This window comes from Rhopalosiphum padi, chromosome 1 (assembly GCF_020882245.1).
Source record: "Rhopalosiphum padi isolate XX-2018 chromosome 1, ASM2088224v1, whole genome shotgun sequence".
Taxonomy (NCBI): Eukaryota; Metazoa; Arthropoda; class Insecta; order Hemiptera; family Aphididae; genus Rhopalosiphum; species Rhopalosiphum padi.
In genome coordinates, this window is record NC_083597.1 from 20,126,430 (window position 1) to 20,198,518 (window position 72,089).

Genomic DNA, 72,089 nt, shown 5'->3' on the forward strand with positions numbered 1-72,089 from the left:
ACCTATTATTAATGTAATAGTTTAAAATCTAATTTCATAATTAATCATAATAAAATACAGTGTTCATTACAAAAAAATACAAAAATAGCTATTTTGTTTATTACCAACATCAGTATTAGTATCTTAATTGTAACAATTAATATTATATTGTAATAAACAACGTCAGTAGCGTATAATAAAACCCATTATTATTAAGAACAATAAAACGATGTGTCAATAGTCTCATCAAAAAGTCCATTTTGTTTATTTTTATTAACATTAACGAGTATGGTAGCAGAAAAGAGGAATGGCCGAGGGGCACATGAAATTACAAGTACTCGACCGGATGGGCTATATTAGTATAATATTATGTAGACTGTACAGTGTATACGTTATACAAATTTGAACTATAATGTACATTTATATCTAATACTTCCACACTTCTGTATGGTTGATTTACATATAATTATAATTTGTTGTAGAGCTATTGTATAGTTACTAATAATTAGTAAATACCTGGTATTTATTAAAGCGGTTTATACTGTTTATAGTAAATTTAACAATACTAATCATAGAAATTCTATGAATCGTGTTCAAAATTACCATAAATGTTCGAAATCGCAATGGTAACATTAAAATAAATATTTAATACATAATACTACCTACATCATACAATTCATGTGCCGTAGTATGATTACATACTATAATAACTATCATATAATAACTATAGTAATCAAAGTATAATTACATTTTATTATTAGAATACTTAAGTGATATTTTCTAATCAATTAAATTCCACCTCGTAGTAAATAATATATTAAAAAGTGTTTTATTTTTTCTATTTCCTATCTCAGATTTATATTTTTTGTATTTTACACCTTTTAGTTATCAGTTATGACCCTCTAATGACTGACAATATTCACAGTTATGTAGTTATGTAAATAACTTTGCAAGGATTTTTAGCTGGAATGAATCGAACCTATTTAATACTTCAATAGTCACGACATTACTATTTACCCGCCGTTAGTAATGAAATAAAGAAAATAATAAATGAATCCATTCTCAGAACATCACGTGTAATCAGGTCAAAAAGTTGCATGTGTCCAAGTACTTCAAAAACCACATTAACGCGTATTTATTTGTAGGTAAGTAACAAAAAACTATTCATGATCGATAAAATACAAAACACTTGAATCAAAAGCTTAAAAACCAAGATATTAAATGTAATCGGTTTTTAACAGTAGGTGCATAATTAATATTATAATATAGGTATCACAATTTTGTATTGCGTATTACTATTAAAAATGTAACTTTACTAATTTATTATTATAATAATTTACAAAAGTTACATAATATTTTGCTGTGTCATATTTTTTTGATAAATTATTGAAAAAATTGAAAATGACGAAACGTTTAATTTAAATAGATTTAATATACAAAATGAATAGGTTACAGAAAATGAATATATATTTATTTTGGAATTTGAGCTGAGCAATAAATGTATTGGTTTGACAATACGTATTTGTTTTTATACGTGTTTGACGTGACCTATAATCTGTAAAAATTCTTCGATTTTTAACTATAAGAGTGGTTATAAGATTTCTAGATCTTAACTGATACTTTTCAAAAATCAAAAAAAAAAATCCTTGTACTTTTTAAAATAATTCGGAAAAAATAAAGGAAAATCGAGATTTTACAAAAAAACAATTTTAGGCAAAATAAATTTCGTTATTTTAATTTAACTTTATTTATTTTTTAGTGAATAATTGATAGAATTTTATAATATTAGTTGAATTTAAAATGTTTAAAAAAGTACATAATAAGTATTAAGTACCTACTCACGCGATTTTATTATCCTTACAATTAAATTTTTTTTATAGGCAATGTTCATTTAACATTCTGTTGGCCGTTGGGTATAAATTACCTAACGCAATTTTCTTCGTCTACTTATTTTCTGGGAATAAAAGACCATCTGAATTCCTACATTTAATAATAACACAAAATTGATTTAAAATTACATAACCATTGTTAAAAGGGATTTAACTTTGTTCTTATTCAAAGACAAAAAAAAATCTACAGACCGTAGTTCCGGTCAGGGTTATAATGTCTGTAACCATCGAACCAAGTCGGAAAGACAAACGTCCGTTTCATTACTAAATTCCCAATATTAATTTGTTTGATGCATATCAAGGTAGGGTACATTTTATTTCCCCAAAATATGGGTGTAGGTAGTGTTTACCATCTTTTATTTCTTTCCGGTGAAAACCCCCTGAAGTAATGTACTTATGTATTTTAATTCAAAAATTAAAATTAAAATACTATTTAGTAATAATTTCCGTGTGTTTATTTTATACAGCTACTAATCGACACATTGTTAGAATTCAACTATACTATCATTAATATAATATTGTATTTGTATTTATGCCTGAAAAAATATCTAATTTGTAATTTAAAAATAGTGAAACATATTATTTCGACACAAATTTTAATTTCAGACATACAAAACAAGTGCGACCTGATATCAAGATGTAATAAGAGTAGATACATAAACAACATATTATTATGTGCAACGTGCCTTCTAACGTGCAATAATATATAATTGCTATTATAAAAAATATATATACTACAATAATACAATATTATCGTTCCGGAGAAGTTGTAATAAAAATTAAATAATAGCACTGCTCGTACTTACTATATATACAAATATAAAATAATGTTACTAATTTTATTGTAAATATAGTATATATATAATATATACAAACAATGTTAGATAATTATTACAGAACTATAGGTATAAGACATTACTTCCAAAAAAGTTCCAAATCAAATACATCAACGTGAGTACGTGACAAATTGTTTAAAAAGAAAGTAGTTGACGTTGAAAAATTAAAAATCAATTGTTATGGTTAATTATTAATAGGCTAATTGTTTATTATCGAATTTACTACTAAATGATATCTATTTGTAGATAAATAAATCCTTATTAAGCTTAAAACACCTGAAATCGACTAAAAAGATAAAATATATTTTAAGTGCGCATTCTATAATAGTTCATACAAGTATGGTACACCATTCATTAGTCACCAATCGGCAATCAAATGGGTATAAGATTATACTATAGACAAGTAAATCCTGTTGTTGCTTTAATCGTTTAACTAGATATTTACATAAATTATACAACATGTTTAAATATTAATAATCACGTAGGAAAAAAAACAAGAAAATCGATATTTTTATACACAACAATAGTTCAAATTTTAAGAGTCATTGATGGAAACCTAATTTACAGTGTTATAGCGTTATACTTATATAACTACGATCAAGAGAACATTAAAAATGAAGAAAAAATAAGCAGTTTTTGGGAAATAATAAATAATAAATACTGCATAAAGTGCTGAGGCACTAAACAATTTCTTTTATAATTCATACAAACGTAGCCGATGTATACATAGTATATTAAATTCAAATAGAAAATATGTAATCATTAAAGTACAGATTTTGGAGCAATAAAAAACTAAAGAAAAGTATTGAATTCAAACCATTATTTTTTTTAATTATTAAATAAAATACATTTCTATTCACAAGCCTGCTGTTTTTCTTATTCCACAGTGATCTGTAAATAAATATATCTAAATGACTGAAATACGACGAAAAGTTGTCGAGAAGCGACTGAACAGGTACTTACTTTTATAAATAAATTGATAAATAAAATCAAACATAACGAGATGAAATCGATTGAGCTATGTCCTTATAGAACACGCATTAAATAACATAAAAATGAATATTAACTTTTAAAATACGTTTATTTAGAACGCATTTTGAAAAAAATATTATGAAATGTTACTTAAAAACAAAAATATAGTACCTAAAATTCCAGAAAAAGCATTGAAATACAAAATAAAATTTCGTGCGTTTGTTTCTAAGTAGCATACCTATGAATCGAATTTATAGCTGACATAGTTTCGTTTTAAACTTCTAAAGCAATAGAAAAAAAAGCAAATGCCTTCAAAATCCGTACTCTAGCTAGTAATAACTAACAATACCTATATTATATAATATTATAGATTAATGTAAATTGAATTTAAAATTGTTTTAATCCTACTATATGTTATTTATTTAGATATGCCTATAACTATAAGGAAATCGGTTATTTAGAATCATTACAAAATAATGAAACACAAAAGAAAATGTAACTAAAAAAATAAGTCTAAAAAAAATGATATTTGTAAAATATTTGTTATATTTATTAAGTCTATAGGTATATTTACTATTTATTAGTAGGGTTACTATTGTTACTAACATAGTATATACATAGTAAATATTGCAGTTATTTAAAAAAATAAAATATTAAATTATTTAAAGTTGTATTTAATTCTATAACATAAGAAAATGCTTTTTATCATGTACAAAATAAAAATCAACAACCCATATAATATGCTGTGCGTCAAGCGTACCGGAGAAAATTATTCGAAGTTAATATTATACAGCACTCTTGCAGATAGACCTATATATTTATTATAATATTCGTAGAAGTGATAGCAAAATAATTTTACTCCCCCCCGCGTTAAATCGACCGTTATTATCACTACATTGTGCGCCACTAATGGCTGGTTGCGATCTCAGAACAGGCAGGACTTGTATTCTCAAAACCGCCTTTGTCGTTAAAAGTTTAAAAAAAACATATTATTTTTACGTCTTCTGTTTGCGACAACACCGCGTACGACCAGCCATAATAATAATATTATATAGCACAACGCGCATATTAATGAACCGTGTGTATATTATGTTAACCATTTGTTTATTTCTCTTTCGTAGGTATCCATCCACTACAACTTGTTATTATATTCACAAACTATAATGTTGTGCCATTGTATTCGGTCTGACCGGTCCCTCGCCACTTACCGCAACACCGCCGGTGCCCAGCACGTCGCCAGTCGCCTCGTCGATGCCGCCACCTCTCACTCGCGCACACCCGTCCAGCCGCCATCGTTCGCTCACTCTCTCTCGCTCGCTCACCCGTACACACACATACGCCTATATAGTCTCCTTTGTCCGTCTGCGCTTGTGTGTACGCGGTGTACAGCACACACAATGTCTCTGTTATTCTCTCTTGGTAAACACACTCGCACACCGCACACGGCAGGACGACGGCGGCGGAGGAACAAAATTCGTGCGTTGATTGATCCGTGACAAGGAATATAATACACGGGCCGCTGCCGATGGAGCGGGCGGTCTGCGCGGTGGGAGTGGAGTGCAACCTTGACATTGAATTCGACGGCCAAGGTCAGTTATTACGGCGGGCGCGTGCGCACGCGCTCGTCTGGTACGCGCGACCAACTCTGACTCGGACGTTTCTGCGTGGATGTTTTTTTTTGCATATTGTCAACAACATCGCGTCGTACTGCACTGCACCAACTGTGCGACTCGTCAAACCGTAACCGACCGTCTCCGTGTACGTACATAATAATATTATATTGTACGAGGGACGAGGTAAAACGAGACGGACGGTAAACGACACGAAAATATAGACAAAACGAATAAACCGTTCTAGGTGCACGTGTCAGAATAGCTTCGACAGGCGCTAACGAACCGTGATATTATGTAAATTATTTATCGTCGATGTTTTATGATTCGTAGTGAACGGGGTAATGGCAAGCTAGAAAAAGACTTGGTCGAAAAATGTTTAATGATTTTTCAAAATAATATTCGAAATAACAACTATGGGAATATAGTATTATAATTTAAAATGTTGTAAATAAATTATAAGACCGAAATCTGTACTGGTTTTAGATATAAAGTATATTCTTTCTCGAGATATTAAATTATAAATACTTTCATTTATCACTAATTTAAGTATAATCAGTCAAGTATAAAATAAATTATACTTTGGCATTGCAATCTATTATAATTATTGATTTATAAAATGAAATAATATATACATGTTTCTTGTCAATGTTGCCACATCAATCAATAATTCACTCTGCGCTAACTTTTTGAATTTTTGTAAACACATAAATAAACAACAGCCATGTTGAATATATAAAAAAATGATTAACTTATTCAGTAGGTATTTTTAATTTATACTAAATTTTGTTTATATTGTATTTATTTATTAATATCGACGAAGTAGATATTTTTTTATAAATTATGTTTATTATTCATGATTTTTAATAGTCTATCTATAAACGACGTTAAATTAAATAAAATATTATTACATTTTAATTGAATAATAGTTTTAACAAAAAAAATTTTGAAAAGTTTGATAAAATAAAATTATAATAAGCAATATATATTTACTATTTAGATAGGTCTCTATATTTTAAATAAATACAAATTACAATACAGGTACAGATACTCAGTTATAGACTTATAGACAAACTATAACACTGATAAATGTAATTAAATTTCTTAGAAAATGTATTAGTTTTTAAAAATCAAAAACTACAATTGTTTTCTATGTACCATATATAATAAAATAATACATACATATAAATATAGGCTAACAGATTGTCTTCACTTAAAATCGTTTTACGTATACATTGATTTATCATTGAAATTTATCACATCAATTACAGTAACCTACTCAATTACAAAGTACATTCAACTCCTACTGTACAGCACAAGCACAGCACACAGCAGTTACCTACTTACCTCATTTTTTTTCTAATAGTTTTAAGATAAACACAACAAGTTTTTTTCTTTTAAGTATCCAAAGTACTAACTAGATTTGTTTTTCTGTCAAAAAAGATATTTCAATTGAGGTAGGAAACTCCTGCAAAGGGTGATGAAAGACACAACACAATAAATAAATACACGTCATTGTAAAATCAATTGCTTTGCTCAGAACCTTAAAAACTGAGTAGCTGTTTATTAGGATTCTAAATTACTTCATTTATTCAATAAAATGCTGTGATTAATGTACAAAAAAAAAATGAAATTTAATTCATTGATTAACCATACCATACCATATCATACCATACCATACCATACTATACGAAAAACAATTCTAAACAAACATTATGTGTAATGTGTTAGCAATCGGTTTTTATATCTAAGAATATTTTACAAATATTTTATAATTTATTTATATTAGGTACTTAAGTACAAATGTACAAAATTAAATAATTTTTTTTATTAGTAGGTACTTTGTAGTGTGTAGTCATGTACTCATGTATAGTCATGTTGAACTAACTGCAGTCGCCAAAACATCACATAAATATAATATATATAATTATTATTTTAATTTTTAGAAGTACCTATAAGTTATGATAGAAAGAAAAAAAGATTTACATATTTATTTAGAGTAAGAAGCCCATTAGCAAAACTTGACTAGTAAATGTTTTTTATGTTTTTTTTTTGTTTTTTTTTTAATTTTTAATTTTTAATTTTGGAACAAGTCCCGGCATCAGTTCCTTTTTAAATGACGCCTTGGGTTGTCAGGTATACAAAGAAAAGTTTTTTATGAGTGAGTTTTGTTGGGCTTAAAAACAATTGTGGACATTTTTATAGAAACGTGCTGCTTTTGATGATTTTCATTAAAATGTCTTTAGGTAATGTGTAATTTGATATAAACAGCGGGGCATTTATTATTTCCCTTTTCCTAAGGGCAACATTTTGGAACAATTTCATTGTATTAGTATTTTAAACTTTTGCAGTATCCCGTAATTGGAGACCATATTTAAGTCTAAACCTAGTGGTTTAAGTAATGTTTTTAATGTTTTGTGCATAAAAACTACAACTTTTAATTTAAAATATTTCTTATTTATCAGTAAAGTAAGTATAACCTACAGAAACGAGCGTTTAAGGTAAGTCTCTTACTCTCTTGATACGGATACGGCAATTCCAAGTTCAGCGTTTATCCAAGTGTAGTCTTGAATATCTAACGGTGTTAGATGTAGGAATAGGAACATTATGAAGATAGACATTAGGGCAAAAATGTTACTATACCTTTCATCATACACAAAAAATGATTCTAAGTGGAGTGGTGCAAAATTATTGGGAATATTCTAGTTTTGATTCTTCAAAGTTCAAACTAGATCTAATTTTCTATATTAGAAACCACATACCTTCAATAAAATTGAAAATTAAAGAATTTTTTCTACTATAAGTAGTTTTTCCAACACAAAAATAAAAAAATACATCATCGTAAAATCAATACATTCTAGCTCCGCTCCAAATTTAAAAATATTATTTATAATGTTTCGACAAATTATTATTTTGAGAGCTCCGTTAAGGATCACATAGATATACTATTAACTACCTATACTATAATTTAATAATTACCTTAATTATTCTTTTTTTTCTTTTTTTGGTTACTATAACCACACGTTACACACACACACACTCATTATGTATACACAACCATGGATATTTTAAAACGTTATAATAAATTAATAATATACATTAATGAAGGAGTGGTAACTAATACATAATTATTAACCAAGTAGGTAAATAACATTTTTTTATATGCACGTATACAAAGAAACCATATTATTTATTATAAGTTATAACTGTCTTAATATATACCTACAGTTTTACTAATACAGATATACATTCAATAACATATTATAGCTATGCTATATGTATATATATATATATACCTAATAATTATTAATGATATTGTGCATACAATAACAAAATCCAATTAGGTTGTGCCACACTGACACGTGTGCGTTGAACATTGTAAGGTGACTCGATTTATGAGTTGCGAAAAGTATTCCATGTGGATGTATCATATTGCATATCATGTTCCATTAGTTCTACCCTTATTCGAGTTATTCGTATGTAACCAAATTTTATACAATAGTTAGTATGTCAATTGCTAATACAATAAATGTTTACATCTAACAATTGGATATCATAATAATTATTTATAAATTATTATAAGGCATCTACTTATTAATATACCTTGTACACATTACACAGTAAAGATAAAAAAAAGAAAAACCTGGGTTTTAAATTGTTGAAAACTGAAAAATAATTTAGAGAATAAGTTAGCTGTAGTAAATACAAATATAATTAAAGTAAAATAAATTAACTTAAATACATATTTTTAATCAAACATCGAATGTAGTAAGTAATAATACAAGAGATTACCTACCTAAATATACGATAATTCATTGTTATATTTTAATTATTTTTAAATTGATTTAGTTACGGATGATCAAACTAAATACAATATAACAAATACAGCCCAGTTCGCAATGAAGAATTATTGCATTTAATTGGTCCTTATAGTTTATAATATTAATAATAGTTTTAAATACTATTTTGATCTATGTGCCGCCATCTGTCGTTACATTTTTTACTCTATATCTAATATAATATAACATATTATCTTGAAAATATTAAAGACATGAGCACGTATAGTATAAAATATGTAAGGACGATATGGACATCGGTTATAAATAGTAGCTAAGTATAATAATATATTCTTTATGATGTTTTAAATGTATAATATTTTAATTTGTTTTCTTACTATTATAATTCGTAATGTTATATTTAAAAAAAAATGTTTTACTACTATATGTCTATTTATTAAATTATTTTTATATAATTTGTATTATTTTTTTTTTTGTAGTTTTTCTTTATAATAAAATAAACATAGCAGTATGGTGATATTAAATTCGTTATAGGTACCTAATAAAGTAATAATAGTATTAACATTGATTATAAAATAAATAATAATATTTTATAATCAATGGTAATAATTTATTGTGCGTGTGTGCATAAACACTGCAGACTATGGCACGTCGATGGCAAACAAAATAAAATACTATTTTATTATTATAATTCACCTATATATTACATGTAATATATATGTATAGTGTCTTATCTCCAAGTATCGATATTTGTATTTGGTACCACCGAAAAGCTGAACAATTAGTTATCTATTATTATATTGTATAATGAATCGTAGCTATTTAGTTGCATGTTATTACGATCATTATTTTATTCTGTAGGTAAGTAGAGACCATAAAAGTCATAAAAGTCGTATGGCATTTTTTTTTCCACAAGACTAACTATAACAATGGAAGACGGTATTATGCAAATATTACAACAGCTCGTGTGCATGTTTTAAGCAATGGTAAAAATAATATTAACAGTAAAATAAGATTACCTACAGACTAGTAGACTACAGTCCAAAATTCTAAATAGCTCATTTCAGCAGCTATCTACAAAATGTAATACAATATCGGTGTAATGTATAGTTATAACTTATTATATCTACCAAAATAGTACATTTTTACTTGGTACCTAAATTATAGTTATTATATGTGTAAAACATTTAAAATGATAGGTTACTATATTTTAAAGTAGTGCCAGTAGTGGTATAAAAATGTGTCCAGTAAAAAATACTTCTGTGAAATTAAACTTTAAATTTAACGAGCTCACATTTCTAGTTTTTATCCATCTCGTATGTACTGATCATCTTCAACGATAAAAACAATGACCACGCAAAATATAAAAACAAATTAGAAAATAATTTTAGAATAAAAACACTATAAAATGTATACAGATAATAATAATTAGGAGAAAACTATGTCGATGTTTTTGAAATAATTATTACTAAAAAGTCGCAGTTATTTAAAAAAATTCAAAAGGATTTTTGGATCTTTCCTTGCAAGCTACAATTGCTGTATTCTGTATATTTAAAATAATATATACAAAACTCTGATAATTTGATTTCCAAAATATTGTTTCCATGGATTTTGCTCTGAAATTCTAAAATCACTTTCTTATGTCTTTTTGTATATATATGTCACTAAGTAGTATCTTTACAATATAAAGAGATAATGAGTTATACAAATATCTTACTTTATTTTCTCTAAAACGCTCAAACTTAATGGCTACTACCCCGCCTAAATATTTATGATTATTTCTTTGCTTTATTAGATTTATATATTTTAATAAGAACGTTTTGAATATTATGTTCAATTCGAATCACTATCGACACTATCTGTTTATAAAACACATTATAATATTTAATATGTTTTTAGCGCTTGTATTTTATTGAAATACAATAAAAATAATTGTATTTGTTTGCACGTGTAAGTTCACTGGTTCATATTATGATCATAGTTTATAATTTATATTAATACCGTACGATACATATAAATTAGTATAAAATATAAATACATTATGTTGTGACAATTATTCCGAATAACACTATATATTTTGTGTATATTATAATGTGTGTAATATCCGGCGTCCGGACGAACAACAGATTGTTTGCTGCAACTCGATTACAATAATAAATTAATACCGATGTGGCAATCAACGATGTTTAATATATTATTTAATATTCACGGTCCGCGTACATTAAAAAGTCTTCATCCGTGGCCGTACACAATTCATGCGTCAACGATTGAAATAATGAATAATTGAATAAATATACGAATTTAATATACATATACACAAATAAGTATTTTAATGTGTTTTCACTGTTTTCAGTAAGCTATAATATGATCCGGAAAGTGGTAGCGGTAGAGGTGCTAGTTACTGGTATAGGTATATCATACGGTTTAGTCCGGTACCTGTCTATAGGTATTCAACCTAATAATTATGCTTTTTATTTTAATGATACACTCCCCCTCACCCGACAACGTATTTTATTGTTGTCAAAGCACATCTAAATTATTTTCTATTGTAAAAATTCATTATCTAGGTAATGAAAAATGTTAAATTAGAAAAAATAATAATGGTTTTAATTATAAATAATTAAGTGAAGCTATAGAAGCGACAGAAGCGTTGTCCGTCGATGACAACAACGGTACACGTAAACATTTTGACATTGCACCATTACTACATACAATTTATCCATCCACAATCCACTCACCAATATTACATTTTAAATTTTTATACTATAATGTACCAGTGATCACTATAATTAATTAATTTTTAAAAAACATCAACAACAAAGGTTATTAGTTTTTTTTATTGATATTTACTATTGAGTATTATTCTACTTTATTGTAGTAATATAACGAAATAAATATAATTATATTAATGATATACCAAACCCAAATGTGATAAATCATTCTAATATATTATAATATATTATTATTTGCAGATGATGTGTGAAAAACATTAAAGAAAAATGATGACACAGTGCATTGTAATCTGATTTATATATTTATAAATAATATTTATGATTGGTGTAAAATAAATAATTTAAACCTAAATATAGAAAAATGTATCACTGTATACTTTACATTAAATAAAGAACCTATTGTAGTACAGTAGTTTTTAAATAATTTAACTATACCAAAATAAGAGGTTATATTAAAATAAATGACTTTGGGATAAAATTTGACTCAAATTTATCATTTAATATTTTTTCAGAGTACCTATAGTACCTACATTAAAAATATAGCATTTAAAACATTAGGTTTATTAAAGCATACTTGTAGAGACTTTATTTTTTAAGGTTTTTTAAAAATATTATATTGTTCACTGATTAGATCCCAAATGTAATACGCATCTCTTATCTGACATTCACATTTAATAATTATTCAGTCACAAAACTTAACTATAGATAGTTCAAAATAATTGTCAACGTTTTATCTCTTACCAATACCACATTCATAGAATTCCCCAGTCAGGATATACAGGGGTGAATGAATTTTTCAATATTCCCACATTATGAAAAATATTTCCCAAGAATAAATTATTAAACAATTCAATTGGACTACCCAGAGTTATTAGATTAAATTTATTTTAAATTTATTCCCATAAATCAAAGAGAAAAATCAACATTCTGTTTAAAAATATATGATTTTTTGTACCAAATTAAGCTCCACGTGAAATATTTTAATGATACTAGAATGATTTTCTCTAATCTGGTTGATTAAACATACAGATTTCTTTTATAACTCGTATGCATTTTGAAAAATTTAAGATTAAAAAAAAAATCGCATTAGCATAAAATATTTATCTTTACCTAAAAATTATATTTAGGTATTTTATTGTATAATATACAATCTTGATATACTCATATATATCATATTGTATATTTATTGTTATATATTTTTACTTATTGTAGCTTAATTTAATCAAGCACATATGAACTTAGTGCTTACTATCACTATAAAAATGAAATTGGATTTATTTTTTTATTTCCAATAATAAAGTCATTATTATTACTATCATTATAAAATACAGTAATTTCGTGATTTTAATCTGCATACATTTTTCAGTGTGCCTATAGTATCTACTACCATTGGGCGTTTGGGAACGTTGCAATACTCATCATTACACATTATTCAGATTGCAGTAATTTAAATATTTTTGTAATTAGAGGACGCTGCCGTTATTATTATAACTATATATTGATATAACAATGTCAATATATTGAACTTGATGAATGGCCGTTTAATATATAGAAGCAGCAACATAGCGTACCAATATGAATAATCACTATACTACATGCATAATATAATATATTGGTATAATAATGCTATTCGTTTATTTATAGTCGTATTTATTAACCGTTTATCCATTTTTAGGTAATCATTATTTATACAATAATATATACATAATATGTAAATCTATCCAAATTGCTACTGTTACTTAGGATTATTTAAAAAACATATATGTATAATATAATATTTATTATACTTATTGATATAATAGTTACGCGAAACGTACTGGTCGCACACGTCTTGTACTTGATGTGCTTGTCACTTTATGATCAATCGCAATATATTATTAAATAATTAAAACAATATATAGTGACTTAGAATGTTAACGGTGTAGTTGTTTGATGAATATATTATGAAATTTTCTATCTGTTTAATTAATTTTCACTACACTCGGACAGTGATTCATACCACACGGTGCACAACTGCTTCACACTGGAGTATTATAAAAGGAAAAGGTACATTTTATTGTACTGTGATTATACAACGGCGATTATAAAGTTTGAAACAGTTGGAACATCAACTTTCATTACTTTTGAAATCTCAGCTTATATTTCTTCGTCGTTACTATTGAAGGTGAAGAATATAGTACATCTAATGCGCAATTTTCTGACTAATATTTATAATTAGAAAATACTTTTGAATATAAATAAAAACAAATATATCTATATTTAGGTAGTATCTATACAATATAAATATATTTCATACATTAATATAATATTGGACATTTGCAAAATAAGTTTATGTAAATTTAAAAATAATTTGCAATTTTTTTCGATTTTGACGAATAATTTTTAACGAAATTTATAGAAAAAAAATAAAATTTGTCGTGTATGAATAAATTAAAAATTTGAAAATGTTATACAATAATAATAAAAACGTTTATTGAAAATATGAAGTATATGTACTGTTATTTTTATTTTTGAAATATAACAATACATCAATAATTGTTTGAGGAAAAATAATAAATATAAATATAATATATTAAATAATTGTTTTACGGGAGAATATCCAATTTCGTATAACTTTGAACTTCAAATTCCTTCAAATTTCTAAAAAAAATTTATTTTTGTGTAAGCTGAAATACTTATAAAGAACCTAGCTTATAGCTGGTATTTAGTTTTAAAACCGTGGGTATAATAACACATTTATAATGAATTTCTAATAACAAAATTATTTATTTATTTTTTATCAAAAGCCTAATTTAAAACGCTTATAAAAAAATACTGTGACTCAGTGGCGGATTAACCTTCTCGGCGCCTTGAGGCACGCTCAGTGTTTACCACCCCATTTTTTTAATACTATCTGAAGATCGTAATTTGAATTGGCTAACATCGAAGAATGATGGATAATAATAAAATAATATAACAAATTTGCCGCCCTAGACTTGAGCCTCACGGGCCTAGTGGGTTAATCTGCCACTGCTGTGACTGGATTTTTAACATTTTTTAAAGAAATTAACGAGCTCTGTACCTTCACAATTTTAAATCAATTATACTCTGGTAATGCCGTAACTATGTGGGTAAGGTCCAAGGATCCGAATCCTCCCATCGAAATTTTTAAAAGTAAAAACATTTTAGTGGTGATTGTATAAGTAGTTTATTAACTATACATTTTCAGTATCTAAATTAAACAAAAATGTATATTAGAACCTATACTAACTAGTAACTATTGGTGTACATTAAAGTTTTTACAATGCTAACATTTTGTCACTTTGTACAAAACATCTAATACTCATTACTCGGTCGAAAAGCGATCAAAAACCTCCCGCTCGGAGTTGGTGTAGTCTTTGACAGCAGATATGTAGCGGAGGTTAATCGTAAAAATGTAATATGTTACATTTATAATATAACATAATATTAAAAATTGCCGAAAACTTCCGTCTACTCCGTTCTGCAAAGTTCGCAATCTATTAAATTCAGGAAAGACACGTGTATGATATACGATGGCGTATAGTTAGATGTATTTTCATTATTATTATTAACTATTTATAATTGATGATATATATTATTTCATAACAATTATTAATTAATGTACTTCAGTAAAAAGCGTATAAGATGTAGTAGGTCCTAGAATTAAAAGTACATATTGTACACGCTTTTTATGATCAGTGGTTTACTGGTGTATGCTTAATGGGAAGGTGGTTAGGAGTTATATATCCCCTCAATTATAATTTTTTTTTGTTTTTTAGGTGACCTATTACCCTTATATTATTAGAGTTGTTATTACTTTTTTTACGAATATCATGTACGCCATGCCCCTAACATACAAGTTTAATTTGAAACTCATGCGACAATCCTCCCCCTGTAAAATGACATAAAATGAAAAATACACTGAAAAGTGAAAGGGCCAGCAACAGTCCCTCTAGTCCCCGTAGCAATTTTAAAAATTAACTTTTTTGACATTTTTTTCTGTGAAAATAAAGCACACCATTCCCATGAACATTTCGACGTTTTTTAAAATTCATATGACACTCCTTCCCCCGGTAAATCTTTTGAAGTAGCTGAAATGCGTGTTACCGTAAGTAACATATCGCTAAAAACGCGCGTGAATAACGTTCTATTAAAAATAATGTAATTATTCTATATTGTGTAACGTATGAATGTATAATAAAATATAAAAACGCACATACTCGTACGACACGTATTAATACGCGACTATATTTTTTGTTGAAATATTGTCAAATTATTGTTTTTTTCTAGTATCGTAAACATTATGATATTATTTTAATAAATCATTTTGAGAAGAAGGAGGTTCACTGTCTTTGTGTATTTGTGACTTGTAAGCAGTGTGTTGCACACGTCTCGTGAGTTCCCAAAGCATCGGTATTTTATTTATTTTTTCACCAACTCATAAAGCCGGTATCTACTACGGACATTGCTAAAAAATACAATAAAAATTAAAATATAATATAAAGATAATATTTAAATATAGTATAATAGTTACTTAATTATATCTATGTGTCTATAGGACGTGTATAGTACGATTAGTACGAAACTACGAAATGATTATTTATTTATTCTACCGCACACCGATGAGTGAGAACGACAGCTACAGCGCTGGTCGTCCGCAGTCAAATAGTCGATGTAACTACTTATCCAGCGCGGCGCGGTGGCAAACGTGCATGGGACCCTGTTACATATCGGTCAATTTCACCGTACACTTCGAGGTGACCGTGTTAATCCGTCTCGGGGTCGGCGCCCGATTGGCGGCCTAAGTATGCCGACCCGATTAACCGGCCACGAGGTTTACACTGTGGGTTAAGTCGACCGGTCGTGCACCAGGGGCCTATGCAGCGCGCGCTCTCTACTCTAAGCGCTGACTGCATGATAGCCATGATTGCTCGTAATAATGAAAAAAATACTATTACTACCAACTACAACTGTCGATCACTCGATATGGCATTCAACTTGTTCCACTGCTCCAGCGTAATTTATTATAATTTATCATATAATAATACATATTTCACGATTTATCAAAACAGTAACGGTCAACAGAGAGAGGTCAAAATTAAAAATAGTTCAGCTTTCAGCTGTTACAACAGTTATAGTAAATGGATTTTATGCAATGATATCCATCGTCGTATTTATAAAATAAATAGGTTATAAGTTATACATTTTTATAATATACATATAATATTACTTATATTATATCTAACCAAAATGATATGCAAAAATATTTAAGGTTTTACTGATTTTTGTACAATAACACGTCATATTATATAATAAAACTGTTCCACGACAAAATATCCCGCATAAATAATAACTTAAAATGTTAACATTTATTATAAATTTATAAAAGTTTCGATTAGAAGTAATAATCGAACTTTATCTAAATTTAATTAGAGTTATTCGTTATTTTGATAATGGTATAGTGTGTCATTTAACATTTTATATCATTACCTACAACGGCTGTCGCGTTGTGCGTGTCGTAAATTAAATTATTTAACTAACACTTTTTATAATAATCTATGCATAATAAATAATAATATAATATTACAATATACTTTTAATATTTTTTCAAACATTTTTTAATTGATTTGTTTGTATTCTATAAATGTTAATAATAATTGTACTATATTACTATCTATGTAACTTTTATAAAAAGGTTTAAATAATTACCAATATTACTAAAATTATTAATATTTACGCGGGATATTTTGACGTGTTACCCAATAACACATAGGCAAAACTATCAGCTAAAAACTTAATATAGGTAAATCTATAAATAATAAATATATTGTTCAATACAAAACCAAAATGTCAATATATTTTCTTCACAATTGGATACTGAGTCATCAGTTTAGTTGGTTTTGTCACTTCAACAATTTTGAGTGAATTACAGAATAAATATTATATTATAAATTATAATACATCATTATAAAAACCAATAAAATAGCTTATATTATATAGTTACAGACTTAAAATTAATATTCATTACATTTACGTCACATAGATTTTTTTTTAACTAATTTAAGCAATTAAAAAAACCAATAACATAATATATTATATGGTCATTTCTTAATATCTCAATAAACTAATACAATAAACTCATAAATTCATGGAAAAAATCCAATAACTCGATGTACAGAGATATCTATCGAGTGTTCCAAATATGTATTATACTATTATTTTGTGGACATGCTAAACACGATTCTATACCAAACGTTTTATGATTAAATTATTTTATAATATTAAATACTCATGAGTTATGACGAAGATGTGGAAGGCAAATATTCTATGTACTTATATAAGTACTATAACAATATTAACAGCTATACATAATAATAGGTATTTTCTATTTAGTTGGTAAATGACATCATATTATTCGTTATTCGGAGTGTTTTTTATGTTGTTGTCAAGCCGACGCACTCATGTTATATAAGGGGTTCGCACGCATGAATATTGTCGGTAACTGGTAAGTCATAAAATACTCTTTGTTTATTGGTCGTCAGATCAACCGTCATTTCATTTCGGGTTTCATTCATTCAATCCGACCCTTAAGTGTGCTTAAAATAGTTGAAATCATAAATGCTTAATGTAATGACGTTGACGTATAAGAGCAAAATTGTAATTTATGACGCCCATAGAACTGCCGGAACATTATATATATTTTATGTGTGTACCATAACAAACACCGTACACCGAAATTTCATCTTGTTTATTATTTATACGCGTTTTTATCACACGTATTATTATTGTGAATCGAGAAAGCGGAAACCGTTATTGGGGGCAAATAACGCGTTATTGCGCATGTGTGCAACTAAGTTTGTCACAATAGTAAAATATATATTATGTATATGTTTTATATTACAAGAGTATACTCACTATGTCACTATTTATGTTGTATGTATTATACTGGTCACTGGATACTGGAAATTAACTATAAAATCTGTATATTATTGTATATTTTAATATTTATGTAAGATATGATGCAGCTGAACCGCGAATATAGTGGCGAGAGAGGAAGGGAGCTTATAATATTCAGGTCTTTCGATTCATTGGGCTCGAAGGGCGTCATAGATTATAAAACTGAGAAAGCATTAAGCCACCGCGACGATACGACGGCTGAGCCAATGCGTACTAAACGCATTATACCATCGCCGCCAAGCGAAACGAATAGGAAATGAAAAACCGTACCTACATACACGATTTTGCAGGCTTAATGGACTGCGTGTGTGTGTATAATATACATTATTATATTGATAAATAATGACGTCGGATTCTTTATCGAAGGCCTTCTTCTCATTGTCAAAATAGATACTTAATATATATATATATATATGTGTGTGTGTGTGTGTGTGTGTGTGTGAGTGTGTGTGTGTGTGTGTGTGTGTGTGTGTGTGTATTTTTTATATTTTCTTTGATTGGAAACCCGTCTAATAAATGGTCACCGAGGATTCGGGCGCCACGGGATTTGGCGCCAGGACGATGCGATGATATTATTCGATAAAAATCTATATAAGTATTAGAATGTTTTTGTGTCCTACCTATATGGCTATATGGTTCTTAAATCGTATACAAATGTATATGGTTTATAAAATATATAACGCTTTAAAGATACAATTTTAAGATTATATATATTATTGTATAGGTATATTATACACAGATTTTTATTATACATTATAAGTTTACTCGTTTTCTTTTTAAACTCTTTAAAAAAAAAAAATTTTGTACAACAAAAATTATTGTGTCGATCTTATAAAATATCTTCATAGTATAATAATACAATACATCAAACTTGAATATAATAGCATAATAGTTAGAAAATATCTATTTCATTTTGTAAACAACGGGTGTACTGAAAATAATAAAATAATATTAAATCAAAAAACCACATAGTATCTTTTATTGGTTTATACGGGCGATGTAAAATCTAAAACAGTGCATAAAACATAGATAAATATTAAAATAAATATTTTATTTACCTAATACCTATTATACTTATAATTACAATATATATATACATCACAAGACAGACTTTATGTTTATTCAATATCATATATACGTATATCAATTATCAGCTCTTATTACTATATAATTTAGGTACTCTCATTTCTAAAAGTATACACAATTTCATGTAGTGAGAAAGAAGGGGGGTATATTATATTTTAAAACAATAAAATTAAGAATGTATAATAAATTTACAGTAAAAATAAAACCTGACATTTTAGAGCTACCCAAACCCTTACCCTTATATATAGGTATAAGCTATTTAAAATATGCATATACTCGAACTAACTGATCCTGCACAGTGTTTGCGTAACAAATTGTCCGTGGAATTATCTCTTCTTAGTTCTTAAACTCCGTTAAATATAAAATGCTCAGATTTTTAACACATTTAGTTGGATGGTTTTGATCAAATTTAAATACAGGTCTATAATTATATTATCCAATTGTAATAATTATTTTAGTTTCTGTAACCAATATTAATTCTATACTAACAAAATAATATTCGATTTCCATTTATCAAACAAAATCACTGTGTGAACCTATATTTAAAATGAGAACTTTTACTAGAAAATTACTCCCTTGTCCCAGAAATCACTTAGGTTCTACATTTTTTAAGTTTGTAGGTATTTATTGTATTACCATAACTATTTTAAAATGGAAAATTATATACTTTTAATGACAATATTTGTCATTATTTATAGCTACCGTTCACATCCACGAGTAAGTACAAATGTACTATGGTTATGCTGAAATTATATCTAATTATTAAATTTTATTTTTAAATAAAAGCTCTGTATAAAAGAACTTCAATAGCAACGAAAACAATCGAAAATATTCCAGTTACATATTTAATATAATATCCAATTGGTAAATATATATATATAAATACAATATCCAATTGGTAAATATATATATATAAATACAAAAATAATAATAATATCTATTACATATTTTTAATTCTACACGCAACCATACTCTTTTATTTAAAAAAAATGTATTTCTATACCTATTACTGTGGTAATTTCCACTCCTGATAAACTAAGAAGTGTGTAGGTTTTTGATAACATTCACTGTTGCTTAACAGTAGTGTACCATCTGGGTTTAAATATACACGATAAAATGTTTGGGGAGCACCCCTATCTTCTTGCAAAATACGGGTCGTAAACGTCAGCTCGAGGTATTATCCAAAATTGTCGTAAATTAGGGGTGGATCTAAGGGGAAGTACGGAACAAAAAAAGGTCGTAAAAATATACGTTCACTGAGCACACACAAGGCACTTCCTGCTTCGTCAATGCATCGTCGAGGATCCTTTAATCTATAGCTGATTGGGGAGAAGGATAAAAGGAGACTTTTACATTTCAAAATTGCTTTTTTTTATTCTTCCAAATCATAGTAGACATATAGATCCAAATGTTCAAATAGTGAATATTTAATAGAACTTTAAAAAATAATGTTATATTTTAAAAGTAAATCCAAAATCGTAATATAAAAATTCTTTCAACGTAAAATAATGGTAATCATATCTATATTATCTAATACATTAAATTATTGTTAACCAATGACAAACTGTAATCACCACATTTTATTAAGTCAAAATGATTATATCAAATAAAAAAAAAAAATTTAACGTTTAAAAATTGTTATTATATTATTATTATTATTATTTGTTAACAAAATATGAGTAATAACAAATAACATTTGACGAACAAATTGTATTGATGAATGATGATAGTAATAAGTTTAATTATTTTTGTACAGCACAATATATAATAATCAAATACAATATTAAGTTAACAAATACGTATATATAGTATATACATAATATTATGTTAACACCTACATATTATTATTTTATATATATCACATTCAAAATTATGGAAATTATTTACTATACACCTTATCGTGTACCGTGAGTAGTGGCCTCCACTATATTATACATATTTATTGCACTGCCTAATTATATATTTAATATGCATATATTATATGTGTATTGTGTAATGTGTATGCAGTAAAGTGTGGCTAAAAATATAGTTTGTTATCTATATAAGAGTTTCGGTAGGTATAGTCATCCTTATTGCTTGGTCGTATAGACTATAGACCAACTAGATATAGGTACAATATAATATAACGGTATAGTATACTTATAGATTAATAAAAATACAATTATTGTTAATTATTATCAGGCGCGGATGAAGCCCACCTTAGACCATAGGTACCTACTAAAAATATTTCAAATAAAAATTAAAAATGCAATGTCCATAAATAATTAATAACTAAAATATTAAATTATATTCACTTAACGTCATAATTTCCATTTTATTCAATAATAAGAAATAACGCCTATCTCTATACATATAGTATATTTTATTATTTAGTTTATTTACATAAATATACATTTAATATGAACAATTTCACCAATACGGTAGTGTACACTGTAGTATCTACACTATAGCACTATAATAGTATTAAGTAATAAGTCGGACAAGTCGTTACTTAAAGTTAGGTACCTACTGCTCTAACTAGGTTGTACTCGACAATATATATTTTACTTAAAAATTGATTTATTAGACCTTTATAAGCAATATTCACGTCTTTTACTTTTTATATAATAGTATTAACACTATTAACCATAAAATATATCATCTGGTACACACATATACCAAATATATAATTTAATTTAATTTAAATATTGGACGTCTATGATAAATTATTATCGTATAATTCTCTCAAATTTATACAATATATATTATTTAAATATTTCAATATTTGTTGAAATAGAGAGATAAATAACAACTGTAATAAATTACAACGCTTACAGCTCAATGCTCATTACTATTATATTATAATACTCGTAGTTATTATACATTTATAACTTTATAAGTTATACCACTTATACCTAACTTAATAAATTATAATACAACATATGAAAAACCCCAATGCATTACAGTATATAATGGTAATACGGTACAACATACCGTCGAAAAAAAAAAGAAAAAAATTACCTGTGTAAAAATAACTACCATATGTATAACTCACCCTAGAGCAATTTACGTTCATTTAATCGAATAATTAATTAAATAAGTAAGTAATGTGTTTATTCATTTTTAATTAATACATAGTACTTATTACATTATTCTGTGTAGTTCGATTATTTTTTTTTAGTTTAGTCATTTTTTTAACTTTTTTAATTGTTGTAGAAGTAAAGACAACTTTTTCACTTTGAGGTGGGGGATCTAAAAATATATGTGACTGAGCACTCACGTCTTCGTCATCGACACGAGGATATGGAAGCTAAAATTGTTCAAAGAATAGACAGTGTTAATGTTAAAGAAAACATATTTTTCCAAATTATGTGTAATAAAGCCTAAAACTAATTTTACTTTGAATAATCGAAATATGGCATTAATGTTGCAACGGCTTATCAAGTGTATTTTTCTCTCATCTAAAGTTCTTTGAGACACAACTTTTAATACATTTTTCCATAACTCGTCCACAACACCATAAATAAAATTGTAGTCATCGTCATTGAAATTAAATCTATATATAAATAAACAACAGATAAAAAATAATGGTATTTTCTTGAAGTAAAAATTCTCTCTTGCCTTATAAATTGCATCATTCATTAATGTATACGTATAAAACTACCTTAAGTCCTAAACCTATGTTTACAATAACATCATAAATAGAAGAAATATTATTTGAAATAAAAAATAATAATTGTTCAGTTATTTCCATAGTTTAAAAATAATTAAATATAATATTCATTATTTATTGCAGACTATTATATATATTATGCTACAAATTACAATTTTTACCATTATCTATCCATATAATTCTCTAAATTCTATATTTATAATTTTTGGAAGTATTAAGAAAAGAAATAATTATAACCACTTAGATATGTATTATTTTTTATTATCGATAACAGGCCGATAACAAACCTGTACCGATGTTTAATACAACTTTTAATTTATTAATATTATTCTTTAGCCTTTCCGTTATATTTTTAGATAATATACTACCGCAATAATTATACTATAATTAGTTGGGCATTTCCTTAATTTTAATTATAATTTTGAAATGCAATATTTTGTCGTTTACTGATTTTAAATTTAAAAACCCGCCTAACTTATGTATTTAACACAAGTTTCAATCTAAACAGTTTTAAAATGTTTAAGTAATCTCTTTGGGATTTTTTAGTGATAATGCATTTAGGTCACAGATAACGATATCTTTTAAATTTGTATACATCAATTTTTAACGGATCAATAGTAAAATTACTAAAATTATTAATTAAAAATTGATAATTGATTTATTATTTAATAATAATTTAGATTTTTAGTAGATCTTAAATATTCAGAATTAACTATATATTTAGAATTAATAAGAACTAATTATTATTTTATTACATACCATTTATTATTTGAATTACGATTATCACATAAATAAGAAGAAAAATCAATGTGTTCAATCAGAGATTTTTTTCCTGTTGAATATAGTAAATTTCAGTATTTTACTAAAATTTATCATTATAATACTTCAATACAATCATAACTAATTTAGTGTTTTATTTTTACATTTAAGGAACCAGTGGAGTCAAACCAAAGAAAAATTTTATTCAAGAGAATAAAAGATATGTGACTAAGTTAGCTAAAGGCACTCAATCGTCCAAAGAAAATTTAAACCCATCAAATAAATTACCATGCACCAATATTCAGGTATCTTTTATTTAAGCGTAAAAAGTTGTTATAAATTGTAATGAATTTAATGTTTACATTGCAACAAAGAAAATTATTTTATACATTTATTGGTATAGTTCTTGTAGATATTAATAGGTTAGATTAGATATTTGTTAATCGGTAATAGGCAGAACCCATATGCTACACCCGCTTGTGTTGTCTCTGTCTTACAACCATATTGCATAACAAAGTTGTGTCCATTAGAACTGATTTTGTGATTTTAGCTTTAATATTATAGTGAATAAACCTATTAACAGACTTAAAAGTAAAAACATTATTCGTTACATCTCATCAGTTTTTATATTTTAATTGTTGAATGAGTTATGAGCATTTTTATATTTTAGTATTTTACATACTTATAACTTACCTACTCATAACTTATAAATTAAAATATTATAAAAAACTGGTATGATATTTATTTTTTTTACATATATTTTACATCACATTTATACAATCTGTAAACTAATTTTAAAATAAGAATATATGCTATAAAAGATTATAAGTGCTAGACATGAGTTACTTGAGAAAAGGAGTAGTTCAGCAGCTACACTTCATATTTGATTTCTGATGAAATATAACAGATAATTTATCTTACCTTTAGAAATATTCTTCTTAAAGACTATTCATTATATATGTGATCAGTTAGTATAAATATTGTTCAATAAATTTAAATTTAAAAAGTATTCTATTTAATTTAATTTGTTTAAGAGCACGCCATACCCGCATGTGTTGTCTCTGTCTTACTAACGTACATCATAACAAATTTTCATTCAGAAGAATACATTTGGTAATGTTAGCTTTAATATTAGAATAAATTTACCTATTGTCAAATTTAAAGGTAAGACTTATTATCTAGACAATGACATATGCTTTTATTGATATTATCATTTTAAAGTGAGTTATGAACATTTTAGAGTTGTACAATTTTACATAGCTATAACTCACTTTAAAATAATATCAATAAAAGCATATGTCATTGTCTAGACTCTAGATAATAGTCTTACCTTTAAATTTGATAATAGGTAAATTTATTCTAATATTAAAGCTAACATCACAAAATGTATTCTGCTGAACGAAAATTTGTTATGACGTACGCTAGTAAGACAGAGACAACACATGCGGGTATGAAGTCCTCTTAATATTAATAATGATTCATACTATCTTAACTAATAATTTATTTTTAAATAAATATATATTAGTTTACCTGTTTATATTATTAATTAAAGACATTTTTATTCTTTAATTTTTCAACCAAGCTTTTCTAACTCAAGGTAGTAATGCATTCTTTAATTTATATATTTGTTTATTTTTGTATCATGGCAACAATACAATTAGTGTACCTATTTATCTTTTACAAAATATAAATTGTTTAATGTTTTGACTCTCAAATCTTGTGATGTCATATCAATAATATTATAAACCATGACAACCAGTAAAGAAACATTCCTTTTATTCTAGACTAATATTATTTATTTTTAATTTATAAAAAAATATTAATAATAACAAAAAATAACCATATTTTTGTGTATGTATTATATTATACATAATAGTGACGGACTATAAATAAGTAGGGTAATAATACATGCTTATTTTGAAATCTCATAAAAAATATTACCCTCAAATTAGTTATCACTTATTACTAAACAAACCAACTCATATTTTTAATTTAATAAAAACAGATCATAATATTAAATTTAAAAATATTGTACATCATTTTAATCAAATTAATTAATTTTATTTTCAATAATGTCTTCATCAATATTATTCAGTATATTTTGTTCTACAGCTATAAGCAGAGATGAGGGATGTATGAATAGTCCATTGACCAGTGACAAATGTTTTTTTTTGTCCCAAACCACTGAATACTTACTATACAATAAAAAGAATTAAGAATAATAAAACATTTTATATCATTATCATCATATTACATAGCTACATTTTATCACCAATATTGGTTTGTAACTAATAATACATTTTGAAGTAATGCTGAAATAAACAAGTTACAATAATATAAGTAGTTTGAAACAAGGGCGGATACAGTGTTCCTAAATGGGGGAGGGGGGAGCAATTTTTTAGTTATCAACTAAAAAAAGGTCATCATCTATTTATTTATATATATTTTTACTTGTATATGTATTAAAATAATGTAGACATATGAATATTATTAATATTATACTATCAAATATTTTCAGAATTTCAAGTTGAGACAAGGGCCAAGTAAAGAAACCATCCCAGATACAAAAAATAAAATAAAGTCTATAGATTTAGATAAAATTGATGCTAGTATTAGATCAATTCGTTCTGCAATAGCTCAAACTAAGATTACTCAAAAAAAATTAGAAATCAAAAATGTTGAAAAAGTATCATTAGCTTTTAGAGATCAAGGTACTTAAGTTACTACACTTAATTATATAATTGGTTATTCTACATTTCTACAGTGGTATAATATTAAACAATTTTATGCAAATTATTTTATTAACATAAAAATTATGCTTTACTTTTAAAACTATGTTTCAATTTATTTTTAAATCAGATTATAAATTATATCAATATTTTTACTTATTAAGCTTCAGCGAAAACGAAGATCAATAGCTAACTAAATAAATAATGCCGTTATGTTACTTGTATGTAAACAAACTTGTAATAGCATGTAATTATGCTGAAACATTTTAATTATAATAAATAAAAAAAAAAATTTATGTTACATTTATTTTTATTTTGCATAAATGTAATTTAATAATAGTTAACTAAATTTTTCCTAATTATTATTCAACTATTTCATAAAGATAATAATCCTGTAACTGACAATTTTTATTATAGCTACACAAACAGTAAATCCATATGAAATAGAAGATAAATTAAAAGATAATTGTATCGGATATCCAATATCAGAGACTTTAGATATGGCTAAAACCAATCAAACAAAACATGTTAACACCATCTCTGTGCAAACTGAAAGTTCCGAATCAGAGTATTCTAATTGTATGTCTAACAAAAATGTTAAGTCAATACATCGACAAGACATCAATTCTAAAAAGAAACAACCAAATTCAGTTAAATTTAAAGAAAACATAATAGGTCATCATCAACCTGGAGAAATACCTAAGTACAATTAATCTCAAAATATATTGTAATCATTTCTGTAATACTTTATTTTTCTTAATAGATACCTGAAAGATCGAAAAGCACTAAAAGAAAAAAATGAGAAGGAAACACAAAAGAAATTAGCAATTAGGCGTGAATTGGGTATTGATGATCCAGCATGTCCTCCTGGTCATATATTATTACCAGAAACTGAGCGTTTGGACCATCTAACTAAGATAAAAAAAGGTATATTTTGTAAAGGTATCCTTTTAAATGTGCTCTAATTAATATAATAATTTATTTTTATACACACTTTGTTAATATAGATTACAATCAATTGGTTATGCAGTTAAATATGTTGCCTGTCGCTTCAGATTCATATAAAATGAAAGAAAAACGTAAACATATAGAAAAAGAATTAGATCAAGTGCAATTAGGTATTAAACTATTTTCTAAAGATAAATTATATGTTAAGGTTAATCAAAATATTGCTGCTTCTTACAAATAGTTAAAGCAATTTTATCAAATAAATAAAACGAATAACTGTAGTGTATTATTGCATTTCAGAACCTATGTATTAAAAAATATTAACTATAACTTAAACTGTCGAATTATTTTTAAGAAATATATTTTAATTGCTATCTGTTTATTTACTTATTACCTACTATTGTTATTTTATCATATAGGAATTTTGCTGTGACTTATATTAATTTTGACAATATTATGTAACTATTAGTTATTTTTATGAATTTTGATTTTTTCAATTAAATTAATTTGTTAGTTTAAATCATTTCACATAAAATTGTAACTTATAATTAAAATATTACCTGATTTCTGTGAATAGAATAATTACTAATTTTTAAGTGTTATGTCTTTTTCTTTATTAAATATTTAAATAATAAAATGTTGTTCTTATATATATATATTTTTTTTTTTACCTAAATGAGAAGGCTATAAAGTATGATACATACAAATACTTATTAGTAATTATAGTTTTTATCAGTACTTGGAAAGAATTTGTTCTTAAACATCTTTTTTCATTTGTGCAAACGTGAATGAAATTCATATTTTTAAACAAATTATGGGTATAAATATTTCATCCTTTTTAGTCAAAAATTAAATGTTAAATAAGTTTGAATGTTGATAATTTTGACAAACAAATGTTAACATTTACAAATTATTTAGTAGTTACAAACTAATGTAATATTAAATTTCATACTTAAAGTTTAAATTAAATACATTTTAATCATGGACTTATAACTTAAGTCTTGTTTTAATCTAGTGGTGGTAAATCTATGCACACTTCTCAATGGCATACCGGTAATGATACAAAAATTGTATACAGTTTTTTGATTCTAAAATTGTTTATCAGTATTTATCAAGAATAATTTAAACTATTAGAACTACATGATGATTCATTGTCCTTTTTTACCACGTAAATTCAAAACCCTACTATGCTGTAGGAGTTTAACAAGTTTTAATACTGGAGTAAACACAGCAAAAAGAAAAATTCGTTGTCAGTATTCTTTTTTTATATAAACCAAATTTGATTTTGCAAAACTAAATACTAATAAAAATGATAAATATATTATAAGATCATATTACAAGTATACTGCATTACATAGTGATAATTAATGTTAATAAGAAATAATATCTACTATATTACCACTTATGACAAATTCATCGTTTAGTATTGTAATTACTAAAGTAATTTAATAATTTTTTTCCCTTTATTTTGAAATAAAGTATAGTTAATACAGAGTTAACACCTGGTACAACAAAACCCTAGTTAAATCTATATATCCTATTGAGTATTGATGCAATTAGGCTGGTACACCAAAAAATAAACATTCCTATTATATTTTGAATACTACCATTAAATACAAAATGACCAGCATACCCTAAAATATATTGACTATTAAGTAATAAGGGTAGGTGCCCACTACATATACCTTATCATGAAATATTCTTAAGTTGGTATAATTTTGTGAAGAATCAGGTCTTAGATATATTAGTGACAGATTAACATTGAACATACTTTTTTTCTTTAAAAGAAACACATAAATATAGTAAATAATTCGTTATAACACAAGTTAACTGTTAAATGTGGCTGTTCACCAATTTTTTCATGAAAATGAATTATTTTAATGTTGACATTACTAGGTAAAAATTAAAGCTCTTGGATTCGAATGTGAATTAAGATTTACACTATGTATTTGAAATATATTTATTCAACACATTTATTTATATGATAATTTAAAAAATATGCATGTTCATAATTACCATGAAAAACTAAAAATAAATTTTTCATAAGTAATATTATTGTAAAAAGACAACAGATGAAGCAAATGTTTTGGGTTCAATTTATGAAATGTATTTAAAATAAAATTCTAATTTTTTTTACGTAAAACAGACTTCTAATACAAATATTTATTACCTATATTCAATAATATGTAAATGATGTAAAGATTATTTAGTATTTTTAAAAAACCATTGAAAAATGAATTTCTAGTTAAAATTAACCAGATTTAAAATTTTTTCAACTGAATGCAAATTAATTGTCATAAATGTAAAAGGCCTGAAAATTCTTTATAACTTGTGCACTATTAAAAATATTGGTATAGTTATATCTGTAGTATATCAGTTGACTTGCATCCGTTATAAATATTTGTGACATTGCCTATATATACCACATTTATTCCTGTTCAATTTCATAGTTGATAAATTATAGGAATTATTTCTTTAAGTTAAAGAAATATAAAAAATATACAATTTACATGTAATAAAGTTAATTATATTTTATATAAACGTTAATCCACAAGCAACCTTATCATTTTTTCTCTTTATCATCGGTGTTCATTTTTTTACATTTGATCTCCTTCACTTGAAGACCTGGAATAAATAGTTATATAAATTATCGTATTATTCAACTTTTATAATATTTAATTTAAGTATCTTACCAGGTGGCAATGATTGTTTAAGTTTCTCTGCCTTTTCCTTGTCTGTGATTACTAAGGTATAAAGGAATCGAGAACAACGGACCTTGAATTTGACATTTTCAATGTTCTTCTTAATCTTAACAGCTAATAAAACAGTATGGACATTAATATAAAATTAAAAATAAATTGTTTCAAGAATATAATTACATTTGGCATCCTTCCTTCTGGCCTTCAGGAGGAAATCTTTGATTTCTTTAATTTCTTGTGGCTAAAAAATAAAATATAAATAATTAATAATATAATATACAGGTACATTACAATAAAATTTAAATAATTAAGAAATTATGAATTTTTAAGGTAAAAGTAATAAAAAAACCGAATTTAACCCATTGGTTTTTAATTAAATATCAGAACTAATCAGTCTTCAACATCTTCACCGAGATTAATTTAACAAGACCAATACTTCACACATGATTTCTATGTATACAATTATTTTTTACAGAAATAAAGTTTAAATTTTATTTAAGAAACTAAACAATTTTCACTCAGAATTATGATCTTAATAGTTAATATATAATCACTAAATTGATAACCGCATAAGATTTATTATTATTGTTATCAATATGTAATACCTATATTAAATATTTTTATTACTTCAGAATTACGTCCCTTAATATACAATCACTAAAATGATCAGTACGTAAGATTCATCATTAAATTATTTTCGACAATACATATTTAAACTATTTTATTATTACTTCAGAATTACGTCCCTTAATATACAATCACTAAAATGATCAGTACGTAAGATTCATCATTAAATTATTCTCAACATTACATATTAAAACAATTTTATTATTTCTTCAGAATTACGTCCCTTAATATACAATCACTAAAATGATCAGTACGTAAGATTCATCATTAAATTATTCTCAACATTACATATTAAATCAATTTTATTATTTTTTCAGAATTACGTCCCTTAATATACAATCATTAAAATGATCAGTACATAAGATTCATCATTAAATTATTCTTGACAATAAATATTTAAACAATTTTATTACTTCTTCAGAATTACGTCCCTTAATATACAATCACTAAAATGATCAGTACGTAAGATTCATCATAAATTATTCTCAACATCACATTCAAACAATTTTAATATTACTTCTGAATTACATCCATTATTAATAATTAATCATTAAAAATGATCAGTGTGTAGGGTCCATAATTAGTTAAAATAACATAATTTAAATATGCATATTGTAAATTCTAGATTAAAATGAAGAAATATTAACAGATTATTAACGCTTTTTTAATCTAGTAAGATGGGGTGAACATTTAATTATTTCTAGGAATAATTTTCAAATATAAATTATTAACAAAGCAAAAAAATACATTAAAACTATTACAGAAATATTTATTTTTTCAACTATCAAATTTTTTAATTAAGAAAGTATTAAAATAACACGCAATATTAAGTTTTTGACAAATAAGATGTATATCAAACGATCAAACTGGAATATATTATATATAATGCAAATAAAAACATCAATAAAATGTCAACCATCAACAGCGTTCCGAGCGAAAAAACCATGTGGCGAGCTGGAGCAATGGAGGTTAGGCTAGCGAATACCGCATAGAACGGCAACTTTAAACTTACTTAAAATTAAAACTTCAATTTTGTAGTTATTCAATAAATAACGCTTACCATGATTTTTTTTGTGGTCGATGTCACTAAAAAAGTTGAGGAAGTTTTTGTCACAAAACTTCTAAAATGTATTAAGGTTTACGGAAAAAAGAAACACATCAATCGAACAGGACGGAAAGAAAACAACATGCAACGCGGACTTAAGTGATATCAAAACTATCGAACAAGGAGATAAACTATCGATGTTTGAATGAGTTGTTTAAATATTTAATTTCATAATCATCCACTACTCTAAATATTAGTTTATTTATCTCATTAGATTTAAAAAGTTTTAATTTTATTTTAATTCAAATACAAATTTGTTATTGTCTTTTCTTCAATTAAATAACTCATCATTACTCATATAAAATTGTTAAACATCGATTAAAATGTACCATCATAACCTCTAAATCCGAACCAGTGCTGACTGTTACTAAAAACTCAAATCAAAATATCCAAATTATCATAAAAATACAATTTTTAACGTGAAAAATTCGAAATCAAAACCATGGATATGTAGTTACATCACTTTGTAACTATTACCATATTATGATTCAATAATTGAAGCCACGGTCTTAGAAGACCGCGATTGAAACAAATCAAACATGTCTGATACCGATTGCTGTATTGGTACGTTTCGTTCGTAAACCACCCATGAATTGTATGTTATTCAACCGATACGTATCGATACACTCCAATTTCTTCCTTGAAAATATTGTACAATTTATATTTTATAATAATTGACAATTGTTGATAATATTTAAAAAACAAAACAGTTTTCAATTTGTCCGAATGTCCAATAGGTCGCAATCTTGTAATAATTCTAAAACAAATTCAAATGATGGATAAACATTTAGTAGATTTTGACTGGAAATTAAAGGTAAATCACTGAAATATAGTTGTTTATTTTACTATTTTATAATGGAAGTTGATCTTTTTATGTGTTGTCTCATAATATGAAGTATTTGTTTCAACTATTTTCACTACGTCCATACCGACCATATCCTTCTCGTTTTCTGAGTTTTGTAAATCCAGTTATTAATTATAATCTTAAACCTCGACCAACACCAGAAATTATGAAACTTGAAAACTCACAATACGGTTTTATATTCTCTCCGCAACTTACCACAGTATTACAAGTTTTTGACAAGTATAAATACGAAATCAGACTTTGTGGAGGTGCAGTACGCGATATATTGTTAGACAAAACGCCTACTGATCTAGATTTTGCCACTACAGCTACCCCTGACGAAATGATTGAAATGATGGCGAAAGAAAACATTAGAGTAGTTAATAAAGGTGGTTTAAAACACGGAACAGTAACTTCTCATGTTGATGGTGTTAATTTTGAACTTACTACGCTAAGAATTGATGTTGTTACTGATGGCAGACATGCTGATGTTGAATACACCAAAGATTGGTCACTAGATGCGGGACGGAGAGATTTAACAGTTAACTCCATGTTCTTAGGAATGGATGGCACTGTATATGATTATTTTAATGGATATGAAGATTTAAAGAAGCGTCAAATAAGATTTGTAGGTGATCCTAAATTACGCATCACTGAGGATTATTTGAGAATTTTACGATACTTCAGATTTTATGGCTGTTTGGCTACTGCACCTAACCTTCACGACGAATATATACTTGAAGCAATAAAACAAAATGGCAATGGACTCAAAAAAATATCTGGTGAACGGATTTGGTCAGAACTTCATAAAATTTTAGAAGGAAACTATGGACCTGATATAATGAAGACTATTCTAAATTTAGGGCTAAGTCCATATATTGGTCTTCCTGAACAACCCAATATAGACGAGTTTGATAAAGTTATTAATCGAAGCAAAGGCTTAAAATTACAACCAATTACTATGTTGGTATCATTCTTAAAAGATAAACAAGATATGATTGATCTTAACAATCGTTTAAAGTTTCGAGTGTTTGACAGGGACTTGGGATTATTCATAGTAGAAAGTAGAGATGAAAAATGGACACCAGACACTATTAAAATGAATAAAATAAAAATTATACAAAACCCAACCAAACAAGGAGTTATGAAAGAGTATATTGAACAGTTATTAATGTACAATAATGACAGAACCATTCTTGAAGAATTCGAAAAATGGACACCGTTAAAGTTTCCTATTACAGGAAATATGATTAAAAGTCATGGGGTGAAAGATGGGAAGAAAATTGGAATAATTTTGAAGAAACTTATTGAATACTGGGCAGATGATGATTTCCAAACCGATATCGAAGAGTTGCTAAATTTGATACCTAGAGCTGAAGATGAATTGAAATGAAATAATTTTTTTGTAGATTACTTGTTTTTGAATTGATAATTATTTTTCTTGTACAACTATAGTGTTATATACTATACAGAATAAATATTTCTCAGTTAAAATAAAATAATTTAATTGATATAACAACAAAAAATGTAAATATTTACTAATCGTGAATAAAATCATGGTATATGAAATTAATTGTTTACAAATTAAAATTAAATAATTGTTAATCAAATTTTGGATTTTATGAAGTATTTGTAACTTAGTGTTACATACCAAAGTTGATTCAACTTAAAAATTAAATTAACATGTGATATTTAAAAATGTATTAAACTATTATTGGCATACCTAAAAATCCAAACTTAAATTATATTTTAATTTTCTTCATTCTTCATTTAGTTGTCGTGTTTATTGTATATATTAATATACCTGTATTTACTTAGGTTTAAATATGATATCAGTGATATTGTCGTGAAGGAGTTAGTACTGTGTATTCTTGTAGTCTACCTAGATTATTTAAATCATACACAAAGTTTTTACTAATTTTAATTTATATTGTGTATGTATAAATACTACTTCATGCCTTGATTTAAGTTGTCCACTACTTGAGCATCCCCACATTTTCAAATTAAACTGTGACTATTATGTTGATATCTATCCACTTTTTTCAATCCAATTAAAATGTTTAAAGAAATATACATAATATATAGTATCTTCATAAATACTCAACACATTGCTGTACTTGTATTAAAGAGATTTGATTATCATATAACATATTTGTAAAAATTATCTTCAGTGAATAAAATAAATGTTGTTTTATATTTATATTATGTCAACTGTAGTTTAACCATACCTGAAATTATTATTTTTTCTACATTTTTAGTATGTTATGGGCAGCAGTTCATTAAGTACATTGGAAGAACCATTACTTCAAGTTATATTGCATTTGAAGGATGGCCCCAGGTCAAATAACACAGAAAATCCAAAAGTATCCAAAAATGTATTTTTGGAATTTTCTCAAGAAGAACTTTCATTATTTATAGAAAAACTCAAACAGTCCTTATAGGTAACATTGTATAATACACTTTAATATAATAAATACATTGTTTATATAATTAAAATCACAACATTTTGATATTTTGAGTCATATAAATTCTATTCCTTCATATTTAAGATCAGCTACTTTAATTTCTGGCAGTATAATTGTTCCATCAATATTAAATGCTGTAATATAACTAGCAGTTTTTGAACCAACTTCTTCAGATTTAAGTGCTACAATAATTCTATCATTCATACCAGGTAGAAATTTAAAACTAGAATATCCATGAGTAGGTACTATTTTACCTATGTGTACCACCTATAAACATATCAAATTAAATTAAAATTAAAATACTTAAATTTAATATTGCCATTGAAAAATATGTGTCCACACAAGCAGAGAACACTATAATAACTACCAATTATTTTATTTCTTTATTTCTTGTGCCTATTTTTAAGTTAATTTATTGAACATAGAACTTTACTTCTGGGATATAAATATATCTAAACACAATAATTTTAATTCGTACAGTATTTTTAACACTTGCAACACGACTAATTTTTTTTAAATTAGAAACTCAATGATCTATACTAATAATGAAATTATTATTTTGTCCTCAAAAATACACTCCCAATCCTCCTGTTCTGTAGAAACCACCGAATTTGATATTTTTTTTTAATAAATGGAAAGAAATAATCTCTTTACCCAAAATTGAACTCTGTTTATCAATATTTTAAACTAAAACTTAATAGTATGTTTAAAAAAAAAAAAAAAAACAATTTTAAGTTGTTTTTTAATAAATTATACCATTATTAAATTAAATAAAAAATTGAAATTCAATACAGACTATAGAAAGTCTACTTTCAGATAAAAAAAAAAAAAACTATTATCATAATTCAACAATTCTACTTTGCTTATGAAGTTGTTTTTGTTAATATAAATAGGTATCAAGTAGTATATTAGTAAAAATGTAACTTAAGTGGAAACTAAAATATAATTTTTAAATTGATATAATAGTAGACTATTTAAAAAAATCAGCACAGTACCCTTAAGGTAATAAATTATAGTGTTCCTCGTTTTAGTGGACAAGCAGTATATTACCTTAATATCATTAAAATTATTATTTGCTGATATTAACATATTTGTAGCCATGTACTCATCTTCATTATCATTATACTGTTTTGATGAACTCCTTCGTGGTAAGAAGAACCATCGTTTATGTATTTCACTCCATGCACATGATTCATGTATCATGTATCCAGGGAAATTAATATTGACTGCTTTTCGAATCTTAATATAGTTGTCTGTCCAGTTGACATGAGTTACATGGCCAGATTTATTAATAATTTTTATCCACATGGGATTATTATTAAGAAATTTTCCCGAAGATGATGTCCATTCTTTACCCATACTTCCAACATATAAATCTGAATTATGTATAGTTGCCCATTCACTCTTATATCCTGAAAATCATTTAAGTAATTAGTGTCACCCAATATTATTTATTTATAATAATAAATAATCATAATTTACTTCATATTTACTTTACTTTATATAAAATAGGTATTCAATTCGTGAAATAAAATAAAATAACTGTGTACTAATAATTAATAAACATTATAAATTTAATAGTCATCTGAATAACACATACTTAAATTTGAAAAAATGAAAAAAACATTAATTATATCTATATTAGATTATTCTAATAAAATTAATAACCATGTATTGCCTATTTTTTTACGGTAGGTACCTGTTAAATTTTGACTTTTTATTATTTTTAAGTACATACAAAATGATTTCTGGTATTTCCCTGTTATATGAGACTACAGCTATTATCATGACTACCAAAATTTGCACACATTTCTATTATCATCTATCACTATTTAATTTATCATCAATTTATTATAAATACTTATAAAAGTCTATCAAGCTATACAATATATGATTTAAAATAAATCAAATTAAATAATTTAATGAATGTAAAACCATGGAATAAATTTAATTATTAATTAAATTTTGTGGTAAAACCCATACCTTTAAAATCAGTTCCATTTCCATCCATGAGTATTATCCAAGGTAAAACAGTGTCGTCTTCATTAATACTATAAACTATTCCAGTCCGATCATCAAATGAATATATTTTTCCATTAAACGTAACCAGTTCTGAAAGTTCCATTCCACGACCTCCCATGGATATAGATGATTTTAGTATTTTAGGTTCTTCAAGGTCCCATACAATTTCTATTGAGCTATTATTCTTATAAAAAATGAGGAATCCTTTTTTATAATAGCTGTACCACATATTTTTTTCAGTCTGGCTTTTAGATGCTTTGTCTAAATCACTAATAATAGCAATACGGAATTTTATACCCACATTGTCAATAGAAACTGGATCAGTCAATGGGTACTTTGATTTAATTAATTTGTACATAAATTTATCGTGTGGATGATTAAGACCATAACTGACAAGTTTTGGAGCTGTGTATGCAATATTATACAATACAATTAAGAACAAAACACCAATTAATGAGACAAAAATAACAAAGTGTGTTTGAAAACGAATAGTAGAATTCGAAATGCGGTATGCTTGAGAAGAACTTAAGCTTTGACGAAGCTCTTTCAACATGTTTGAGCTGTGATCTGAATTTTTTACATTATATAAATTGAGAGCTATCTGAAAAATGATAACAAGACCTTTAATATTTTACAATATAATATGACTATTATACATTTATAAATACTTACATGATTATGGTCTGTACTCATAATGAGCTATAACCATATAGTGTAAAAATTCGACATTGGTCACACAGTAATTACAGACGTCATGATACAAACAGTTTCAATTTAACTGAAAACTGAATAATTAATGCCATTAATATAAAAAGAATGACTTAAATAATAAATAAAATATTAAGCTATAGAAATAGAAGTATTAAAAACCGCAGGTAAAACAATTTTATTTACATATTTTATCATTGGACCACGGAGTACTTTGATACATTGATAATAATATTTACTGTGCATTGATATCATTGAACTCATGATAAGCACAATTTATATTTTGATCATAGACCTTATTAGTATAAGGTCTATGATTTTGATCTTGTGAATATAATACATATATAATATACATGTGTGTGAAGTTGGGTGACTATTTTTCAAACGGCTAGAGATAATAAACATCGTGTACTCTCGTCTACTCGTGTACTCGGTTGCTTCTCAATGTATACAAGGCGCCAAACGTTTATAATGCAATCCAACCACAAGATAGCATAATGACAATGATTATAATTTATAGTTCATAAGAGCACTTGACAATCGCATACTATTAATAATTACTATATTATAGATAGGCGACCGAATTCCCAGGTGATTACTATTCGTACGACCGCCGTCTAACGTAAATCGGTTATCCAGGCGTGAATTTTAATTTTTTTGACCATGTTTCGGAAGGTGGCGAACCTATTTAACCTACAAATTAATAAAGATAGGAAAATTCTACACAAGATAAAAATAATTCTGGAGTGCACGCGGTAATTAAATATAAATTTAATAATAATACATTATGTGTATCGCATTACTCGGCTTGTCCGGCGCATTGTGTAGACAATTTGATTAAATTTATACGCAGAGCAACACATAATTTATTATATAATGTCTAATCGAAATAATTTTATTCTATTATCAAAACGACATTTTTTTTCATTATACATTTTGAAATGTATATTGACCTATATAACCTATCAATACCGATCGGTCCGATCTAGTAAAAATACATGCTAGTAAAAATACATGAATCAATATTAAAATATACTATAAGATATAATATATGCGATTTGTTTTTGAAATAAATTAGTTATTCGTTGTTGATTAAATGTTTAAATGTCTGGCTAATAATAATATTATATCATATAATAATACAGTATACAGTCTATATGGATCTATCATATTAATGTTCAGCTTATTTTCATGAAATATCTCCATATTGTCTTCAATTTGAAACGCGGTAAAGACGGACGAGGAAAACTGTTCCTGGGTCGGCAATGTGGTTATACTGAACGTTTGGACATTAAATATGACACAACTAAATTTCACAAAAAAAAATCGTTGTATACGTGAGTTTGATTTTTTATAATTTTGGAGATTTAATTTACTTTTTTATACATATAATAAATACATATTTTATTCCCGAACGCGCGAAGCATAAAATACGTGAGCTCCAAAATACATAATAATCATATTACCAGACCCATTTTATAGAATAATAATTTATATTTATATTAATTGTATAAATAGCATATCTTTCATTTTTAACCGGTCGAGTACCCGACTAATATAACTTTTTTTAATCCCTTACAAAAATAAAAATTTTCTGAAAAAACACATTGATATTTTATATTTGTCTGAATTTTGAATTTTTATATGACATTGGATATTCATTTCATATTTCTGTGATAATTATTTCTCCTCAACCGATTTTTGTTTTTTTGTGGTAATTTAAAAACGAATAATTGCAATTTGAAAATTTTACCAAATGTTAATGTTTGCATTTCTTATATATATTTTAATTTTCAAAATATTTTCACTATATACTTATAGGATAAAATAAACATACCATAATACCATAAATAGATGCATTTATTATATATATATATATATATTAATATCGCAAATTATCTGAGTATATTTATTAGAACGTATCGATTAATTTTAAAATAAGTAAAAAATAGTATGTGTATAACGAGTCGAATGTGAATAACTGTTTTTCTGCTTGTATATTTAGAAATTAATTTTATTGATTTTGTAAGTCCTTCTTTATTATACGTAGATCATAATCTATTAACTATTTAGTATTATATATAATATTAATTTAATGATTAAACTTTTAAATATTATTAAAATTATAAAATTATTATCATTTAGTTCAACCAAACCGTAAACTGCTGTATACTGTTTAGCTACTATAGTATATGACTACATATAGACTAGGTTAAGTATGTCACAATAACGAATTTGTACAATTTGAATTCAATTTTCAATGTATAAGCATTGTATACAAAAATGTACAATGTAAAATTATACTGGTCGAAGATGGTCTTATTTTTTAGTGAGAAATTTAACCAAACAACTATTGAAATAATAAATTTATAATTTAAAAAAAAGCAGGATATACAATTATTATGATTTTACGTATGAAATTAATTAAATACCAAACGTTTCATATGCAAGACAGCTGAAATATAAAAATAAATCCTATAATATCACAAAGTTCTATCAAAAAAAACATACTCGTATGATCTATATTCTATCACATTATTACAATATTTATCATCCGTGGCAAACGACAATCGTCGTCATTCGCAGAAGACTGTTAATATTTCTAATAGTTTTATTAAACAGCCTTATAAGCATAGACTTATAGAAGTTTTCTATAAGTCTATGATTATTATTTATTATAGTGACTGCGACTATAGTGCGACTCTGCGTCTCTGCCATTTTTTCATTTGCGCGTTTGTCGGTTGAACGTACCGTTGCCTAACATATTGTTCGGATTTCGTATTTTCGTTTATTCGTTTGTGGTTTGTTGGTTCGTTTGCTTGGTAAGTAATTTTATTTGATTATCTAAAATTTTTAATTTTATGATATGTATATTTAAATAAAATGTATTGTAATTTAGTAAGTACTAAAATAAATTGATTAGTACACACTACACTGTTATAACTACTTAATGGCTAATTGCAACACGCACTATATCTATGATGACCAGATAGGTATAATCATTTAAAAAAAAGTACATTTTAAAACTTAGCTCCTTCTCTGTCGTAATTGCCCAATGCGTATACTATTCTACCCGTTGTACCCATATTTCCATAGGTCATCTCCTTCTATAAAAATTTTTTTTTTTTTCATCTGATTACTCTATTTATTTTATTATTATTATCAATTATAAAAACCAATTATTTGAAATTATAATTTCAACTCATTTAGTGTGTGTCTTTATGATGAAAATACTTTGATTTATAGCAAACTTAAACTAAAGTGTAGATTATTTTTTAAAGGTAAAAATACTAAGTGTAAAACTTAAGTATACCTATACGATTTAGTATATCTTAAATTGTGCTACCAACCAATAAGAATGCTTTAGGTCAAACCATAAAATATAAATTAATAATCAAATTATAAAAAACAGTAAAAACACATAAACATGTATTAGCCCATAATTATTTTAAAAAAAGAGTACAATGTGCTTAACACTATTGTTAAAGACGCTAGGACCCACGTCAAAAAAGAGTACTGTCCTACGAAAAGGAGTATGTCTGGTCACCATAACTATATCTAATATTAATCATCAATAAATAAATATGTTAATATGTAGGTACCTACTTACTTTATTTTAATATTCAATATACATAAAATTATAGTAAAGTATATACCTATCCTAATGTATACATTAATTTACTAAACAGCACATTATGTATAAATATTATAATATATTATAATTTATAACATTTACCTAATAATAGGTATGTTTAAATATTTCATTTGCATTGCTTATATATATTATTATTGTAAATTGGTAGCACATAAATTCTCACAGAATCACCTAAATAGTACATACTTAAATTTGTATTCAATTTTACATTAATTAGAAGTATCTAATATATTATTATGTTAATACAGTATAATTTTGGTGACTATTAAATAAAAAGGACTACAAAATACATAGTTATATATTATATAAAGTTTATATATTAATATATAACTGTGTATTTTGTATTATTTTATATTATTAACTATGCATGTAAGCTATATCATATTGAATAAGATACCTTCCTGTATCCTGTATATACAATAATTTATTTTTATATAATTCTTGGGTAGATTAGGTGTCTATAATATAAATGAGAATAATATATATTAATCTACTTGAAAAGTATAGTACAATGTATTATATAATTATAATATGAATATTAATAATATTATTTTCTATTTTATTTTTAAACCTGTATGACCAAAATGTAGTAGATTGAGATTAAAGATTGAAAAGTATATTATAATTTATAATAATTAATTTTGATATTTATGATGTGGCCCATTCAATAGTAGTAATAGTAGGTACTTATTTTGATTTACTTTCATTAATTGTGTAGGTTAGGATGTCTTACAAAAAAAAGTATTGCCTAAGTGACCGGTCAAAAAGAAGAAGGGTGCAAGAGGAGGTAGAAATACCTATGGAATTAATTAATGTTAAAAAAAAATCAACATCAAATTTAGTTTTTGAACCTAGTTTTCCAAAATCAAATAATACTCTTATTACTATTAATGATGTATCAACTCCCTCAACTACAGCCATTGATTCTGTCTTAGCAAATACTGTAATCACAAATGCAAATGAATATTTTAAAGAATTGGATCACTTTTCATCGTCAGCTTTGTCTTCTAATGAAGATAACACAGATAATGAAGATGTAACTTATTATTAATAAGAAATATTATTATCATTATTTAGTTCTTTAATTGCTCAGTGGGCAGTTTCATTTAACATTTCTCAAAATGCACTTAATGCATTATTAAAATTATTAAAACATCATAAATGTTTTGAAACTTTGCCTATTGATTCACGAACTATATTAAGTACAAACAAATTCACTTCAAATTGTCGTGCTGTGGAACCTGGAAAATATCACCATTTTGGTATATTGAATGGAATTAAACAAAATATCCCTGATTGTTTTGATTATGATATGATTCAGATTGTTGTTGGAATAGATGGATTACCAATTTTTAAAAGTAGTCCTGAACAATTTTGGCCTGTTCTTGCGTATATCCGACCAAATAACAATCAAGTGTTTCCAATTGGGATTTATTGTGGGCAAGTAAAACCCATTGATAGTAATGATTTCCTGAAAGAGTTTGTAGATGAGGCAAAAATATTAAGTGAAAGTGGTATTTATATAAATAATAAAAAGTATAATTTTTCTATAGATGCTTTTTGTTGTGATGCGCCTGCAAAATCTTTTATTTTAAAAACTAAAGGACATTCAGGTTTTTTTTCTTGCTCTAGGTGTGAGCAAGAAGGACAATATTTATCAAATAGAATTTGTTTTCCATACACTTTGCCGTCTAACTGTCCACCCAAGCGAACTCATGATAATTATGTTTTGCAAACTCAAGAGGAATATCATATTGGAAATGTCTCTATTTTAGCAACTTTGACAATTTTAATATAACGACTGGATTCTGTCTTGATTATATGCACTTGGTATGTCTAGGAAGTGTTCGGAAACTAATACTATTATGGATGAAAGGGCCTCTTGAAGTTCGTTATCCATCTTGGAAGATAAAAGAAATATCTAGTTACATTCAAATTATTAAAAACAAAATGCCTTGTGAATTTGCTAGAAAACCTAGGAATCTAGATGAAATAAATAGGTGGAAAGCAACAGAATTTCGTATGTTCTTACTATATTATGGTATAATAGTCACTAAACCATCATTAAAAGATCAACACTGGAATCATTTTTTTAATTTAAGTATTTCAATGATTATTTTATTAAGTCCTGATTATTTGAAGTACATAGATGTTGCACGTAAATTATTAGACAGTTTTGTGAAAGATTTCGAGATAATTTATGGCCGTTACCTCATTTCGCATAACATTCATGGATTAACACACTTAGGTGATGATTATGAAAAATTCGGGCCATTAGATAATTGTTCAGCTTTCCCCTTTGAAAATTACATGGGTTCCTTAAAGAGAATGCTAAGAAAACCACATAAACCTTTGGAACAAATTATCAAAAGATATAGAGAAATTTGTTTACTAAAGTCTAACATTAAACCTAAAAATTGTGCTCCTTATTTTTCTGGACTTCATACCCATGGTCCTACATTATCAGGTTCAATAAAAGGAAAACAGTTTACCACATTGATATTAAAAAGCATGACTATTAAAACACATCTAGAAAGAGATTCATACTTCTTGACTCGAGAAAAAAAAATAGTAAAAGTTTTCAACATCATTCAGAAGAAGTGATCCTTATTTGTAAAATATTTGATTAAAAAAATGAGTTATTTATCAAACCTATAAAATCTAGCGAATTAGATATTTATGTTGTTAAAAATTTATCTAATAATCTTCATAAGTTTAATATTAAAGATATTAAAAAAAAATGATTCTTTTACCATCTAATAATAATGACTTAATTGTATTACCAATTATTCATTCATCTTAAAATTAAATTTCAAACTATTCTTTCTCTAGTTTAAATAAACGTTTACAAAAATGAATAAACATTTATTTTATAAAAAAAAGTTATTAGCTAATAATATCATATTACAATTAATTTTGTATTTTGTCAATATTAAAAAACTAAATTACTATAGTAAATTGACTTGTGTCTTTATCAAAATGTATTAAACAAATAACTATAACATATTATAGCAGTGGTGAGTGGTTGTCCTTATATGATGAGATGTTGAACAACAATATTAAAAATGTAAAATAGTATTCTAGTTAAAGTCGTATAGAGTACATTTAAATACTACTGAATATTTCAATTAAAATTAATGAATCAAGATTTATAAAATTGTAAATATGTAACTTGTCTTTATTGTGTTCACCTATTGATATATATAATTCTATAACTTTCTTGCAGTATTAATTCACTGTGCTACTATTATATGCTAGGCCAAATAATTGAAATGATTAACTGAGTATTTATCAAAATTTGTTTCCACATTGATATTGCTATATAACATGTATATTAATGTTATTACATTGAGGTATTATATATTATGCTAATTATATTATAGTATAGTAACAACATTAATATATAATCTTTATATCAAATTAATAAATAATAAATAAATATATTTAATATATATTGATCAATATTTATATGGTTGTTCATTTCATTTTTTTCCATTTAAATGTCATTATTTTCGGATGCAATAAAACAAATGAAAAAATTCAAATTAAGTGATGCTGTTGACATTGAAACTCCTATAAGGACATTTATTTCTGGAGCTAAATTTAGGGAGCCGAAGAAAAATCTACTGACCCCGTCTAATAAACCATCATTTTAATTATCTAGCTATTTATATAACTATTGTAGTAAGTAACTACTATATAAAAATGAAGTGCTTTTATTTTTGTTTTACACTTAATATTTAAAATTGTAATATTTGTGGTCAAGTGTACCACTAAGTATATTTTTTATTTTATTAATTATATATATAATATAATAAACTGATCAGTGATTTACAATTTGTATTGTCTTAAGTTTTTATTATTTCCTTTCTATAATAACACTGCAATATATTTTTATTAGGTATAAATAATCATTGGAATTAATTTAAATACAATAATTATTTATTATTTGAATAATTAATATGGTAGAGGCATATTTCAAAAGAAAAATGTTGGGTGCTGATGAAGCCCTTTAGTCACCTACCTAATCTTGGAATCAAGGATTGTGCACAATTATGAGTAACTTTACTTTCTCCCACCACTATTAACAGCTATATCTACAATAAATAATCAAATGTTTAATAATGTGTTTAACAATATTATCAACAATAAATACATAAGTATTAATTAATTTAATTATTAATGAGTGCCACAAAATTGTAAGTGCTATTTTCAGAATTGGGGTGCTATAATTCCCTACTTTAATTGAGCATATATTATATGTATGTTAATATTTTACATAAATATTAAAAATTACATACATATATATAATATTAAAATTTATTTTAATATATTATAATATATTATATTTATATTTATAAAATAAAACAAAATAACAATATATACTGATTTTGTTTTTAATGTTCATTTAATTTCAAACCGGTGGCCAAACAACAATATATAAACATTAATATCATATTATTTAATCAAAATATGATGAAATCCAAATAATTATATAATGTAATCATTATAAAAATAATAATATATAAACGATCAAAAAATGTTATCTTGCTATCTGGGGGTATCACTGGTTAGTGTGGTTACAATTTATAATAATCCCATAATTTATAATCCCATTATTTGTCCCATTTGTGTTATTTAAATTGTTAGTATTATTTCCTGCTATAGAGTTTGATGGTGCAGCATCTTTTTTCATTATTTTTTCTAGTATCCCATAACCTTTAGATAAACCTGTATACATCGCCTGCCATGCCTTGACTTCGTGTGTGGTAATGTTAGATTGTTCGAGACGTGTCTCCTCTTCTTCAACTATTTTATTTGATAGGTTTCTTATTTTATTCATGAGCATTCTCGCTTCTTTTTTGTTATTTTCCAGTTCCTTTAAAAAAAAAACATTACAAATTATTATACGGAAGAGCATAATAAAATATGGCAATATAAGAAAGGCAGTTAGCTGTGTTTATTTTTGCCCTAATGTATTAAGTCCTTAATTTTTGTGTTTTCTATGATTTTAAAGAATATATTCCTATTTATATCATAAATTTGTTGTAATAACATTAATAACAATAAAATCATGATTGCTGACAGACCTAATAGTTATTTATGATTACAACAATTTAACATTTATATTTTAGTGTTATAAAAAAACACATGAAAACTTATGGGCTATTAACTATTTATTGTAATTAAATAACATTTTATCGTGAGATTACAAAACAAAATCTAATCGCCTAGAACTTAGCGCCATTTAATTAATAATTGTATCTACTTACTAGATTGCGTTTTGTTGTAATTGAAAATATACCCGCTTGGGCTATGATTATAAATCCCAATAAAATTATTATGAACGATTGATTTGTTATCATTTTCAAATATGATTTTTTTTTCACAATAAAATCGTCTCCAATCTACAAAAAAATACGTTTATATATTAGTCATATAATATAGTTTACGCGAAAAACTTAAATATTAAATATTTACGTACGTCTATTATACAAGAATCCATATAACACTAAATACTTAAATATTTAAGTATACGTCGTTTAAAGTTGTGATTGAAAAATGATCGTTTTGGCAGCTAGCTTGACAGTAGAGCAGTAGACAATTGGATTGGTAATGCCATATAATTTATAAAGATTCGTCTTTTATACTCATGAAATAAACAATAAAGCTAATCTTTTCATTGACGATAGCAACGTTATTATTTTTGACAAAGTGGCCAGTATAAAGAAATGCGAAAAATAGTATCATAATAGTATAACACATATGTTATAAATTTATAATAATAATAATAAAAATAATATTATTACTTTGTGTTCATTTTTCCCATAAAAATCATTTTATAATTCATTTAATTAATTTCTAGTTTTTGGAGTATGTTTTAAGACCATATTTTTATTATATATATTTAAATATATATAAGCAGTGGCGGACTGGGAGAAAAAAACAGTCCAGGAAAACACAATTTAGCTTTTAAATTTTAAATTTTTAAGTATTTTAATAAATTGATATTTCCGACCGATGATTGGTAACGTAAATATAACATATCATGACAACGCGTATGTTTTGACGACGTTATTGTTTGTTTTTCAGCAAAGTATTTTAATTTCGAAAAATTACCGACGATTTTTAATATTTTAACCCAGTGGCGCCATTTGTGCTATCATTTTTAGATTTTACGACAAATAGTATCCAGGAATGATGTACATGAATTATATCTCCGAGGACTTCGAGGAGTCTTTCACAGTCATCTTTGGCCATCTTTATGCCGAATGGAATCTATAAAACGACCGGAACCCCCAAACAATACGGTAATACCTAAGTTTACGGACTTAAAATCGACGGGCAGAATTCCTGCTTTACCTTTCTGACGGGAAACCATAATACATTATAACCAGTACCGAAGAAATGCTCCGTTCTGCAGCACTAATTGTTACCGTCATTATAGTATGAGCCTGAACCCGTCGGGGATAATTCTATATGGCAAACGGCTCGAGAACAGCAATATAAAAGTGACAGGATAAGACTGTGAACTACCGATTAACTGTGTATAAAATTTGAAATTAATTATAAAACGTTTCTATTTTTAACATATCTACATATTATTTAATAAAACGTATATAATGTCATTTTTGATGTTTGCAGTGGCGATTCCCTTTATACTCGTGTATATAGGTATAATGTGTTCGGCATTGTTGGATTTCTATGTTTCTAATAAATAGAAAACATTAGGGAAGTAAAAAAATGGTTGAAATATTAATCCCACTTTATATATCAAGACTATAAGCTGATTTTAATTTTTACACAACTTTGTCAAAGTTAGAAAGGCACCATAGTGGTTTATAAAATATATTATTGAAAAAGTCATAAAAAAAATATCTTTGTTCAAAAATGTTGTTAAATATCAACAACATTTAAGTATAGAAGCGAAATGAATATTTATTAACCGATTTATCAATTTTTTGGTTAACATGGCAACGAGTTTACCCGTAGTCCTTGAGGATGGCTGGACGGTTCGAAAGAAACTACAACATGCATACATTATAAGAATTTCTTATAGAATTTAATTTGAAAATTTAAAAATAGCGGTATAAATGTGAAAAGTTTGTGGTGAGTGGTGAGATAATACCTATATAATAATCAAATGTATTCCATTATAATTGTGCATATGTGCAATGTTATACAAAGCATGTAATTTGGAACTATCACTTTAATTGTTTCGTTAATGTAGAACGGATATTAACATAGTTGCTTATTTAAAATGAATAATTTTCAAAGTTCAAAGTCATAGTCATAGAGGTTTTATTTCAAAACAATGATGTGTGAAACTGTGAAGAGCTATAGTACCTATAAATTAAATTAAATAATTAATTATTCTACATTCTCAAATCTAGATACATGATTGATTAAATATACATAGATCAGTCACTGCTTAACGTGACAAAATAATATATTGAAAATAATACAAATAGGTATTCAATCGTTTTAAGCATAGCCATTGATTAATGAGATTATAAGTATTTATAATCAATGGCATAATTAAATACTTTATGCAAATATTGTATACAGACTAATCAATAGATGATTTTTGCACTATTTATATAACTACAAAACAATTCAATTTTTAATTATTATTTTATTTAAATATTGCATATACACTGTACATTGACTTTGGTGAAGGATGGTACAAATGGTACAATGGGCTACCATTAGGCACTAATCTAATCACTTCAATTAACCAGAGATTCATTAACTCCCTTTTAAACACTAATTATAAGCAAATTGTCTAGTTTCTCTTGATATGTGGTAGTTTGAAGCTTGGCATTTACGCAATGATCATTATATAGGTACCACTTTTATTTGCATTACTTCTAGACAAAAAATTTCAACCTGCGTTAATTTATTTCAAAATAATATAAAATTGCAGTGTAATGCACGTGAATTCTATCTAAAACCAAATTTATTTATATGTAGCGACGTTCAAACCCTCTCCCCCCATGAAATATATGGTTGGTACGTACTTGGTACTGGCATTGATTTAGATTGTATAATTAATTGGAATTTAAGAATGGGACATTTTTTTTAACCCTTCCTGAAATTAATTTCTTTATACGCCACTGTTTATACGTAATTTTAAAGATGTAATTCATGTAACATTGAGACAAGTGTGGGAAGACACAAAATATTTGGTTGTACTGGTTATAGGCTTGTAACCGTCATATTGGGTGTAAAACAGTGAATTAGAAAAAATTACTGATGAAGTGTCATATAATTCTATGTAATAATGGTAAATTGGTAATATTTGATATGTGCTCTCTAGACGTTCTTGTTTTTATAGTTCATTTTAATATTTTAATTTATGACTTTATGAGAATAAATTCGTATTCAAATATGTTGAAATATCAAATAAAATAAAAAAACGGGGAACTCACTCTGCTGTATTGCCAGTATTGTATGTGTCGGTCATTGTGTCTAGCGTCTAGGTCATTTAATATTATGGTGTCATTTTTTATCAATTACAGTGGCACATTTAATGTATGTGTGCCTTAGGACAAAATAATTTTTCCGCACTCCGCTCTTTCCAAAAAAAATTTAAATAAATTCTAAGTTAAGCAATAAAAAAAATAATTTTTTAAAATAAATCATAGATCAGTTGTTTTGCGTTATTGTATTAGATAAACGTATAGTATATAATATATATCTGATTTTTGAAATACATGCAAACTACTATAAGTCCCTAGGGACTTATTAGTTATTACCAGGGTTGGGATTTTATAGCATTTGCATATTTCTTTTTCTTATAAGATGCTTAGAAATAGCAGAGTAAATTAAAAATGTGTTTCACGACATGGAGAACTCAAATAAAAAATTTTATTTTGCATTTTTTGCGATTTTTTGGATTTAGTGCTTTTTTGTATTTTTTGAGATGTTTTGCATTTTTACCTGTTATTGAATCAAAATTGATCATAATTTATGAAATTATATTTTAGTAAATGTGTTTTTAAATTTTTGTCAGTCAAATTGTCAAGTAAATTGTAAATTTATATCTCTCTCTTCATGTTAAACACTTCAGTAATCAGTGTTATACCAATTGATGTGTAATACAAATTAATTTATATTGAAATAGTTACCTATGTACATAGGCATAACTATACTCCGGCCCACGAGAGATCAGTACCGCTATTCGACCAAAACGTGTCCGATTTCGCGCATGCACGCGACGATTGTGGCATATAGTGGGGGAAATCAGGTTCCGCGCCGTCGCTGCTGGTCATTCTGCATGCGCGTGACGGTACTGATCTCTCGTGGGCTGGAGTATAGGGGTGTTTAGGTGATTTTCAGCCCCCCCACCAGAACTTCTTTAAGCCACAAATTATATATATATATATATATATGTGTTTATATTTATAAGATACTTTAGAATGAAAGACAGTTAGAAGTTAGAAGAAAATAGAGGTTGATGTTTCTATAGTCGATTTAATATTGATACCATAATAGCTATGATAATGGTTTACCTACACAGGATTATATTAAGTAACAATACAATATACCATATTATGTAGTTGAAATTACGGAAGCGTTGAAGGGCCAACCTTATGTTTTTTTTTATTTCATTATTATAGATTATCACAACTCATTATTATCAATTAAAACTCGTAATTATCACATAACGCAACTCAAAATTACGCGTTGACACAAGTCGTTATTATGGATTATCACAACTCATTATTATGAATTAGAAATTAGAATTCTTAAAATAGAAAAATTTTGGATATGGGGTTTGTGGGTGCTTTAAAGTTTTTATAACGATTCAAATTGTCGCCAATCATATTACTTACTTACTACTTTACCATGGATTTAAACAAAACTATTAAAAACTATTTTATATGGGACTCAATTAAGAGAAAATTAAAAAGTTTATCTCTTGCTCGCCAAAAATGTGCTAAAATGTTATAAAGTGATAAGTGTAATGTACCTAGTAATAAATTAATACATTAAAAAAAAAATCAAATTACTCTGCAGTGAATCTAATTTTTAATGAACAATCTTTTTTTGTTCAATATAACCGATATACTTTCCTTTAAAATATGAAATCAACGAACAACGATTTTAATTATTAATAATAGGTCTATTGTACCTATGTTTATAAACATAAAATATAATTATAAATATGTATATAGGTAATCTGTATAAAATAATATGATTTAATATTATTATAGGTATAGCCGATATAGAAAAACTAAAAAGGATTACAAATATTAAAAATAAATTATTTTAAATCTAATTTTCTTGATTTTTTTGCAAACTTATCAATTATATACATATTCATTTTTTCACCCATTTGTTAGTTCTTCGGGTTCTTATAAAAACGAAAGATTAGTAAATCTACTCTGCATCATACTCATGATTTAAGATAGTTATTTTAGATAAGTATCTTAAATCGTGACCATATATACATGATACATGGACACATGGTGCGTAATCAAATCGTCTTAATGCGGCGCATTGTCGAAAATGATCTTTCACGTGTTGCTGATGAAGTTGGTATGGTTATTGCATCTTCAATTAATTTGTAAAGGCCCAGTCATGTTTTTAAATTTTAATATCAATACTATCTATACTTTTAAACTTTTATATGAAGTTTCTAAAACATTGTAAAACATCACTACTAAAATAGCTTTTTTGTTGACCAAATTGTGTTGTGGGATATATCCATAGGCGTGCGCAGCTTCAATTTCCGGTCGAGCCTGGAACAATTAATTCCCTAGCTAATACTTGGACAGTGCCCCTAATTTTTTTTTAAACACATTAGTATACACATTCTAATTGTAAATTACAAACTGTGTAAATAGAATCAAGTTGAATGGGCACACAATATTAATGTGCTAATTTCTAGACATATATTTTTGAATTTTAATATAAAATGATATAAATAAAATTATGTATAAACAAAATAGAATGATATATGTTATATGAATAAATTAATAAAATTGTTGTAGTGGTACACAAATATTTGTAATCTTATTTCATTATTACAATTTACAACAAATAATATTTTCATTATCTCGAACACATTGTTATAATTAATTATTAAATATATACCTACATAAATTTGAAAATGTATTATGCCCCCTAAAAAAGTTCCGGTCGAGCCTTGGCTCGACCGGCTTGCCCCGTGCGCATGCCCATGGATAAATTTACTAAACATTTAATTAGTAAACACCAAATTGTAAAAAAAAATTATAAATTAAATATTGACAAGCCTTATAGCTTATATGATTTTTAGGTCCCGTTTCCAAAATCCAAATGCGTTATAATTTTATAAATAGATAACACACACACACACACACACATATATATATATATATACATATTGTACTAACATCACAAACCCAATTATCTAATATATATATAGCATGTAAGTATATACGCCCATGACGTTTGTGCATTACCAATACAAACTTATTAAACTCGTTCTTATAAACGCAAAATTACACTTTAAAAAATATTTTTAGTTCAAAATAAGCTGGGGGTGTTAAGTACTCAGTTCATAGTTCTCAGTTCTGGCCGTTCTGGGTCATTCCCCAATTTACAATGTGTAATTCCTTCATATTTATTATTTATTCTATACTATATTTTTAGGCCTAGCTGGTTTTTGACTCTGGTTTGTTTAATATCCAGATATCCTCTTCTAATTAAGTAAACGCTCTGTGAACAGTAAAGCTTACATCGTACCTACATGTATTTATATTTTATTATAGAATATCAGAGAAGGTAATAGATGTGTCCCATTACAAAAAATCAAAAATTTAAAAGCACCCACAAACCCAATTTCCAAAATTTTTCTATTTTACGAATTCTAATTTCTAATCCATAATAACGACTTGTATCAACGCGTAATTTTGAGTTGCGTTATGTGATAATTACGAGTTCTAATTCATAATAATGAGTTGTGATAATCTTCAACACTTCCGTACCTTCTCTTCTCTACATCGTGTGTAACACATAGAGATAATAATATATTATTATGTTTATGGTGTAACACAATAATTATTTAATAATTATTAATTTTAAATACACAAAATGTTGGGAAATCCCAAACAGCTATTATCTACCATGAATTTATTTATTTTTCCATGAAAAAACCTTTTATAGTTCTTTCTCACTCGCACATATCATGGTTTCATAGTTCTCTTTCTATTCGCGGTCTATTCAATTATAAGTCTATGGCCATAGACCACAGACTTCTATACTACACAAATTCTTTCATTTCTTTACTGTACCTTTTACTATTAGTTTTATTATCATTGTTACATTGGTTTTTGAATAAATCTAATACCATTCCTATTATGAAATTAAGAAAGCGCACAATAAAACAGAATTTGTAATAATTACTATAAAGCAGCACAAGCAATCAGTTCTAACTTCTAAGTCTCAACTCTTACCTTTAAAATTAGAAGCAATAATAGTCTGTGGTTCATCTTCAAGAAGTCCTCTGTTTTATAAATTACTTAATAAGTCTTCTAAATTTTCAATTTTTTTATTTTTCCTTCTTAGTTTTTGCTGTAATATTTTAATTTTATTTTTAAGAATTTTTTCATTTGGATAATAGGTGTCAGTTTGTACTTTCACGCTCTTAAAATTACTAACTCGATACATGTCGTCACATTCATTAACATTGTCTTCTAATTGATTTACAGTTAGATCTGTATTATACAAAAAAACAAATTGTCAACAAATTAATTTAACATGATTTATGACAATATACCTTTATCACAACAGTTCTTTAATGTAGGTGGTTTCCTAGGAATTGCAATTGGTGTTTGAAGGTAGGATGGAAATGATGGGAATACTGATGGAACTGCATTGTCTTTTAATAATAGTCTATGTGCCCCAGGTCTAACTTGATAGTCTTGTTCTGTAAAATGAACACTACATATCCGACTCCATTGATTTGCCTCAAAATTTTTTCTTTTTATTGCACTAATCCATTTTTGAATCAACTCGTTGTTAGAAATAGGAAACCTATGATCATACAGTTATAAAATTAAAATAGGTACAGAATAATTTTTCCGAGCATTGACTAGTTATTTAAGAGTTTAATATCCTTACTAATTGGTTATTTATAACTTACCGAAAGAAATGTATATTTTGTCCTGCTTCACGCCAGTGAATGCGGTTGGCATCCGCGTAAAAGTGGGGGTATATATCAGGGCGCTATCATATATATAATTTATTTTATTTAATATTTTTTTTAAACTTTATTTCATATAGGCATGATAAATTAAAGTAAATACTACTTAATAATTACTTTAAAAACCACTAAATATGCATTAAAATAAATAAAAAACATAGATTTTTTTTTTAATCATGCTTGTGGTGTAGGTGCCAATAAATTACAATGCATTGAAAAACTTGCAAACTCCTAGAAGTCCCTAGCCCTAAATTTATTACACTTATATAATAAACTAAATGTTTTTAAGTCCAATATGGTTTCAGCTTTAGGCCGTCATTTTCAGAAAAATGCCATTATACTTTATAACCCACCAAAATATCTATTTTGTTTTCTCAGGGTATGATAAAAAATAGACAATTTTATATGACTGAAGTTAAAAGGCCCCTCATTTCAGTGAATCCAGTGCAATTGTTCCATTTGTCCTTGCATAAATATGGCACTGCCGGCAAAACTCTAAATATTCCTGTTTTGCCCTTACCGTATTAGATGTTAATTAGATTTTATTTAGTGTAAAAACACTCAAAATCGAAATAAGGCAGTTTTGAATTTTGATGTAAGTGATTAATTGGATGAATTTAAAAAAGTATACTGTCATAAAGTAAATATGGCTCTCTTGCTTTCAAAATAAGCTACAAATTTTATAATTCAATACTGACACATCATTTTAGTAGCTTAATGAAAAATTATATTTATTGTGGTGTTCTTGTATTTTATAGAGCTATTTTTTTACTATTCTAAAGTAGACATTACTAAAAATAGATTAATTTTGAACTGTGGCAGTCTTGTTCTAGTTGTAGCCTGTAAAGTTAAATAGTTGCATTATTAAACAAAATTTAAAAAAGGTATACATTATTATTTATTATAATATACTAAAATAAAGTGTTAATTTTTAGATTTATTGATCATGGCCAGTGTAAAACTATTAATTACACTTTAGTAAACTGTGGTCTGTAAACATAATTTATTTAATGTATTATTGAATTAACTAATATTTTTATACAGTTTATTAGTACATAATATAATAATCATGGCAGGCAAATGGAAAAGATACATCAATCATATTAATACATTTAAATAATAGTTTAATATGATTGGTTATTATGTTACAAACATAAAAATTAAAAATTTTAAGTTGTTGAATAAAAGGGACTTACAATATCTTAATTCACACAATGAATATTTTAAGAAGTTATAAATAATGTACAGTTCTTAGATACAATATAAAACTCACTTGTATTTAAAAATAATTTAAAATAAAATAAATCTGTTAGGATACTGTTAGAATAATAATTATGAATAATAAATTAATATTATGCTTACCTGTTTTAAGCCATTAAACATATAAATCTATTACAATATACATAAATATAAATATATTAGTTTAGTTTTAATTATGCTTAATTAAAGATTGTCCATTTGCAGCTCATATGTCATCCAAGAAAAGTTTGAAATATGTAATATACTAATATCATATATATATCATGTAAATTATTTTAAATGTTTTAATCCAAATTCATGACTTTGTTATTGTGCTAAAAATATAAAAAAACCAAAATAAATCTGCTATAAATAAATCATGGTAATAATAATAATAAATTTAAATATTAGGTTAGGTTATTTATTTATAGTGAAGTTTATTAGTTAACTATAAACTAGTTTATTATTCATAAATGGATTGTGATTGAAAAAAATTAGTGATCATGGATAATAATTTAAAGTGTAAAGAATGCAATAAAACATTTAGTTTGAATAAGAGCTTATATGCTCACTCCAGAAAGTTTCATGGTATTGAACTTGTTGCACCAAAGATTCAAAATTACAATTGTGAATATTGTGATAAAAAGTATTCAAAAGAACGATATTTATCTGAACATCTTCAAAATATTCATGGTACTAGAATTTCAAAAAAATCAACTAGGATCATTTGTTCTTATGATACATGTGAGGAACGTTTGTACTCATTTGTGAAACTGAGAAGTCATTTATCTGAAATTCATCAAACTGACGTTGAGCTGGAGGAACTCACTTTTGATACGATCTCTGGTATGTACATTGATTTTTTTATTTTTATCTAAATAAATTGGCATAATTTAGACTCATTAAATTTGAATTAAATATATCAACAAATTTTGAAGCATGGAAACATGACATGGAACAAAAAACCGTATCTATGTATGTACTCGATAGTGCTGAAAGAGATTTGTCTGATGGTAGTACTAAAAAACATCTCTTCTGTCATCGTTCATGGAATTATCGTAAGAAAGGAAATAATTTAAGAATGGCCAAATCTCTGGGGACAAACAAAATAAATAGAGCCTGTCCATCAAAAATTGAAATTACGATTGGCATGTATAATATTAGAATTTTACAATGCAAACTAGTTCCGTTGCGGCAGCCGTCCGATACACACGCATGTTATCAACGTCGTCGTGCCTCGCCTGCCAATTAGTGCTTAATTAAACAACGCGTTTAATATTTTAAATATTAACGTAATATATCAATTTCTTTAATGTCTCTCGTACATATAAATAATCAAAAATAACCTATTTTTTATTATTTATTATTTTGTTTTTCCACGCATTCGTACAGTCGTACGAATGAATATTATTTTATACAGTTTTAAAATAATTATATTTATAAATAGTCCAACTGTTGTTCTATTACGTAATCACACCGATCGGCGTTTCCTTATCGGCGGACCGTCTTCGACGGACCGGTTATTCTAATTAATTACTCACCTCCGCATCGACCACAATGTCAACAACTACGAACAAAAACAACAACGCTGATATGCCTCCGATCAACAAACTCGCAAAAACAAAACTCAATGTAAATACAAATCTAAATGATTCAAATCACAAGGCTTCTTCGTCTAACGTCACACCAACGAGAGACTGGTCAACTCAAAAGAAAAGGAATCACTCCAATTCCTCTTATTCTAATCCTGATTCACCAACCTCTCCACAAGTGCGCCCTACTAAAACTAAAAAAAAATTATTCATTACGAATAATCGCTATGAAGTTCTCAGTTCAATGGAACAATCGGTAGAACCTCTTGCTGAAGATTCGCAGGATACAAATTTCGAACCAGACGTTCCCTCATCTATCAAACCTCCCCCTCCTATATTCATAAAATACGTTCGCGATTTCCCTGAATTATGCACCGAACTCTGCGAGTTAATTGGTGTTGATAATTTTCAGTGTAAGTCAACGCCAGATCAACTAAAAATCCAAACAACAAATCCTGAAGCATACAGAACGCTAGTCAAGTTCTTAAGAAATGAAAAAGCACAATTTCACACGTTTCAATTAAAAGAGGATAAACCAACTCGAGTGGTGATCCGTAATTTACATCCTACTACACCAACTAGTTTAATAAAAAGTGAACTGGAAACACGTCTTTTTGAAGTGCGTCAAGTCTCACAGGTACTCCACAGACTAAACAAAAAACAGCTCCCACTGTTTTTTGTAGATTTAGAACCAACGACCCACTCAAATGAAATATTCGAACTCAATTCTCTTCTTCATACAAAAGTAAAGGTTGAAGAACCCCACAAATCTAAAACGATCGCCCAATGTGCTAATTGTCAAGACTATGGACACACAAAGGCGTACTGCGGCCACCCACCTCGCTGCGTCCGCTGTGGAAAAGATCACCACTCTTCTTCCTGTCCGAAATCTCGAGATGAACCTCCATGCTGTGCACTCTGTCACGGAAACCACCCGGCGAGCTACAAGGGTTGTTCTACTTACAAAGAGCTCCAACATCGTAAGAAATCAAATTCCAATAATAACAAATTTTTTTTCGATACTAAAGATACTAATTTTAAGCCTAATTATGTACAAGATAATCACCCTTTAGGTCCCACTCCTACTAATTCTCCCAAGGTGCAAAATCAATCCTACGCAGAGGCAGTAGCCAATCAGACAACTCGGCATACCACCTTCAACACCTAATATCTCACCACCCTCAGAAACCAATATCACACTATTAATGACAAGTTTCCTGAATGATTTCAAAACCTTAATTAATCCTCTAATCTCTCTACTAACAAAAGTAATCTCAAGTTTATTAGATAAAAAATGAATAACAATGCCACAAATAACTCACTCCTAATCCTCCTCTTCAATGCCAACGGTCTCAAAAATCATATCAATGAATTACAAACAGTTTTATATAATAAACGTGTAGATATAGCACTAATTACAGAAACCCATTTCACAAAATACTCCTTTATAAATATCCCAGGTTACTTTTCATTAAAATCGAACCACCCAGACAATACCGCACACGGTGGTGTAGCAATTCTAGTTAAAACTTCCTTATTTTATCAACCACTTCCTAACTATAGTTTTGATCATATACAATCCTGCTCTATCCAAATCAAATTAAACAACATACCACTTACTATTGGCGCATTTTACTCTCCCCCTCGTCACAAGATCACTAAAGAAATACTTTCAAATTACTTTAATACAATTAAAAATAATTTTATTGTCGGTGGTGATTACAACGCCAAGCACCAGAGTTGGGGTTGTCGAGTCAACAACTCTCGCGGCACCGTACTTTACAACTTAGCCAACGAAAGTCATTTCCAAATTTTATCACCACCGGGACCTACTTATTGGCCTACCTCTCCTAAAATAAGCCCAGATATATTAGATATCTTCTCAGCTAAAATTCCGGGCAACTTATATTGCTCTACCTATAATATTCTAGACTTAAACTCAGACCACTCCTCCGTATTACTTTCGATTTCTGCAACACCGTCAGTTCGCATAGAGCTTCCTAAACTATTCTCCCCCTTAACTAATCGTAAACAATTCCACGATCTAATTAATGAAAAAATCAACTTAAATATTAAACTTAAGTCCAACACAGATATAGACGAAGCAGTCTATAATCTAACAAATCTCATTCAATTGACAGCATGGTCAACTACCAAGCCCGACAAAAATAGAAACTTAAAACCCAAGCCACACCTTTTCCTAGAAGAAATCCGTAATCTGATTGTCGAAAAACGCAGGGCAAGAGCAAGGTACCAGGCCTCCCATCTCCCATCTCATAAAATAAAATATAATAAACTTGCAAATTCATTAAAAAAAGTTCTTGCAAAACATAAATCAAATACTTTCGAACAGAAATTACACAAATTGTCGGCTGCAGATGGCAGTCTCTGGCGAGAAACCAAAAGGTTACTAAATTATAAATCTATCTCAACCCCTCTCAGAAAAGAAGATAACTCCTTAGCTATTAGTGACCCAGAAAAAGCTGCAGTGTTTCAATCACACCTATCAAACATTTTCCAACCCCATGCTGATATTTTTGATAACCTACACATGAGTAACGTTAAAAAATTTCTCGATTCCCCCTTATCAATAGGACTACCAACAAAATACTTCACTCCTAACGAGGTGAAAAACATAATTTTAAAATACTCTAACAAAAAATCTCCTGGCTTCGACCTAATAACCGCAGAAGTCGTTAAGTGTCTACCGAAAAAAGCAATCATACTATTAACTTACATTTACAACGCAATTTTAAGACTCTCTTACTTCCCCTTACTATGGAAATTCTCTCACATCGTTATGTTCTCCAAACCCAATAAACCACCTGACTCTCCTAGCTCCTACAGGCCTATAAGCCTTCTACCGTTCCTTTCAAAAATTTGTGAAAGACTTATACTTCAGCGCATTTCCCCATATATTATCACCAATAACATCCTGCCTCCATCTCAGTTTGGCTTCCGCACCAACCTTAGTACAATCCACCAAACACATCGACTAGTTGATGCTATTTCTACAACTCTTGAACGCAAACAATACTGTACCTGTGCATTCCTTGACATATCCCAGGCATTCGATCGCGTCTGGCATGATGGCCTTTTATTCAAGCTCCGTAATTTTCTCCCCTCGTCACTTTTTCTTCTTATTAAATCGTACTTAACAGATAGATATTTCCAAATTCGCCTCGGGTCTTGCACTTCCGATTTGGCCCCAATCAATGCCCTGGTGTACCCCAAGGAGCCATTTTATCGCCTTTTCTTTTCAATATATACTTATCCGATCAACCCATTTCGCAAGACACCCTAGTCGCCGATTATGCCGATGATAAAGCTATAATGTCGATCCATGAAAATCCAGTTACAGCTTCAGCCAATTTGCAATCCCATCTTGATCAACTCTCACAATGGTATACCAAATGTAGAATTAAACTCAACCACAGTAAATCAGTCCACACCACCTTCTCTCTTAAACATGGTTTTTGTCCGCCTGTCACAGTTGACAATATACCAATTCCTATATCAAACTCAGTAAAATATCTTGGCATCATACTAGATAAAAGACTAACTTGGAACCAACATATCAAATCAAAAAGATTAATTTTAAACTCTCGCTCCCGTTCACTTAAAAATTTAATTACAAATAATAAATGTTCAAGTTTAAAAACTAAATTATTAATATACAAATCACTGATAAAGCCAATTTGGTCATACGGACTGCAGTTTTGGGGTACAGCCAAAAAAACGAACCTAAACAAAATTCAAGCCTATCAAAATATAACACTAAGAAAAATCACAAATGCCCAACCCTACATATCTAATCTTACCCTACATAACGACCTACGTATGAAATCTATAGAAGAAGAATCTGTAATCTTTTACAAACGATTCTTCTCACGCCTAAACAATCACGAAAATCCACTGATTCAAAGCCTAAATTCCTTAACGCTCCCGGAAAACCCTCGTAGGAGGCTAAAAAGAAGATGGTGCAGAGACCTCTTAAACAATAAAAAAAAAAAAAAAAAAACAATGCAAACTATATCATAATTATATATTTTTTATATATGCATTGAAAGTTAAAATATTGACAAAATTCATAAAATTACGAAAATTTGCAAAATATTATCTAGTTATAAATTTATAAAATTATTATTGTTAATTAAACGCCAAAACGCCAATTTCATTTTTTCGTGTACTAGTCAAAGTAGGTTCTCTAATAATATACGTTTTAAATAATTATTTAATCATTAGATATTTTAAAATGCGTAGGATATTTAAATAATTTGATGGATTTTTACTACTTTATCATGGAAATATAGAGAAATTTTAAAATTGGGTTATTAAAACATTATTAAAACGTTTTTAAAACATTATTAAAACGTTATTGAAACATTATTATTAAAACGTTATTGAAACATTATTAAAATGTTACCATTTGGGTTTGTACCAAGTATAGGAGTATAAGGAATTTTACTTCTTTTTTATCGAATTATTAAGAAATTCAATGATTTTTAAAGAACTATATGGATTTTAATGGTGTTTAACTGCTTTTTATGGAGTTATTGAGGAGTTAGCGATTTTTACGGCTGTTTTATGAAATGATAATGACTTATAAGCATAGGATAATAATTAATAAATTATGGTCTGTGGAAGATAAACACTAAACAGTAATAATAATAATAATATAAATATAAACTATAATATTGTCTTGTGTTGTGACGAGACGGCGCGGCGCAAAGATGATTATTACTGGGAAAATACTAAGTCGTCAGGGTAAAACCACTATTATTGGTTATCGCATTTCTATTGTTATTCAACGCCAAAGAACATAGTTGAATGTTTTCATGTGTGTATGGGGTCATATATATTATAAGCACGGATATAGATACTATGGTTGCACGACAGCCTATATTGGATCACGGCGTTGAGCGGCGCAGAATGTTCTTATCAAATCTGACAAAAAGTCGCGTACTACTAGTGCCCTCTACAGTCATTATTATAGAAATCTTGTACCATGTTACCACAGACTACATTTAGTTTGTGATGTTACCATAACTAATAACAATAATAGAGGCTATAGAGAGCGCTAGTATGACGCGACTTTCTATTCATTCTTGATAGGAACATTCTGAGCCGTCATATCCGTGCTCGTTGTGCAACCATAGTATCTATATCCGTGATTATAAGTATTATATTTTTTGATCATAATTTTTATAACATAGGTATATAATTATAGAGGAATCTCAATAACTCGAAAACCTCGATAATTTGAAGAAATAAACTATGTCATAACTTGCAGAACATCTATTAATTCTATTATTATAAACATTAAATATTAATATTCTATGTTCCAAATATTTAAATGTACTACACGGTCTACACGTACTGCAATGACGATTTATTATCGTTATAATATTTACTACAGCTTGAGCACGCCGAAATTAATAGTAATTATTATTGTATCCTTATATTATAATTTATAATTATTGCTTTACAATAATTGTTATTGTTATCGTGCTATTTGTATTATTATTGGGTTAATTTGGTATTTTGGTATACTACTAATTAATTTAAAACTATAATCAATATAATAATAGTTATTATATATTATAAAATATAAATAATGCATAATATGGTATTATATATTATAGTAATATAATTATATAAATATAGTATATATATAATAACATGTATAAATTCGTAGTGTTATATAAATAATCCAATTTCAATGATATTATAATATTTTTTTCGGAATATTATTTTATAATTTCGTTTATGATATCTTATTAATAACATATTCAAAATATTTTTAAACTAACAAATTTCTTATAATATAATAATAATATACTCGTAATGTTATTATATCATTTCATTTTTATAGTTATATTATTAACATATTTAAAATATAATTTAAACAATTCATTTATTATAACGTTATGATATCATATTCAGAATATTATTTTATTATTTTCATTATAACGTTACACTATTATGATTTTCTTAATATTATTTAACAAAATCATTATTTGATAATTTATAATTATTTATATTATAATATTATTTTTTTAATAAAGATATGATATTAATAAAATATTAACATTACGAAAATGCTATCTGGGCCGTGATTTAAATTTATAATAATAATATTCCCATTATTCTCACTTTGAGATAGACCTTAATTCGTGGTGGTAATGTTAGATTGTACAAGTGTCTCCCTTTGTTCCACTATTTTGTTCTGTTTATCGTTTATTCCAAGTCTGGGGCGCACTTCATGCGCAGAATCATTTTGCTGACATGCCTGTTTATTTAAAGTCCGCGTCACGAAAAGTGGCGGGTGGCCGCCGCCGTACACCGAACCTCACCCACCGCGCAGACAGTAGTTCTCATTCTATTGTTGCGATCCGGAACGGCGGCGGCACAGCACGAATACTATTGGCGCTATTGTTCATTTTCAAACATTAGACATCCCTATAGACCACATTCCTTCTTTATATGTTTTAAAACCTGTTAGAGACCCTATATAGTGACAGATGGTTATTATGGATGGTGGGGCATGTATAGTATGTTTATATAGTTGTATTCGCATCTGCTTGTGGCATGTTTTTTTTACATTATAGTGTGTTCACTGTTGCTGTGTACACGTCGGTTTGCTGTCGTAGTAATACGTTACAAATATATTTGTTTTTTTAAAAACCTAGTGATTCGTATATTTATTATTTGTATTTAACATTAAAATGTCATTTAAAGATAAAGATCTACATGGCCAAAGTAAAAAAATAGTTTATAGTGTATATTTATTTTTTAAAAAACTATCAGAATCAGAAGAAATTGACGACAATTTTTTTATAAAAACGCAAGACATTACTGCCGAGGCTTGCGGAGTATCGAAACGCTCCATTCAACGAATTTGCTCCGAAGTGAAGAAAAATGATCAATTACCTGAGACGGGCCCTTCTTTTTCATCTCCACGTAAAACATACAAGCGGGCAAAATATGTCTCAGAGTTGGATGATTTCGACAGTGATGTTGTTAGGAGGACAGTTCATGAATTTTACGACAGGAGTGAGTATCTTACATCAGAATTAATACTCAATGCCGTCAAGAGCAAAATTAATTACTCGGGAAATTTAAGTTCAATTCAAAGACTCCTTAGGAATTTAAAATTTTCTTATAAAAAATGTAGCGACGGTCGTAAATTTTTGATGGAACGTAACGATATTGTTGCGCTTAGATGTAAATTTTTAAGACAAATTTGTACAATGCGCCAAAATAAAGATACTCGACCAATTGTATATCTTGATGGAAAAGGTGGACGCCTTATTGTTGTTCATGCAGGATGTGCCAAATATGGATTCATTCAGAATTCAAAATTGGTTTTCTGCAGTAATACTGGCAATTCTACGGATTACCACAGCCAAATGAATTCTGAAGTATTCAAATCTTGGTTCACCCAAATGCTGAACAGCCTTGAAGAACCGTCCGTGATAGTTATGGATAATGCATCTTATCATTCAACCCTCATCGATAACTTTCCCAAAAGTAATACGCGAAAAGCAGATGTGCAGGCTTGGTTGACCAAAAAAAATGTAGATTTTTCACCATTAGAAAATTTAGCTGAACTTAGACAGAAAGTTAAAGCGTTAATACCATTTGAAAAAAAATATGAATTGGATGTATTGGCATTGGAAATGGGCCACGAAGTTCTTCGATTTCCACCGCACCATTCCCAATACAATCCAATTGAGCTGATATGGGCCAAGGTAAAAAATCAAGTGGCGACAAAAAATAAAACATTCAAAATGGTCGATATAGAAAAGTTGACTCACGAAGCATTGGATTCGATAACTCAACATGATTGGGTGAAGTGCGTGAGACATGCAGAAGCATTGCAAGATCAAGACAATGAAAAAGAAATTATGAGAGACAGTGTGTTGGAGCCAATCATATTGACATTGTTACCTGATGACAGCGATTGGGACTCCAGTGACGATGAAGGAAATTCGGAATAAAATTCACAATAACATATTATATTTTCACTTGTGTATTTATTTTTTTATTCTGCTATCATATTGTATGTATTATGTTTGTTTTGTTTTTATTATCAATTTATAAAAAAATATAATAAGATAACTGAACCACAGAATAATGTAATAATAATATAATAATTATTTTTGATATTAAGACTTTGTTAATTATTAATTACTATATTGTAATTTTTTTAGGAAAGTACAACTAATGTTCTTTCGTTACTAATATCCTATTGTAACTACCCAATTCTAAATTTTTCTAGTTAATTATGTTACTATTTTGTTAAGACTTTGATAATTATTATATTTTGTATTATTATTTGTAATGATTGTTGTATATAAATTGTTTTTTATAATTACAAATAAATAATAAAAATACATTGAATTACTTGTAATTTGGATTTTCACTACTCGTACCTAATAAGATCTGGTAAATGTAAATTAGAGGTATTCCTACATACTACAGATTATGACATGTCACATACTTGTAACAATGTGTTTATTTAGAAGAACATTGTTTTTATTAATTGTGTGTACTAATTACTAAACTACCAAGTAAATTTCATAGTACTGCATAGATCATTTAAACTAGCACACTACACTTGCATTGTAATCTGCTATGTATGTGTTATTTTGTTTATTTATCAAGAACGTCCAACATAAACTAAACAATAATAATTTAAATAAGAACATTTTTTGTTTTTTTAGATTTAATAGATGGTAAAAATACAATTTAGATTTAATTGAATATAAATTTGAACGAATGAACAGTGTTACACGATATAAAGAAAAAATGGGAATTTCCCCGTACGTGGCAGCACGTTTAAATTCTATACATGGTGGACACGATTTTATCATCTCCCATAAGAACCCATGTTAAATGAAAAATGATTCTTTTCTGTTTATTCTGTGACTGAACCTTCATTCAAATTGTATTGGAATTGTAAATAATCAGATTGTAAAATACGTTGATACCACGGATACAGATACTATGGTTGCACGACAGCCTATATTGGATCACGGCGTTGAGCGGCGCAGAATGTTCTTATCAAATCTGACAAAAAGTCGCGTACTACTAGTGCCCTCTACAGTCATTATTATAGAAAACTTGTACCATGTTACCACAGACTACATTTAGTTTGTGATGTTACCATAACTAATTACAATAATAGAGGCTATAGAGAGCGCTAGTATGACGCGACTTTCTATTCATTCTTGATAGGAACATTCTGAGCCGTCATATCCGTGCTCGTTGACCGTTGTGCAAACATAGTATCTATATCCGTGGTTGATACGTAGTGTTGTGATTATAATTTACGATACGTATTATCACTTAAATACAATTTGGAGGTAAAATAGTTCATTTTAAGGTTAATATAGAGGCGTATTTGAAAAAGCGCGGTAAACTATATTGTTGTTTGATAACCACTAAAGCAAATAATCCGCTTGGATCGTGGCGGTCACCCGCCACTTTTCGTGACGCGGACTTTAGTCATGATTGCAAATATGTATACAAATTAGGGCCACTGGTCTGCAGCGTAATCTACCGGTTTTCTCTTGAAACAAACACATCCATTGGGACAATTGTTTACATTATGAATATACGGCCGTGCGTATACCTCTACCGTGATTTAAATGTACACTAAATTGATATATAATATGTTTTATTATGTTTATTTTTCTAATAAAATGTGTTCTAATAAAACAAATAATGCGTTTTATTTATTATTTTTATATTTATCATACCAAAAAATTAACATCAGCACAAGAAAATGGGGTTTAAAAAGAAATCCATTAAACATTCTTACAAACATATATGTTATTACTTATTACAATGAAAAAAATATTATAAATAGTTATAATGTGAATGCTTGTCAGTTATCATACATGCAAAACACTAAAAAAAAGAAAGGATGGAACAAAAATAAGGATATTTAGATAATTTTTTATTGATATTCTAAATATAACTATCAAATACATTTATAATTCATATTTTTTTATTGCTGCATTTTCAAGATAGCCTATGTGATCATAACCAAAATAATTGTTTGTTTGTTTATTTTTCATGTTCTAAATGGTTTTTACTGATTTAGTTGCATTAGATTGTTATTTTTGTATTGTTGAATTAAGTAAAAAATTTAAATATGCCTAATTGTATGGTTCCTGGGTGTTCAAACAATACCTATCGGAGGACACATAAAAATATTAGTTTTTATCGATTACCTAAGTCTCCTAGTACTCGGAATAAAATATGGTTTGCTGCTTGTGGTATTGGTGATCAGACATTGAAAGATGGTAATAGTATATAATAGTTTCGTTTTTATTTAATTAATAATGAAAAAAAAACAATGAATTGTTATTGGTCCATACTCATAAACAATAAAAATAATGAATACATAGTATACTAGCTATTGTATACATACATACTAAATTTTTTTTTTTAATATTGTGGATAAAAAATAGCAAGGATTTGTTCCATATACTTTTCAAGAACACAGCTGGTTGAAAAGTGTTTAATTCAAAAATGTAATAATTATTCTCCATGCAAAAGAAGAAAGTTAAAGCACAATGCTATACCAAAATACAAAATAGATCAACATGGAGAAATATTTCGTGTATAGAATATATTATTTATTTATTTTAAGACTTAAATAAAAATAGGCTTATAATAATATTATAATGAGGTAGGTAGTAACTTGGAAATTAATATTATGTTATATTTTTATGGATATATAATGTGATAATGTGTATAAGAATCATATTTTATAAATTTTTAGAAGCAAATTAAAAGAAGTTTTTATTAATATATTTTTAAAAGGCCCCTTCTTCTTTAGTAGCTGCATTGGAACCCTTAAGAGTTCACATTGAATTCATAATATTTATTATTTAGTCATAGGTAGCAACATTGATTATAGAAGACTATTCTATAATCAATGGTAGCAAGGTAGCTAAAATAAAGCATATGGACATACAAGTGATTTTGATTTTTAATAATGACGGATAATGGTTGTTCAATTTAATAAAAATAATCAATTACTAATATAGTAATATCAATCTTTGATAGTAATTAAGATTGTATTTATGAAAGATTTTAATTCGCTTAAAATTATTTTTTTTTGAATTTTTGTATTTCTAGAAAATATTTACAAATAGATGGTTATTTTTTAATACAGAAAATACATTTTTTCCATAGACCTTATACTAGTATAATATGATTTTTTCTTAGTAGTTTACCATTCAAATGTTTTGACGACTGATATCAGTGATATCAAATATCAATAATAGTACTCTATGGTATAATCAGTCTCCCTCTTTCCCGTGAATCGTGATAGTCGTGATACATTGATACTTATTATTTTTAATTTTTATTATACTATTTAAAATTTTAAAAAGCAATTCATATTTAATCGTATTATTTGTTCGATTAACTTAACTTTAAAAGTTTAAAATGTTACGTAATTTGTACTTACTGTTATAAATAACACGACACTGATAGAATAAAAAAATTCACATTGTATAAAATGACTGAATCAATTGACAAATCTAAAAGAAAACAATTTGGTAACCGGTTTTTAAAAACCGACGATGACGTTTTTAAACATAATGCTTGGTAAGAAAAATTTTTAATTTTATCAAAACTGTTGACTGTAATAAATTTGCAATTATATTGAAATTAAATATTACTTTTAAATTATGTAAAAAAGTATCCAACTAGCTTGATTAAATTCACCACTAAATTCTAAATAATTAATAATAATTTTTATGTTTAGGGATAATGTGGAATGGAATGAAGAGCAAGAAATACAAGCTATGTCTCAAGTATGTGCGCATGTGAAAACAAAAATGCCTTCAGAAAAAGCTGCTGATTTAGAAGATAATGCTGATGAATATTGGAATAAGTTTTATTCTGTCCACCAAGAAAAGTATGTATTATTAGTGTACGGTACATATAGATATTAAATTACGTAACTAGTCCATTAAGTTAGGGGGGCTAAATTCCTAAAAATGTTTTATAGCAAAATTTTTTTTAAATTGATATTATTTATTATTTCTATTGATGTTTACAACTGATTTGAATGATTATTTGTTTATATGAAACATTATATTTTTTTATATTATAGGAAAAAATAAAGTTAATACAAATATGTTTATATACACATACATTTACCTAAAAAAATTGGGGGGGAGCTCAAACTCACGCAAGCCAGGGGGAGTTACGCCTATGGTTACTATTCTTTTGATCACTCTAAGGTGGATTGTTAAGAATTTTAAGAATCATTCATAGATTAATTTGTATACTTATGAATTTCAATAATGATTTTATAAAATAGGTATTAATTTACCTTTTGTATTGGTATATTTATGAAGATCTAAGTATTACAATTTAAATTACTTTACTTTTTATGTATATATTTCAATTCCACCATCAAATTTGCCATGAATTTATTTTTATTTTTATCTTCTGTAATACCATATTATCAGTTATCCAGTAGGTATACTTCTTATTGGTTAAGTATTAATTGTTCTGAGAAAATATAATATTGACTTCTTGTTATATGTTAATATATATCAGGGTGTCAATAATAAATATTTGTTTATCGTGATCATGGAATGGTGATTGATTATTGCTTCGAAAATTGATAAATTATTATATTTTTAGTTTGTAGGTATGTATTTAATCAATATACATTGTATTTTTCATTTATATTTAATGTAAATCAAACAATTTTTCAATCCATTTTGTAACAATTATTTTATTTTTAGGTTTTTTAAGAACAGATGTTGGTTATTTACTGAATTTCCAGAAATAACTTTACTTAAAAATGAAAAACCAAGCGCTATATTAGAAGTGGGATGTGGAGTTGGAAATTCAGTCTTTCCCATATTATCACACTGTGCAGACAGCAATTTACATGTGTACTGTTGTGATTTTTCTTCAAATGCCATACAAATCCTAAAAGAAAATTCGGAATACAACAAAGAACATTGTACAGCATTTGTATGTGATATAACTAATGATGAATGGAATCCTCCATTTGCTTTGGAGAGTTTGGATGTTATATTATTGGTTTTTGTTCTTTCCGCTATACAACCTGAAAAGTGTGATATATATATTGAGTTAAAGAAATATTCTAGTATACATTTCATAATTTTATAATTTTAAATTATTGTGTTGCAGATTAAAACAAGTAGTAGGTAACTTTTATAAGTACTTGAAACCAGGAGGTATGGTATTGTTTCGCGATTATGGTAGATACGACATGGCACAGCTAAGATTTAAAGAAGGGAGATGTATATCAGAAAATTATTATAGTAGAGGTGATGGAACATTGGTATACTTTTTTACTCAAGGTATAGTTACAATTATTAAACTATTTGGAATGAATTTTGAATGAAATATCAATCTGTTTTTAATCTTTTGGTTAGACCTGAATTATGTATTTTTAACATTGTAATTGTGGTTGAAACTAAAATATTAATACACAGTCTTAAAAAAGTCTGAACTTTAAAACCTGAACTGTTAAAATAAATATTAGTTTCAATTACTGTTACTTAACTTATTTTTGCATTCAATATTAATTGAGTTTGAAATGGGGTTTTTAAGCGTTGCAATGTTTTTATATTTTAACAGTTTTATTATATATTCTTTCCTGATATGTTATTAAAATAAAACAATTTTCCTATAGACGATGTTAAACAATTGTTCCTAGAAGCAGGCTTTGAACAAGTTCAAAATATTGTTGATCGCCGTATGCAAGTAAATAGAGGTAAACAGTTAAAAATGTATCGTGTTTGGATTCAATGTAAATATAAGAAACCCATTTTGTAATAAATCTTGAATATATTATACTTGACAAAAAATATTTTAAATTATATTTTATATTAATTCCTATTTTCTTTATGTAACACTAAATGCCAGCGATTACTATAAATTACTATTTAAAATTTTGAAAAACATATCAGGATGCAA

At 27.0% G+C, this 72,089-nt stretch overlaps 8 protein-coding genes across 9 annotated transcripts; 4 read left to right on the plus strand and 4 right to left on the minus strand.

Moving 5' to 3' along the window:
* The first annotated feature begins 24,106 nt into the window (after positions 1–24,106).
* LOC132918089 (uncharacterized) lies at positions 24,107–28,600 on the plus strand. Its single transcript, XM_060979173.1, has 6 exons — positions 24,107–24,354; positions 24,441–24,574; positions 26,788–26,980; positions 27,416–27,701; positions 27,762–27,925; positions 28,006–28,600. The coding sequence occupies exons 1-6, from the start codon at positions 24,318–24,320 to the stop codon at positions 28,185–28,187; spliced, it is 996 nt and encodes a 331-aa protein (XP_060835156.1). The 5' UTR covers positions 24,107–24,317; the 3' UTR covers positions 28,188–28,600.
* A 1,851-nt stretch (positions 28,601–30,451) lies between these two features.
* LOC132924848 (large ribosomal subunit protein eL38) lies at positions 30,452–32,493 on the minus strand. Its single transcript, XM_060989291.1, has 4 exons — positions 32,333–32,493; positions 30,826–30,886; positions 30,640–30,762; positions 30,452–30,571 (listed from the first exon to the last, which is right to left on the minus strand). Exons 1-4 carry the CDS (start codon positions 32,333–32,335, stop codon positions 30,510–30,512), a joined length of 249 nt encoding a protein of 82 aa, XP_060845274.1. The 5' UTR covers positions 32,336–32,493; the 3' UTR covers positions 30,452–30,509.
* Positions 32,494–32,915: 422 nt separating this feature from the next.
* LOC132924855 (COMM domain-containing protein 8-like) lies at positions 32,916–35,717 on the plus strand. Its single transcript, XM_060989298.1, has 2 exons — positions 32,916–33,191; positions 35,480–35,717. The coding sequence occupies exons 1-2, from the start codon at positions 33,150–33,152 to the stop codon at positions 35,660–35,662; spliced, it is 225 nt and encodes a 74-aa protein (XP_060845281.1). The 5' UTR covers positions 32,916–33,149; the 3' UTR covers positions 35,663–35,717.
* LOC132924828 (CCA tRNA nucleotidyltransferase 1, mitochondrial) lies at positions 33,185–35,421 on the plus strand. The gene has a single exon (XM_060989275.1). It carries the CDS (start codon positions 33,268–33,270, stop codon positions 34,612–34,614), a length of 1,347 nt encoding a protein of 448 aa, XP_060845258.1. The 5' UTR covers positions 33,185–33,267; the 3' UTR covers positions 34,615–35,421.
* On the minus strand, positions 35,657–38,618 carry LOC132924837 (apyrase). The gene is made up of 4 exons (XM_060989282.1): positions 38,381–38,618; positions 37,670–38,309; positions 36,737–37,098; positions 35,657–35,953 (listed from the first exon to the last, which is right to left on the minus strand). Exons 1-4 carry the CDS (start codon positions 38,399–38,401, stop codon positions 35,741–35,743), a joined length of 1,236 nt encoding a protein of 411 aa, XP_060845265.1. The 5' UTR covers positions 38,402–38,618; the 3' UTR covers positions 35,657–35,740.
* Positions 38,619–46,484: 7,866 nt separating this feature from the next.
* LOC132917940 (uncharacterized) lies at positions 46,485–47,731 on the minus strand. Its single transcript, XM_060978942.1, has 3 exons — positions 47,557–47,731; positions 47,345–47,479; positions 46,485–46,950 (listed from the first exon to the last, which is right to left on the minus strand). The coding sequence occupies exons 1-3, from the start codon at positions 47,575–47,577 to the stop codon at positions 46,636–46,638; spliced, it is 471 nt and encodes a 156-aa protein (XP_060834925.1). The 5' UTR covers positions 47,578–47,731; the 3' UTR covers positions 46,485–46,635.
* Positions 47,732–54,524: 6,793 nt separating this feature from the next.
* LOC132925010 (THAP domain-containing protein 1-like) lies at positions 54,525–56,649 on the minus strand. The gene is made up of 4 exons (XM_060989446.1): positions 56,629–56,649; positions 55,207–55,289; positions 54,841–55,097; positions 54,525–54,778 (listed from the first exon to the last, which is right to left on the minus strand). The coding sequence occupies exons 1-4, from the start codon at positions 56,647–56,649 to the stop codon at positions 54,573–54,575; spliced, it is 567 nt and encodes a 188-aa protein (XP_060845429.1). The 3' UTR covers positions 54,525–54,572.
* A 12,770-nt stretch (positions 56,650–69,419) lies between these two features.
* On the plus strand, positions 69,420–71,982 carry LOC132927957 (tRNA N(3)-methylcytidine methyltransferase METTL2-like). 2 transcript variants are annotated; one of them, XM_060992523.1, is made up of 5 exons: positions 69,420–69,728; positions 69,889–70,041; positions 70,883–71,236; positions 71,298–71,470; positions 71,806–71,982. In XM_060992523.1, the coding sequence occupies exons 1-5, from the start codon at positions 69,640–69,642 to the stop codon at positions 71,946–71,948; spliced, it is 912 nt and encodes a 303-aa protein (XP_060848506.1). In that variant the 5' UTR covers positions 69,420–69,639; the 3' UTR covers positions 71,949–71,982. The 2 variants fall into 2 exon arrangements, with proteins under 2 accessions (XP_060848506.1, XP_060848508.1); XM_060992525.1 differs by having other exon boundaries at positions 69,423–69,728; positions 70,883–71,218.
* Positions 71,983–72,089: the final 107 nt, after the last annotated feature.

Coding starts and splice junctions, on each gene's coding strand:
- LOC132918089 (XM_060979173.1), top strand. CDS start 24,318: ATGTGTTCAATCAGAGATTTTTTTCCTGTTGAATATA. Junction 26,981..27,415: donor ATTAGCTTTTAGAGATCAAG/GTACTTAAGTTA, acceptor TTTTTATTATAG/CTACACAAACAGTAAATCCA. Junction 27,702..27,761: donor CAACCTGGAGAAATACCTAA/GTACAATTAATC, acceptor TTTTCTTAATAG/ATACCTGAAAGATCGAAAAG.
- LOC132927957 (XM_060992523.1), top strand. CDS start 69,640: ATGACTGAATCAATTGACAAATCTAAAAGAAAACAATTTGGTAACCGG. Junction 69,729..69,888: donor GTTTTTAAACATAATGCTTG/GTAAGAAAAATT, acceptor TTTTATGTTTAG/GGATAATGTGGAATGGAATG. Junction 70,042..70,882: donor TATTCTGTCCACCAAGAAAA/GTATGTATTATT, acceptor TTTTATTTTTAG/GTTTTTTAAGAACAGATGTT.
- LOC132917940 (XM_060978942.1), bottom strand. CDS start 47,577: ATGGATTCTTGTATAATAGAC. Junction 47,480..47,556: donor TGGATTCTTGTATAATAGAC/GTACGTAAATAT, acceptor ATTTTTTTGTAG/ATTGGAGACGATTTTATTGT. Junction 46,951..47,344: donor TTACAACAAAACGCAATCTA/GTAAGTAGATAC, acceptor TTTTTTTTAAAG/GAACTGGAAAATAACAAAAA.
- LOC132925010 (XM_060989446.1), bottom strand. CDS start 56,649: ATGTTTAATGGCTTAAAACAG. Junction 55,290..56,628: donor TGTTTAATGGCTTAAAACAG/GTAAGCATAATA, acceptor TATATATGATAG/CGCCCTGATATATACCCCCA. Junction 55,098..55,206: donor CAAAATATACATTTCTTTCG/GTAAGTTATAAA, acceptor GTATGATCATAG/GTTTCCTATTTCTAACAACG.
- LOC132924855 (XM_060989298.1), top strand. CDS start 33,150: ATGATGGATAAACATTTAGTAGATTTTGACTGGAAATTAAAG. Junction 33,192..35,479: donor ATTTTGACTGGAAATTAAAG/GTAAATCACTGA, acceptor CTACATTTTTAG/TATGTTATGGGCAGCAGTTC.
- LOC132924828 (XM_060989275.1), top strand. CDS start 33,268: ATGAAGTATTTGTTTCAACTATTTTCACTACGTCCATACCGACCATAT.
- LOC132924837 (XM_060989282.1), bottom strand. CDS start 38,401: ATGAGTACAGACCATAATCAT. Junction 38,310..38,380: donor TGAGTACAGACCATAATCAT/GTAAGTATTTAT, acceptor ATCATTTTTCAG/ATAGCTCTCAATTTATATAA. Junction 35,954..36,736: donor ATAATTTTAATGATATTAAG/GTAATATACTGC, acceptor ATATGTTTATAG/GTGGTACACATAGGTAAAAT.
- LOC132924848 (XM_060989291.1), bottom strand. Junction 30,763..30,825: donor CAGAAGGAAGGATGCCAAAT/GTAATTATATTC, acceptor CTGTTTTATTAG/CTGTTAAGATTAAGAAGAAC. Junction 30,572..30,639: donor TAAACAATCATTGCCACCTG/GTAAGATACTTA, acceptor TATTTATTCCAG/GTCTTCAAGTGAAGGAGATC.